The 72,089-nt window shown below is 39.6% G+C and overlaps 1 protein-coding gene across 1 annotated transcript; it reads left to right on the forward strand.

Moving 5' to 3' along the window:
- The first annotated feature begins 21,333 nt into the window (after window positions 1–21,333).
- Window positions 21,334–25,438, forward strand: LOC107816334 (protein NRT1/ PTR FAMILY 4.5-like). The gene is made up of 6 exons (XM_075217562.1): window positions 21,334–21,459; window positions 21,567–21,654; window positions 21,745–21,962; window positions 22,677–23,096; window positions 23,222–23,346; window positions 24,031–25,438. The coding sequence occupies exons 1-6, from the start codon at window positions 21,457–21,459 to the stop codon at window positions 25,058–25,060; spliced, it is 1,884 nt and encodes a 627-aa protein (XP_075073663.1). The 5' UTR covers window positions 21,334–21,456; the 3' UTR covers window positions 25,061–25,438.
- Window positions 25,439–72,089: the final 46,651 nt, after the last annotated feature.

The following is a 72,089-nucleotide window of genomic DNA, read 5'->3' on the forward strand; positions in this document are numbered from 1 at the left end:
TATTGTAGACCGCGTTTATCGGTTTTATGTAGTGACTATTCGAGGTTTGTAGACCCGAGTAAATCTTTTGTTGCTCAGTATGGTCGACTTCGATATGATATTGGGTATGGACTGATTGTCTCCATGTCATGCTGTTCTAGACGGTCACGTAAAGACTATGACGCTGGCGATGCCAGGGCTTCCATGAATTGAGTGGTGAGGTTCTTTGGGCTATGTTACCAGTAGAGTAATTTCATACTTGAAGACCCAACAGATAGTTGGAAAAGGTTATCTTTCTTATTTGGCCTTTGTGAGGGATGTCACTACAGAGACCCCTACTATTGATTCTGTCCTAGTGGTGCGTGATTTTTTGGATGTGTTTCTTGTAGATCTGCCTAGCATGCCACCGGATAGGGATATTGACTTCGATATTGATTTGGTGCTGGACACTCAGCCCATTTCTATTCCTCCATACCGTATGGCGCTGGCTGAGTTGAAAGAGTTAAAGGAGCAGCTTTAGGAACTCCTTGAGAAGGGGTTTATTAGGCCTATTGTGTCACCTTGTGGTGCACCTATTTTGTTTGTGAATAATAAGGATGACACGATGAGGATGTGCATTGATTATAGACAGCTGAACAAAGTCATAGTTAAGAACAAATATCCTTTGATGCGCATTGATGATTTATTTGACCAGCTTTAGGGAGCGAGGGTGTTCTCCAAGATTGATTTCAGGTCAGGATATCACCAGTTGAAGATCAGGGACTCTGACATTCTTAAGACAACCTTCAGGACCCGATACAGCCATTATGAGTTCCTTGTTATGTCTTTTAAGCTGACCAATGCCCCAGCAGCATTCATGTATCTGATGAACAATGTGTTCCAACCTTATCTTGACTCATTTTTTATTGTATTCATTGGTGGTATCCTGTTGTACTCTCGTAGCCAGAAGGAGCATGCCTAGTATTTGCGGATTGTATTGTAGTGGTTGAGAGAGGAGAAACTTTATGCTAAGTTCTCTAAGTGTGAGTTTTGGCTCAGTTCAGTGGCGTTCTTAGGACACGTAGTGTCTAGTGAGGGTATTCAGGTTGATTCGAAGAAGATAGAGACGGTCCAGAGTTTGCCCAGGCCGTCCTCAGCCACAAAGATTCGTAGCTTTCTTGGTTTGGTGGGTTATTGTTGTTGGTTCGTGCAGGGTTTCTCTTCTATTGACTCGCCCTTGACCAAATTTACCCAAAAGGGTTCTCCTTTCAGGTGGTCAGGCGAGTGTGAGGCGAGCTTTCAGAAGCTCAAGACTGCCTTGACCACAGCTCCAGTATTAGTTCTTCCATTAGCTTCTGGTTCATATTCAGTATATTGTGATGCTTCTTGGATCGATATTGGATGTATCTTAATGCAGAAGGGTAAAGTGATTGCTTATGCTTCTTGTCAGTTAAAGCCCCAAGAGAAGAACTACCCTGTTCATGATTTGGAGTTGGCTACCATTGTTCACGTGTTGAAGATTTGGAGGCACTATCTTTATGGTGTGTCTTGTGAGGTGTTTACTGATCATTGTAGCCTCCAGCACTTGTTTAAACAGAAGGATATCAATTTGAGGCAGCAGAGATGGTTGGAGTTGCTTAAGGACTATGCTACTACTATTTTGTATCATCCGGGGAAGGCCAATGTGGTGGCCGATGCCTTTAGTAGGAAGGTAGTGAGTATGGGCAGTCTTGCATTCATTCCTATTGGTGAGAGACCTCTTGCAGTTGATGTTCATACTTTGGTCAATCGGTTCGTTAGATTGGATATTTCGGAGCCCAGTCGGGTGTTATATTGTGTGGTTTCTCGGTATTCCTTGTTTGATTGTATCGGAAAGCGCCAGTATGATGATCCTCATTTGCTTGTCCTCAAGGACAAGGTTCTGCATGATGATGCCAGAGATGTGACTATTGGTGATGACGGGGTATTGAGGATGCAGGGCCGAATATGTGTGCCCAATGCAGATGAGATTTGGGAGTTGATTCTGGAGGAGGCCCATAACTCGTGGTATTCCATCCATCCGGGTGCCGAGAAGATGTTTTAGGATTTGAGGCAACACTATTGGTGGAGGAGAATGAAGAAAGATATAGTTGGATTTGTAGTCCGGTATCTCAATTGTCAGCAGGTGAAATATGAGCATCAGAGATTGGGTGGCTTGCTTTAGCAGATAGAGATTCCAGAGTGGAAGTGGGAGCGGATCACCATGAATTTCATAGTTGGGCTCCCACAGATTTTGAGGAAATTCGATGCCATTTGGGTGATTGTGGATCGATTGACCAAGTCCACGCACTTCATTCCTGTATGTACTACCTATTCTTTAGACCGGTTGGCAGAGATTTATATCAAAGAGATTGTTTGCCTTCATGGGTGCTAGTTTCCATCATTTTAGATAGAGGCACACAGTTTACATCGCAGTTCTGGAGGGCTGTGCAGCAAGAGTTAGACACTTAGGTGGAGTTGATCACTAGTTTTTACCGCTCGCCGAGTTTGCTTACAACAACAATTATCAGTCGAGTATTCAAATGGCTCTATATGAGGCTTTATATGAGAGGCAGTGTAGATCTCCGGTGGGATGGTTTGAGCCGGGCGAGGCTAGGCTTTTGGGTACAGACTTAGTGTAGGATGCTTTAGAAAAGGTGAAAGTGATTTAGGAGCAGCTTCGTATAGCGCAGTCAAGGCAAAAGAGTTATACTGACATGAAGGTCCGCAATGTGTCTTATATGGTTGGGGAAAAGTTCTACTGAAGATTTCACCCATGAAGGGTGTTATGAGATTTGGAAAGAAGGGAAAGTTGAGCCCTTGGTTCATTGGGCCTTTTGAGGTACTTCGTAGGATTGGAGAGGTGGCATATGAGCTTGCTTTGCCACCTAGCTTGTTGAGGGTGCATCCGATATTTCATGTTTCTATGCTTCGGAAGTATATTGGCGATCTGTCCCATATTTTGGATTTCAACACAGTTCAGTTGGATGGTGATTTGACTTATGATGTGGAGCCGGATGCTATTTTGGAGCGGTAGGTTCGCAATTTGAGATCAAAGGATATAGCTTTTGTGAAAGTGCAGTGGAGAGGTCAGCCCATGGAGGAGGCTACTTGGGAAACAGAGCGGGTGATGCAGAGCAAATATCTACACCTATTTGAGGCTTTAGGTATGTTTCTAGACTCGTTCGAGGACGAACATTTGTATAAGAGGGGGATGATGTAACGACCTGGACGGTTGTTTCATGAGTTATAGCCCTCTTTCCCCTATTTCTACTTTCTTCTATGTTCTTCAGTCATGTTTTATCGTATCGTGTTCGGGTCCGGAGTGGTTTTGGAGTGTAATGAGGCACTTAGCCTCCTATTTAGAAGCTTAAGTTGGAAAAAGTCAACCGGATATTGACTTATGTGTAAACAATCTAGGAAGGGATTTATGATTGTTCCATTAACTCCATTAGTTGATTTTGTACTTAGTACGCGTACGGAATGTGATTTGGAGGTCCGTGATTGAATTAGGCTTGAATTGGCGAAAATTGAAAATTTGGCGATTTTGGCCAGTAGTGGAAAATTTGATATCGGGGTGGGAATGGAATTCCAGAAGTTGGAGTAGGTTCGTAGTGTCATTTGTGACTTGTGTGCAAAATTTGAGGTCATTCGGACGTGATTTGATAGGTTTCGGCATCGTTTGTGGAATTTGGGATGTTTAAAAGTTCTTAGGCTTAAATCCGAGAGTGATTTGGTGTATTGATGTTGTTTTGAGTGATTCGAAGGTTCGACTAAGTTTGAATGATGTTATTTGATGCATTGGTATGTTTGGTCGAGGTCCTGACGGCCTCGGGTGTGTTTCGAATGGTTAGCAGATTATTATCATGGCTTTGGAAAGTTGCAGGTCTCGAATCATGGGAAGTGCGGCCACAGAGGGAATTTCACGGACCGCGGAGGTATTATACAGCCGCGACAGGATTTTGCGGACTGCGGTGAGGATTATGCGGACCGCGTTGAGGATTGTGCGGACCGCGGTAGTTGATGTCTCAGGACTGATCGCAGCCAACTCCGCACCAGCAATAAGTAGCGAGAGAGGGTCGCAATAGCTTTTACCCGATTTTGGGTCAGGATCGATATCCACAAAGAGCTAGAATTGGAATTGAGTGTCTATTTAGCCTAGGATTGCGTAGCGTTCCAAATTGCACTTCTCATAATTTTTGGGGTTTTCTTTTATAATTCTACTTTTAACAAACTACAAATTGTAAATTAAGCTAAGAGTTAAATGCTATGGGTTGTTCAAATATTCTAAAATCACTAGGGTAGTGGCATCCACCTAGGTGGTCAATTGACGGGTACTTGAAACTAAGGCTCTATTGACATAATTGGGGAGTATGATATAACCGTTGCACTACTCTACCCACTCTGCACCTCTCGGTGGTTCAAGTGATTTTGCCCAATTAACTTTCTCAAGACCAATGGGTATGCAAATTTACTCAAGCAACTTAGGGTTCAAGTTGGGTATTACTCTCTCGAGGTTTAACCTTTTTATTGGGGCTATCAATCTCTTGAGTACTCCCCAATATTTTGTTGGATCAATTTCGGAGACTTGGGCTCTCTTTCTCAAGAAGAGCCCTAGTCAACTAAACACAAACTAGTGTTTGCAACCACTAATTCAGCGATTTAACCATGAAATTGACCCAAATATCAAACACCCATAGTCAATTTAGCCCTAAAATGCAAGACCCATCAATTACCCACACTAGGTTTGGGCCACAACCCTAGCTATGGGGTCTAGCTACTCATACTTGAAGAGAAAAACAGAGAAATAGATGAAGATAAACATATATTAATTAATTGCTAAGTTAAATACAAAGATTCAATGATGAAAACTAAGTAAAAATGCCCAAAATGGCTAAGAAGAGTCGTCTCACGAGCGTAGCTATTGTATTACAATATCTGATACCCTAAAAATGGAAAAAGGATCTATTTATACTAACCCGGAAATTCTGGACAAAAATGCCCCTTCGGGGTTAGTGCGGACCGCACAAAATGGTGTGCGGCCGCACTAGGATCTTGAACTTGAAAACTTAAGTCTCTGAACTCAGGCTCCGCGGACAGCACATAATGGACTGTGGCCGCGGAGGCTTCTAGTGCGGTCCGCACAAACTGGACCGCGGACCACACAGGCTTGAAAGCTCCAACTTCACCCTCTCTGAACCTTGGCTCTGCGGACCGCACAGAATGGTAGTGCGACCGAATTGCCTTCAGTGCGGACCGCACAAAACCTTTTGCGGCGGCACTGCCTTAATGCCTGAAATACCAGCTCTCTAAATCTCCCTAGTGCAGACCACACAAAGTGTAGTGCGGCCGCACTAGGCCTGTTTTTCCTGAGTTTGTCTTGTCTTTGGTACTTGTGCAAGTTTCACTCCTTTTGAGCTTTTCTTTGACATCTTGTCACTTTGTTGATCAAACCTGCAATCAAGCATAACTTATGAGCCTTTTGGGACTATTTTGTATGAATTTATATTCAAAGTGTAAGTAAGAAGGAGTATAAAATGCGTCAAAATCCCTAGTTATCAACTCCCCCAAACTTAAGCTTTTGCTTGTCCTCAAGCAAACAAAATAAGACCCACCCCTTAAGGGAAAATCCAAGAAATTTTCAGCTGTCCTAAGGCAACCTCAACTAGCATCAATTGGGACTGACAATTACCCTCAACACACATGAGTCATTAACAACATTTAAACTTTGAAATATCATGGATTAAGTGCGACACAAGATCATCAAGAGTTGACTCAACACATCAAATAACTCTTTCAATTACTTTGGTAATTGTGGAACCCAAACTCACACATTTTCAATTCTCCCTAAGCAAACCTCACCTTTAGAATATTGGCACGCAAAATGAGGCTAATGAAAATTCACTCATCTCTCTCAAGAAAAAGTCGCAAGTCCGACTCTAGGTACCATATGCTTGCCCCTTATGTGAGTATCCACTAATGCAAGCTTCATTCAACTCAAGATCATATAGGGCTTTTGTGGAGACATTGTGAAGGCTTTTGGTTCAGGGTAGGAAATGTTTTGGTCTAAGTGGGTTCCATCTTCCCTTAAGCACTTCTTTTGATTCATTAGGCATCCATTCACTTGACTCTTTGAGTCATTTTCACTTCTTTCTAAGGGGTTAGAGAGACACACTGTCACTCTTTCTTATGCACTTCAAACCTTTTTCTCCTCTTTCAACTTTCCACACCTTTCATTCTTAGTTTTTCTTGAATCCCTTTTTATTCTTTTTCACATTGATCATCCTTTTTGTCTTTTTGCTTTTCTTTATTTTTTATTGCCTTTCCTTTTCTTCATTTTTGTGCCTTTTTACCACTTTGTCGCAATCCTCGTCTCTCCCCCCCAAACTTATACTTTTGCCATGTGCTAAAGGAAATATTGGGTGACAAGAGAGGGTATCTTTTAGAACGGGTATAGGCTTGTATTATGGTTCTTGAAAGAAAAAAGTCTAAGGCTCAAAAGGGTTAACTAGGGATCTTATCATTAGTAGGTTATGGAATTGTTCAAACTATCATTTGGATCAAGGAGAGCCTATAATCATGTCTCAAGTCAAAATTCACTTATGATTTTGCCTTAACAAACATTCAGGGCAAGTTCTAGACCAATGGCTCGGGACTTGGACTTGCAATTCAATTACTCACCACACAAGCTAAGAGATTGCTAAAGACATAGAGTCGGGGGCCCACAATGACCTTAGATACGATTTGAGCACACAATGGTCCCGAAAAATCACTTGATAATTATCGGTCAACACAAGAGTCTCAAGGTCACGACTTTTACCATCCTAAGTACAAAAATTTATTTTTGACCATGAGATAAAAGGCAAATGTGCTATGGCCCAAGTGAAGCTTTGCTTGAGGTACCTTTAACTACCAATCTACTAAAAGAGAAAAGAAAAAAAAATGGACTCAAACCCTTAAGAAGGTTGTCATGCCATCCATCATTGGAAAGAGCCACCCGGTTCATACAACACTCCACCTTTGGAAAGAACCGCGGCATTAAGAAAACCAAAGACTTATTGTAAACTTTGAAAACAAGAAGCTACGAATCACAAATAAGAAGCTAAGAACTAAAAATTTGCGGAAAATAGAATGAATATATACGAGAGGGGATTTGTCGAATATACAATAGATGGGGATAAATATGTACAATGTAGCATAATTTTATATACAGACCCAAAGTAAAATAAAAGTACGATAAATGTAACAAAATATCAAAATTATATACATACCAAAGATAAAAAGATAAGGAAAGCATAAAAATGTGTCAACTATATATACAATCATCCAAATGAATAGTAGGGCCTACCCCCTCAAATGAAAGTTGGCATTGTCCCCAATGCCAACTAGTCTAAATAAAGCATCAAAAAGGTAAGAGGAAAAAGGATATCGAAGACTCCTTATGGCCCATCTATCTGCATAGGATCATGTGTGGTCCCTGGGTCCTCTGTGTGCTCGGGGACCTCAGACTGGTCCCTTGTGGCCTGCTACGTTGCTACTGGGACCTGGACCTGGACAGGCTCTGTAGGTAGTGCATCTTATGGCTGACTGGAAGAGGTCTCCTGTGGGTCAGCCAGCTGGATGACTGCATCATCGGCTCGAGGGATCATCCTTTTCCTATTAGGAGGCCTCTGTGACTGCTCCGGCTCTGGATGAACTGCTGGGTCTGGGTCCTGGAGCAATAAATCTAAAGGCAGGTGATCTGCCTTCAATCTGTCTACATCTACTCTCAGCTCCTTCACGGACTCTTTGGAGGCCCGTGTCTTCCTCATCTTTTTGTGCTCCCGAGAAAGCTCCTTGGGAGCCTTGCTATGTGAATCCACTGCCTTGGAGAGCGCTGTCTGAGTGTTGAGGATCTTCTTCTGGTTGTCAAGTATCTCCTTAAGTGCATCCTCTATCGACTGTGGAACCTGTGTTGGTTGAGGTGCTGACTGAGCCTCTACCACAGTGGTGAGTGTGGACAACTTGGATGAGGCAGTCTGCATCCAGTTATTTATGCTAAGAATTGCCTGGCTCAGTCGCTGAGCAGTAATAGGATGGGTCCGAGAAGATGGAATATCCGGGCCGTCTGAGGTGGATGGACCAGCAGGAGTGGTTGTGGAAGTGGAGGTAGGCTCGACATGAGCCACTACCACAACTAGATCTTCAGACTGGCCAGTTGGAGCAGTAGCGGTACCTTTGAAGTTCTTGCTTTTGGGGTTGTCATCCCCCTGCATGTTGTACCAGGAAAACGGGGCTTTCGCCTTGACCTTGATGTCATATGGCCTCTTGTCTACATTCAGGTCCCAGAAGTACATTGTGAGGAAACTGGGGAAAGGATAGTTCCGGTCATGCTCCGCGCCTACAACTGTATTGATTCTGGACATAACATTTCCCACGTTGATGGGATACCTTACCATGATAGAAGCCACTAATACAGCCCGGTGGAGAGGTAAGGTGTTGTCATGAGCGGTAGGGTCTAACCGGCTGTAAACAAAGGTCTCCCATCCCCTTGCTTCAAAATTCAAGCTCCTTCTCAATATCTTGACTCCAGCAGTCAACCAATCGGGGACGATACCTGGGATTGCTAGGCACTGTGCTAGCCATGGACGAACCTCCTTGCCCATTTCCATCTTCACCATGTACAAGGTCCCATCCTCCTCATTGAAGCCCAGGTATTCATTGATCGACTTCCCAACAAACAACACTTTTAAGTTCCGAACCTTGGTCACTTTGGAGCCCTTTTTGATGTGGGCTACATTGCAATAAAATTCCTTGACCAAATGTTCGTTGGCGTCCACACAGTTATCCATAAAGTTCTCCCATCTCACTCTAGTCCTAAACTATCTCTACACGTCGGGGTTGTGAGGTAGTAGGTCTCTATCTATGAAGCTCCTCTCACGAATCAATTTTCTCACCGGCCACCACTCCCAAAATTTATGGTATGCCACCTCACTCACAAATCTATCTTGCCAAACCTCCGGCTTTCTAGTTCTTGCAATTCCCCCCACCTGTGGCTCACCTCCTTCTCCTACTTTTTCTGCTCCTCCTACTTCCTCCTCACCTCCTACTACACCCTCCCCAGATAATGAAGTTGTAGGAGAAGTGGATTATTCCCTACTACCGGTTGCTGAGCCCTTAGACGACCTAGAAGAAACATGAGTTGGTGCTTGGGCAGTGGGTGATGGTGGAGGAGTGTCTCTCAATCGATGCCTCTCCGAACAGTCAGAGATGTATTCAGGTATAGAATCCGAAGAGATTTCCCGGGAGGTCTCGTACTCACTCCCCGACATGTCAATAGCCCTATCAGCTGCTTTTATGGCCTTTCTCATATTCTTGATGTTTTGCCTCGCTTGGGGAGTGAGTCGTACCATTTTCTGCTTTCCACCTCGGGAGAATTCACCTCTGCCGGGTTGTTTCGAACCTTTTCCTAGTTGTTTAACCATAACCTGCAAGCATAGTCAAATGAACTCGTTAATATCATTGTAGCAGTTGAAAGCAGTGTTATAGAATGAGTTGCAGATCAGGCATGAAGAATTACAGATAGTTGCAGAAAACAGCCCAGTGCGGACCGCACAAAATGGAGTGCGGCTGCATAGTGGTCTGTGCGGACCGCACAAAATTGACCGCGGTCCGCATAGGGGTGGGGTTCAGAATACCCACCTCTATATCTTGACAGTGGTAGTGAGGTCGCACAGGGGCCAGTGCGGACCGCACAAAATGTAGTGCAACTGCACTGCCTAATGTTCAGCATCCCAGAAGTTCTTTAGTACAATCCGCACAAAATGGTACTACGGACCGCACTGGGGTACCGCGGACCGCACAAAAACGACCGCGGTCCGCACAGAGTGCCTAGAAGTGGCACTAAGCTAGGATTCATGAAATTTTGCTTGTAAGTCCAATTTTGCACCTAATAAGTATTTCTAAGTGACTACCCAGTTCATTAAGCTAACTAATTCAACATGAATCCAAAATTAAACTACTCTAACCTAATCAATTAAAAAAATACAGGAAGGAGAAAAACTAAAAAGCTAAGAACAATGAACATTAAATGAAATTAACAAAATTAAACAAGTAAAAGGAAGATTATGGTACCAGATAGTGAGATGAAATGAAGCTAAGCAAGTTTCAACAATTAATTACGAGCAGAAGACGTTTTGAATGGTGTTTTTACGACTCTGAGAGTTAAAATTGTGAAAAGAGAAAAAGGAGACCCTCAAGCCCTATTTATAAAAAGGGGCTGGGGCCCAGTCTCACCAACCAGTGCGGACCGCACAAAATGGACCGCGCTTCGCACTGCACTAATTTGTTCAAGCTTGAGAAGGCAACACTCTGCGATCCGCACAAAATGAACTGCGACCGCAGAGGTCCACCGTGGACCGCACAAAATGTAGTGCGGCCGCAGTGGCAAACTTCAGAGAGGCTACACTTTACCCTTCACCGTTGCGGACCGCACAAAATGTAGTGCGGCCACACTGGCAACTTCAGAGACTGTGCATTTTTCCACCATGTCTTACACCACATCAACAAAACCCTGCATCATCTCACAACCAATTAGCCCAAAAATCAATCCTATACTACAAAGAAAATCAAAGGAAACAAGAAGAAAAACACATGGGTTGCCTCCCAAGAAGCACCCGATTTAACGTCGCGGCACGACGCAGGTTACCATCACATCATTTGAAATGAAGAAGTGCCACCACGTGGCTGTCATTAGTTTTCCCAAGATAATGCTTGACCCGGTGCTCATTAACTCTGGAGACTTCACCATTTTTGTTCTTTAAATCAAGAGCACCAAAAGGGGTCACAAACACAACTACAAACGGTCCACTCCATTTTGATTTAAGCTTTCCTAGAAACAGATGTAACCAGGAGTTGAACAAGAGAACCAAGTCACCTTCTTTGAACTCCTTTCCACGAGCATATTTATCATGATGGTACTTCATCTTATCCTTATATAAGGACGAACTGGAGTAGGCATGGAGTCTGAATTCATCAAGTTCATTGAGTTGCTCCACACGAAAATTGGCTGCAACATCCCACTCAAGATTTAGCTTCCTCAAAGCCCACATGGCCTTGTGCTCTAACTCAACCGGTAGATGGCACACTTTCCCAAACACCAACCGATACGGAGACATACCAATCGGAGTTTTTAAGCCGTCCGATAAGCCCATAGAGCGTCATCCAATTTCTTCGACCAATCGGTCCTATTAGCATTGACCGTCTTTGACAATATACTTTTGATTTCCCTATTGGAAACTTCCACTTGACCACTTGCTTGAGGATGATACGGGGTAGAAACTTTTTGATTGACACCGTACTTAGAAAGCAACGTGTCGAAAGCTCTATTGCAAAAGTGAGACCCCTCATCACTAATAATCGCACGAGGAGTACCAAACCTTGCAAAAATGCTTTTCTTGAGAAATGCAACAACACTCCGGGCTTCATTATTAGGCAAAGCCACGGCTTCAACCCACTTTGAGACATAGTCGACCGCCACAAGAATGTAAGTATTCTCACAAGAGCTAACAAATGGACCCATGAAATCGATGCCCCATACATCAAAGATATCCATTTCAAGAATGGTATTGAGCGAAATCTCATCCCTTTTAGAAATTCCATCCACTCATTGGCATTCGTCAACCTCTTCACAAAATCACCCGCATCTTTGAACAAGTTTGGCCAATATAATCCACAACTAAAAACTTTTGAGGCGGTCCTCACCCTACCGTAATGGCCACTATAGGGTGAAGAATGGAAAGCCTCTAAGATACTCAATTGTTCTTCCTCCGGGACACATCTACGAATCACACCATCCGTGCAAATCTTGAACAAGTATGGCTCATCCCAATAAAAATCCAAACTATCCCGCTTGAGCTTCTTCCTTTGGTTAGAAGAGAGCTCACACGGGATTACTCCGGTCACAAGGTAATTGGCAACATCGGCAAACCATGGCATATCATTCATTGACACCGCAAGGAGTTGTTCGTCAGGAAATGAATCATTGATCTCAAGGCCATCGCAAGGCCTCCCCTCTTCCTCCAAACAGAACAAGTGGTCCGCCACTTGGTTCTCACTACCTTTCCGGTCCACAATTTCTAGATCAAACTCTTGAAGTAGTAACACCCATCGCATCAATCTTGCCTTGGAGTCTTTTTTTGTCATCAAGTACCTAAGGGCGGCATGATCGGTGTGCACTATGACCTTGGCCCCCATAAGATACGGACGGAACATTTCCATTGCAAACACTATGGCCAACAACTCTTTTTCGATAACTGTGTCATTCTTTTGAACCTCATTCATAGTCTTTCTTGGGTAGTACACCGGATAAAACATCTTGTTAACCTTTTGAACCCAGACAGCCCCAACCGCAACGTCACTTGCGTCACACATGAGCTCGAAAGGCAAGCTCCAATTTGGTGTGGTAATGATTGGGGTAGTGTTCAACTTAAGCTCGAGAAGCTCAAATGCTTGCATACATCCCTCATCGAACACAAACTTTGCATCCTTTTCTACTAGCTTGCACAAGGGGTTTACCACCTTTGAAAAATCTTTTATAAACCTCCGGTAGAACCCCGCGTGTCTAAGAAAACTCCTCACCCCCTTGACGAAAATGGGGGGAGGAAGCCTTGAAATCACCTTTATCTTGGCTTTGTCAACTTCAATCCCACGCTTTGAAATCTTGTGGCCCAACACTATGCCTTCCTCCACCATGAAGTGACATTTTTCCCAATTAAGTACGAGATTTGTGTCTTCACATTGGGCCAAAACTCTATCCAAATTTCCCAAACACTCTTCAAATGAATGTCCAACCACACTGAAATTGTCCATGAAGACCTCCAAAATATCTTCCACCATGTTGGTGAAAATAACCATCATGCATCATTGGAATGTCGCTGGGGCATTACACAACCCGAACGACATCCGAGAGAAAGCGAAGGTTCCATATGGACAGGTAAAGGTGGTCTTCTCCTAGCCCTCTGGAGCGATTAAGATTTGATTATACCCCGAGTATCCATCCAAAAAGCAATAAAAGGCACTCCCCGCAAGGAGATCAAGCATTTGGTCAAGGAATGCTAATGAGAAGTGATCCTTGCGGGTCACCTTGTTCAACTTCCGATAGTCCATGCATACCCTCCATCCGGTAACTCTCCGAGTGGGAATAAGTTCATTGTTATTATTTGTCACCACAGTCATACCACCCTTTTTTGGTACACAATGCACCGGAGAAGTCCACGAGCTATTGGAAATGGAGTACACAACCCCGACATCCAACCACTTGATCACTTCTTTTTTCACCACCTCTTGAATTGCCTCGTTCAATATTCTTTGATGCTCCAAGGAAGGTTTTGCATAATCCTCCAAAATAATTTTGTGCATACAGAATGCGAGGCTTATTCCCCGAATGTCAGCCAAAGTCCATCCAATTGCCCTTTTTTGCCTTTGAAGCACTGCCAAAGTGGCCTCAACCTGCATGTTAGTTAGGCAAGAAGAAAGAATAACTAGTAAAGTAGAATTTAAGCCCAAGAACGCATACCTGAGGTGTGGAGGCAGTGGTTTCAACTCCAACACCGGTGGCTCCTCAATTGATGGTTTTGTTGTTAGAGTTTTCCTATTTTCAAGATCCAAAGACAATTTTCTAGGCTCATAGGAATAAGAGCCCATCCCATGTAAGGCATTTACGCACTCCACTCTACTTGCATCATCATTGACATCAAAATTTAATAGCACAGCCTCAAGGGGGTCCTCCACATTAATCATAGCACTGGTGTCATCCATAATCACAGCTGTGACAAGGTCTACAAATGAGCACACCTCAGTGCTATTGGGTTGCTTCATAGATTTGCAAACATGAAAGACGACATTTTCATCTCCCACTCGGAAAGTGAGCTCACCCGCTTCAACATCAACCAATGCCTTCCCCGTCGCAAGGAAAGACCTCCCTAGAATGATAGGGACCTCATAGTCCACTTCACAGTCCAAAATCACAAAGTCAGCCGACAATATGAATTTGTTCACCCGGATAAGCACATCATCAATAATGCCCAAAGGTCGCTTCATCGATCGATCTGCCATTTGTAACCTCATGGAAGTTGGTCTAGGTTGCCCAATATCCAAAGTTTTGAAAACTGAGTAAGATATCAAATTGATACTAGCCCCCAAATCACATAGAGCCTTGGCAAAATCCGCACTCCCAATGGTGCATGGAATGGTGAAAGCACCGGGATCTTCAAGCTTTGGTCCATTGAATGCACTAAAGCACTAACTTGGTGAGTCATCTTTATAGTTTCACAATCCATAGAATGCTTCTTTGTGACCAAGTCTTTCATGAATTTTGCATAGCCCGACATTTGTTCAAGTGCCTCCACCAAAGGCACATTAATAGATAAACTCTTCATCATGTCAATGAACTTTTTAAACTGATTATCATTCTTTTGCTTCACGAGCCTTTGAGGATAAGGTGGAGGTGGCCTTGGCAAAGGAGCCTTGGCTTTTGGCACAACCAGCTCTGGCATGTCAATTATGTGTTTCCTAGATGGGTTCACATCATTTTGAGTTTCCACCTCGACTTCTTGAATATCAATCCTCACTTCATTGTTCACATGTTCATCAACCACATATTCAACTACCAAAGGGACTTCGTTATCTTGCAACTCAACATCATCATCCACGACTTGCTTTTGCTTAGAGGCATTTACATCACCGCCTCTCCCACTTCTTGTTGTGACCGCCATAACATAATTGTTCCCACCCTTTGGGTTCACTACCGTATCACTTGGTAGAGCACCCTTCGGGCAAGTATTCAATGACTGAGAGATTTGACCTAATTGCACCTCCAAGTTTCGGATAGAGGTGTTGTGAGAAGCTAACTGTGCATCAGAATCTACATTCTTCTTCATCATCTACTCGAACATCATTTTAATTCTACCCATATCATTAACCGAAGAACTAGGACCTTGAGATGGAAATCGTGGTGGATTGTTCGGTTGTTGGTACATTGGGGGCCTTTGAAAGCCTTGCCCCCGGTTTCCTTGGTTTTCATTGTTCCATCCTCCTTGATTATTATTGCCACCCCAATTATTGTTATTACCATTCCAATTCCCTTGGTTTCCTTGATTGTTGTTCTGATTGCCCTAGTTGTTGTTTTGGTTGTTGTTCCTCCAATTACCACTATTTTGTTGTTGGTTGCCCCAATTGCCTTGAGGTCTCCACTATTGTTGGTTGGAAGAGTTGCCCCGTTGGCCTTGATAGTTGTTTATATATTGAACCTCTTCACTTTGGTCAACATAACCATCATTTTGAAAACTATCACATGCATCATCAAATTGCTCAGAATTCCCTTAGTTTTGTTGCCTTCTTTGCCTTCTCTTGTTGACAAGCATATTAACACCATCCATGACATTCACTTGGCGTGGATTTTAGACTTGTTGCAACTGTGCCTTAGCCAATTGATTCATAGTAGTTGTCAACTCTGCTATAGCTTGCCCATGGTCATGTAATTCCTTGTGCAAATGAATAACCGTAGGGTCACCTTGAGGCACATTGGCTCTACTTTGCCATGCAGAAGAAATGTTAGCCATCTCATCAAGTACATCACATGCCTCATCATACAACAACTTCATAAAGTTGCCCCGGCAAGTTGGTTCACTATGCATTGATTTGTTGTATTGATGCTCCGGTATAAAGTTTGTTGGATCATAGCGTCGGTCATATCATTGTTGGGGCATTCTTTCACCATCGTTCTATACCGCTCCAAATCTCATGCAAAGGTTCCGTGGGCTCTTGCTTGAAAGCCAATATCTCATCTCGAAGTGCCGCCATATGCCCGGGTGAAAAGAATTTAGCAATGAATTTATCCGCCAACTCCTCCCAAGTTGTGATGGAATGGTTGGGAAGTCTCTTGAGCCAATCTAATGCCTTCCCTCGAAATGAGAATGGGAAAAGTCTCAACCTAAGAGCATCCTCGAACACATTCGTCTGTTTGCTCCCCCAGCATGTATCCACGAACCCCTTGAGATGTTTGTAGGCATTTTGATCCGCAGCACCCGTGAAGTACCCACGCTGCTCAAGTAAGGTCAACATCACATTGGTTATCTGAAAGTTGCCCGCCCGGATTCTGGGTGGGACAATAGCACTTGCATAACCCTGGTTTGGAAGTACTCTGGGAGCCACTCTTGGAAGTGGCGGAGGAGCGTCTGAAATATTGTCATTTGGATTAGCATTGGCATTGTGGCCTCTGTTGTCCTTGAGATACAAGAGGCACCTCATATTGTTCAACATCATCTACCTCCTCCCCCGCAATCACATTTCAAAGAGGGTCATTTGCGTTGTTCAATGCTATTTTAGTACCTGAGTAGTGACACAAACAAGTAAGTAACAAAGAAGGAAAGAAGAACAGTACACAAAACTAACTAAACAGACATCCAAAACCGTTAGCTCCCTGGCAACGGCGCCAAAAAGTGATGGCAGCCAACTCCACACCACTAATAAGTAGCGGGAGAGGATCGCAATAGATTTTACCCGATTTTGGGCCGAGATCGATATCCACAGAGAGCTAGAATTGGAATTGAGTGTCTATTTAGCCTAGGATTGTGTAGCGTTCCAAATTGCACTTCTCATAATTTTTGGGGTTTTCTTTTATAATTCTACTTTTAACAAACTACAAATTGTAAATTAAGCTAAGAGTTAAGTGCTACGGGTTGTTCAAATATTCTAAAATCACTAGGGTAGTGGCATCCACCTAGGTGGTCAATTGATGGGTACTTGAAACTAAGGCTCTATTGACATGATTGGGGAGTATGATATAACCATTGCACTACTCTACCCACTCTACACCTCTCGGTGGTTCAAGTGATTTTGCCCAATTGACTTTCTCAAGACCAGTGGGTATGCAAATTTACTCAAGCAACTTAGGGTTCAAGTCGGGTATTACTCTCTCGAGGTTTTACCCTTTTATTGGGGCTATCAATATCTTGAGTACGCCCCAATATCTTGTTGGATCAATTTCGGAGACTTGGGCTCTCTTTCTCAAGAAGAGACCTAGTCAACTAAACACAAACTAGTGTTTTCAACCACTAATTCAGCGATTTAACCATGAAATTGACCCAAATATCAAACACTGATAGTCAATTTAGCCCTAAAATGCAAAACCCATCAATTACCCACACTAGGGTTGAGCCACAACCCTAGCTATGGGGTCTAGCTACTCATACTTGAAGAGAAAAACAGAGAAATAGGTGAAGATAAACACATATTAATTAATTGTTAAGTTATTGACAAAGATTCAATGATGAAAACTAAGTAAAAATGCCCAAAATGGATAAGAAGAGTCGTCTCACGAGCGTAGCTACTGTATTACAATATCTGATACCCTAAAAATGGAAAAATGATCTATTTATACTAAGTTGGAAAATCTAGACAAAAATGCCCCTGCGGGGTTAGTGCGGACCGCACAAAATGGTGTGCGGCCGCACTAGGCTCTTGAACTTGAAAACTTGAGTCTCTGAACTCAGGCTCCGCGGACTACACAGAATGAACTGCGGCCGCGGAGGCTTCTAGTGCGGTCCGCACAAACTGGACCGTTGACCGCACAGGCTTGAAAGCTCCAACTTCACCCTCTCTGAACCTTAGCTCCGCGGACCGCACAGAATGGTAGTGCGGCCGCATTGCCTTCAATTCGGACCGCACAAAACCTTCTGCGGCTGCACTGCCTTAATGCCTGAAATACCAGCTCTCTAAATCTCCCTAGTGCGGACCGCAGAAAGTGTAGTGCGGCCACACTAGGCGTGTTTTTCCTGAATTTGCCTTGTCTTTGGTACTTGTGCAAGTTTCACTCCATTTGAGATGATCTTTGACATCTTGTCACTTTGTTGATCAAATCTGCAATCAAGCACAACTTATGAGCCTTTTGGGACTATTTTGTATGAATTTATAATCAAAGTGTAAGCAAGAAGGAGTACAAAATGCGTCAAAATCCCTAGTTATCAAGGACCTGCGGCCACGGTAGAGTTTTGCGAACCGAGGTGGGGATTGTGCGGTCGCGGTAAGAATTACGCGGACCCAAGAATGGAAGTTCATAGAGCACTATATAAACGAGGTTTAGGGTTTATTTCACATCTTGGACCTTGGGAGCTCGATTTGAGGCTAATTTTTGGGAGTTTTTCAAGAAAATCATCGAGGTAAGTAATTATAACTCGGTTTTGGTTAATAATCATGAATATATTATTGATTTCATCATTTGATTAGTAATTTGGGATGGAATTTGGGGAAAATGTGTGGAGTTCCATAAAATGAACTTTTGGGATTTGGAAGCCGATTCAAAGTTGGAATTGAGTGATACTAGTATGGTTAGTATCGTAATCAAATGGGTTATAAGATTTTGAGACATGGGCCCGGGGCCTAGATTTTGAGTTGAATTTTTTACTTTTGGCCTAAAGCTTAGCATTTTCTTATGGGATTGATTTCTTTGGCTCGTGTTGATTGTATCGAATTGTTTATGGCTAGATTCGGAGCATCCAGAGTTCGATTTGAGAGGCAAAGGCATAGCAGAGTAGGAGTTTGCTTGGTCTGAGGTAAGTAACGCTTTAAAACTTAGTTCTGAGGGGTTGAAACCCCGAACTACGTGTTATGTGATTAGTATTGAGGTGACGCACATGCCAAGTGACGGGCGTACGGGCGTGCACCGGGAGAATTGTGGCCTGGTTCATTCCATGGCACCGTTTAGTGACTCTTTCTTGTTTATATTTGTATTTCCACCATGTGATTATGTAAATGAACTGTAAATCGTGCTAGATATCATGTTAGGGCCTTACACCGATACTGTTGGGACCTGAGTGGTCGTTTTCTTACTATCATCTCACTGATTTCATTGGTATTCTGTACTCAGTCATATTCATGCATTTCAGATCATATCTCAGTCTCAGTTGTTATTTATTTGCACATCATATAATTGTCCCGATCTAGTTTCATGGCATTTGTGAGCCCGTGGTGAGACTGGAGAGTGATGATTGAGTGAGGCCGAGAGCCTGATTATGAGTGACATTTATTAGGTCGGGTTGCACGCCACAGTGGTTATGTTGATAATTATGATATCGCTTGGGCTGAAGAATCCCCTCAGGAGTCTGTAACACCCCCCAGTTAGCGCAGTTGATTATATTTAGGGATGGATCTTCCCTTGGCATGGAGATGGATCTTCTCCATGAGGCTGGATTGGCCTATTTTTCCTCGGTACTGGAAACTGATAGTCAGTGATGTATATATTCCGGGATGGATCTTCCCTGGGACGTGTGAGCCATATACAGTACCGAGTAGTTGTGAGGTTATTATCATTATTTGGAGATGGATCTTCTCCATAAGGCTGGATTGCCCTACCTCAGTACTGAGTGACTGCTGTCAGAGATGTATATATTCTAGGATGAATCTTCCCTGGGCCGCATGGGCCATATAGAGTACTGAGTGGACGAGCATATGAGATTGTGGGCACATGAGACACTCAGAATGGTGCATTACATACAGCATGTGCATTGGCATATAGATGTAGTAGAGTTATATTTCCTTACCATATTCATACATGCTCTGTTTAACTATTTTGAGCTGTTTATTTAACTGAAAGCATGCCTACGTTCCTGTACGTTATTTCTGTTATCTCTGATGAGGTTGAGTTCGTCACTACCTTGCAGTCTACAGTTTGGACTTATTACTTACTGAGTTGGTGTACTCACGTTACCCCTGCACCTTGTGTGCAAATCCAGTACATTTGGTCCCAGTGGCAGTCGCTGATTGAGGATGTAGGCTTTGGAGATTGTTGAGGTATCTGCATGGCATTCGCAGGCCTTGACCCTCCTTTCCTATTTTAGATGTGTTTCAGTTGTATTCAGTAAACATTGTAATAGACTATGTTATTGTTTATACGCTCATGCACTCTGTGACACCCTGGTTTTGGGCTAATTGTATCGTGTTGTGAGTCATATTTCTTCTATATTTTAAATAGTTTATTTAAAATGATAAAAGTTTTTCGCAAATGTTTTCAATCTTAGTATTGTGGTGTTGGATTTTTGTTGAGTTGAGGCCGACCTAGTTCCACGATAGGCGTCATTACGACGGATTGAGTTTGGGTCGTGACATAGATTGCAGGTTTACACCTCACAGCGTCAACATGTAAATCCTCCATATCAATTCTTTGAGCAAACGGTTATTTGGCTTTTCTTCTTCAACACAAGTAAAGGAAAATTCTTGTGCCAATCAGAAGGCTTAGCTTTTTAAATGCATATATTTTCAGGTGAAATCCAAAAATAACTAGATTTATAAGTAGTAATTGAAAAATAGCCACAGTTTCAAAAGTAATCGAAATTTAGCCACTTTTCATGTAAAGATAAATCTGAATGAAAACATTGTTCAAAAATCGAAAAATATTCCAGCATAATAAAATGGAGTTCCAGTATAATATACTGGACTTCCAGCATAATATAATGGAGTTCCGGTATAATATATTGGTCCAGTATAATATGCTGGAAGTTCATATACAGGTGATCCAATCTATAGTATATTATGCTGGAACTTTCTGTGTGTTGGAGTTCCAACATAATATGCTGGAAGTTCATACAAGGGTATACCAATCTCCAGTATATTATGCTAGAACTTTCCGTGTTGCAACAAAATAGTGGTTATTTTTCTATGAATTTGCAAACGCTGACTATTTTTCAATTACCAGTCCAAAAACTGGCTAGCACATGCTATTTTCACTTATTTTCTTACGATTTTGGTTAGTATGTTAATACTTATTTTTGTCCTTAGTTAGGTAAAAATGGTGTGACTTTTAAATTGCCTTTTTTAGTTTTATCTTCAAAGTAAATAAATGGGACCCATGAATCCAATTGCCAAGTAATCAAGCGCCTCACATTAGTATGACGTGGAATGTGAGGCACAAATTAAAATTTCTCCATTTTTTCGGCCAACTCTAGCATACTAGATCCAAATTATATTTTGGAAGCAATAGCCCAACCCCCCAAATCACACCCATAAAAAGAAACAAAGAAATATAAAAATATATTTCAACTGAGAAAACAAGGTTGTTTGGCTGAAATGAGAGAGTTATAAGTTAATAAGATAATAGATACTTAAGTGAAGTACGCCCACAACCCAAATATATTATATAGTTTAAGGTATTAATGGCCATTGTCATTTGTCAGAGTGAAGTAATCCCCAACTTAGATGCCAGCCACGCACATCTTAATCATGAACATTGAAGGCGAACCAAGGAGAAAGAGAATGAAAGTGACGCCTTCTGATCACAACAAGAAAGCGATAAATTTTATGCCATGAACGTTACATGCAACGTTTCCACTCTAAGCTTTTTGCTACTTTATATTCTTCGTATTATAGCTCTAAATCTTCATCTTTCTAAACCTAAGTCCTACAAAATACTTTGGCTTTTACTGCCAATCGTCTCAACTTTCTGCAGCCATGGTAAGTGCTCGCTTTCCATTTTCTGTAAAAAAAAAAAAGAAAAAAAAATAAACACTAAATTAATGCCATAGTGGTGTTGTTTCTAAATTTGTTTTGTGTGCTATTAGGAGGAGGGTAAAAGCACAGAGTATAATTCTATGACTTCAAGCAAAACTAAAGGAAAAGGTGGATTTAGAGCTACCACCTTCATCTATGGTAAGAATTATATTTTTCCAATTAAAGTATTTGTAATATAAGACCTTGTTAATCATGTACCTGGTTTTTGATTGGCCAATTTTTTTATAGGTTTGTTAGGATTAGAAAACATGGGGTTTATTGCAATCATGGTGAGTTTTGGATTATACTTCAGTTTTGTGATGGGATTTGACCTCACTGGCTCAGCTAATACTCTCACTAACTTGATGGGCTCAACCTTCTTGCTCTCCATTCTTGGTGGCTTCATTTCTGATACTTACATCAACAGATACCATACTGTCCTAATTTTTGGACCCTTCGAAATTCTAGTAAGTTAAAAGATTTTAGCATCTTTATCTACATTTTACAATAAGACAATAAAGTTATTCACCTGAAGAAGAAAAAAAAAACTAACCAATGTGTTATGGTATGTTTCGGATGACAGGAGTACCTTTCCAATAAAATGTTTTTCAATGAGACGTCATGATTTTTTGGTGTTTGGTAATTAAAAAATATCATCAAAAGGGAGAAATGGTTTTCCTCGATCACTTTTGACTGGAAATTATTTTCCTTGCAATTACCTTAATGCTTACGTAATGTTAGATTTCCTAATACTATTAATCTAAATTATAATTCTTTTAAAAGATAGTTTTCACTGACCAACCAAACAGAAAAAATATTTTTTAATTTTTTTTATTATTATTTTAGAATGCCTATCCGTCCTACCAAATTACACACAAGACTCTAGAAATCATTTTTTTTAGAGTGCCTTCCATCCTACTAAATTATACACACACAAAAAAAAAGCAACCTAGTGTACTAAGCTCCCGCTATGCGTGGGGTCCGGGGAAAGCCAGACCATAAGGGTCTATTGTACTCAGTCTTACCCAGCATTATTGCAAGAGACTGTTTCCACGGCTCGAACTCGTGACCTCCGGGTCACATGACAACAACTTTACTCAAGGTTCCCCTTCTACCAAATTATACACAAGACTCTTGAAAATGATAATACTTTATGATGATGATCATGATGATGATTGTAGGCATTTGCATTGATAACAATTCAAGCTCATTACAAGAGTTTGCAACCAGAATGTGTGGTGCCAAATTGCATATCAGGATGGAAAGCTGTGTTCTTCTATGCATCACTTTGCTGCTTTGCATTGGGGAGTGGTGGGGTTAGGGGTGCATTGCCAGCATTGGGTGCTGACCAATTTGATCAGAAGGATCCAAAAGAGGCTAAGGCTCTTGGAAGATACTTCAATTTGGTATTGCTTAGTTCTGTGATTGGTGGAGCTTTTGGAGTTACGTTTGTTGTCTATGTCAGTACAGTTAAAGCTTGGTGGAAAGGTTTTCTCATCAGTTTGGTTGCTACTTCACTTGGTTTTGTTTTCTTTGCCTTTGGAAAACCTTTCTTGCGCCTTCAACGTCCTGCTGGAAGCCCTCTTACTAGAATTTTCCAGGTTTATATTAGTCTCTTCTTATTATGCTTTCTGTTATATGCCAATTTGAAGGAAAAATAATATGAAAATGTGTTTGAAAGTAAATCATAAAAATCACAGGGCTTAAACTTGATGGTTTTTCTCAGGTTATCGTTGTAGCAATCGAAAACCGAAATTTGCAAATACCAGAAAATATTGACGAGCTGTATGAGATTAATGATAAAGAATCAGACTCGTCACAGCAAAAACTTGCACATACTAAACAATTCAGGTGATGTTACTTTAATTCTCTGATGAATACTAAGAAAAGACAGTATTTTCAATCTTATTTGTTAAGTATATATTTGTTTTTAAGGAAAATCCAACTTGGTTCAAAGAATAAAAGCAAGAGGGAAGGTGAGAAAGGGAACCCACTGCATAAATTTTTTTAGGTCCATTCCTAAAATATAATTAATTTCTTCCATTAAGCAAAAAAGGGCGTCATAGTTCCAAGAGAAAGTTTGCCATTTCTAAAAGGTTTCACGCACTACACTAGATCTTCCAATCATGCATGATGCATTCATTTTCTTCTTGTTATTTTAAACTCTTTTCTTATTTCTTTTTTTCTTAACATTCTAATTAGAAAGGTGATAGTTCTAGACGTCATTGACTATTCCCTAGAACCCCACAATGATATCAAGTAACCAACAATTTGATATTATATAGTTTTGCCTTTACTATTGCTTTTCACTTTTCCACTTTCTAACTCACCCTCAAGCTTCATACTTACATATTATCTTATCAGTAGTAGTATACTTAGTCATTAGTTTTGTCAATTTTATGCACAAAGCACACGACCTTTACATAATTCCTAATGGCTCTATAATAACGTCGTCAGGTCGTGTGGGTTAACGTTTCTGTTTATGTGTTATCCGTAAGTAAATTAACTGTTGATATAATATTGTGAATTACGCAGATTCTTAGACAAAGCTGCAATCCTTCCTAAAACTGTTGAAGCCACTCCATGGACAGTTTGCACTGTGACACAAGTTGAAGAAGTGAAAGTGTTAACAAGAATGTTGCCTATCATAGCTAGTACAATTATAATGAATACATGTATGGCCCAACTCCAAACATTCTCAGTTGCACAAGGCTATCGAATGAACCGTTTCATTAAAAAGTTCGAGGTACCAGCACCTTCAGTGCCCGCTATTCCATTAATCTTTATGTGTATTCTCATCCCAATTTATGACATGTTCTTCGTCCCCTTTGCTCGAAAAATCACCAAACATCCCTCAGGCATCACTCAACTCCAACGTGTTGGGGTCGGACTAGTCCTATCGATCGTGTCCATGGCTGTTGCTGCCCTAGTTGAGATCAAAAGAAAGCACCATTCCTTGAAAAATCCTTTGAAGCCTATTCATCTAGCTTGGCTAGGATTTCAATATGCTATTTTTGGAATAGCTGACATGTTTACCTTAGTGGGCCTGCTTGAATTTTTCTACAAAGAAGCACCTGCTGGAATGAGGTCCTTATCCACTTCATTTACATGGATTTCAATTTCTTTGGGCTACTTCTTGAGTAGCGTCCTTGTAGAAATCATCAATTCAGTGACAAAAAGAAGAGCACCAAGCAAGAAAGGATGGTTAGTGGGCTTAGACTTAGATCAGAATAATTTGCACCTCTTCTATTGGTTCTTGGCTATTCTTAGTGGGCTCAACTTTCTGAACTACCTCTTTTGGGCCTCTTGGTACAAATACAAAACAGATGAAATTGAAGAGCCCAAGCCCAATATAGATGATTCAATCAGCTTGTCCAAATCAGTGTCTGTGAGTAGGGTGCCATTGCTTAAGCCCAGTGACAATGCATCAGCAATGCCTATAATTGAAGAATGCTCCAATGGGCACACTGAGGAAGGTAATGAAAATTCATCAGCAGTGCCTAAAATAGAAGCAGCATCCTCTAGTGGACACCCTGAGGGAACTGAGAAGAATGCCCACAGTTGAAACATCATCTACTGAAGAAATTGGTGTGAAAAATTAACTAAAAATAAAACAAATGGTCTTTTCATCAGTCACATGACAAAAAGAAATTGGTTGCACACTCATAATGTGTTTTTTCATCTCATTTTTTATTAAGTATAATTTGGTTTTTTTTTCATGCATCTACATTATTTTTTGGCATTAAGTTTTCTGATTAGTGTTTAGCTTTTTTCATGCCCGGTGTTACACTCAGATATGGATTTAAATTTGATGGTCTCAAACTTTGACGTTATTAGCACAAATTCATTGTACTGCTGCAATAAAAGGTTCAAGAATTTAATATTTCTTGAAAAATTAGTGATTCTTTCACACACTGTGATGACCTGATAAGTTATCTGGAGTTTTAAACCTTAATTCTATGTTTCAAAACCTCCAATAGCTTCTTTAAGCCTTCCTCAATTTACATGCACAGTCGGGGTGTTTTTTCGGAAGGCTTTATGTCAAAAAATTGATAAAATGTGAAATTTTGCCTTAAAAATCCATTCGGGTTGACTTCGGTCAATGTTTTGAGCAAACGGACTCGGATCCGTGTTTGAACGGTCCTGGTGGGTCCGTATCATAGCTTTGGACTTGGGCGTATGCCCAGAATTGAATTCGGAGGTCTCTAGCTCGAGTTATCACTTTTTGTCGAATTTTTTAAGTTTAAAGGTTTAATGAATTCAGTTTTGACTAATGTTTGACTTTGTTGATACCGGGTCTGTATCTTGGTTCTGGAACTCGGTATAGGTTCATTACTATATTTATGACTTGTCTGCCAAATTTGGTGAGAATCAAAGTTGGTTTGACGTGATTCGGACGTCCGGTTGTTAAACTAGATATTCTAAAGTTTCATTAAAAATTCCATTTGATTTGGTGTGCGATTCGTAGTTCTAGGTGTTATTTTAGTGATTTGATCGTGCGAGCAAGTTCGTATGATATTTTGGACTTAGAAAATAACTGGTGTTCTTCAGTTTCTGGTGCAGGCCTCAGACCTCGCAATTGCGAGGTCAGGCTTCGCATTTGCGATATGGCAGAATTCCTGTGAGGTTCGCATATTTCCTCGCATTTGTGAAGAGTAGCTAGGCATCAATGGTTTGCAATTGCGATCAATTTCTTCGCAATTGCGAAGTGGGCTGGGGAAGGCAGTGTTCGCATTTGCGATCAAAATAATCGCAATTGCGAGGAGTTCAAGTTTGCAAATGCGAACAAACCATCGTAATTGCGATGGCAGCAGAGGTGTGAGAACTTCGCATTTGCAAAGGGTTTTTCACATTTACGAGGTTCGCACATCTGCGCCTGGACGTAAGCTAAATTATACGAGATTTCTCTCATTCTTTCAAATTTTCAAACTTAGAAACCCTAGATGTGATTTCCCCAAGGGCTCTTCTTCCCTAATTCATCGGTAAGTGATTCTAACCTATTTTCTTTCAATTTTTCATTATACTTCATAAGATTTCAACCTAAAATCTAGAATTTTCGTGGTGAAAATTGGGGGTTTGGGTAGAATTAGAGATTTTTGTAAAATTGAAATTTAGACCTAAAATTGAGGTCGGCTTTCGAAACAAATTACATAACCAGGCTCGGGGGTAAATGGGTAATCGAATTTTGGTCCGAATTTCGGGTTTGGTCCAAGCAAGCCCGAGAGTTGACTTTTGTTGACTTTTTCAATAATGGCCTAAATTGAACCTTTTTCATTCGTGGGTAGTTCCTAAGGCTTATTTTAAATCATTTGATTGATAATTTGCTAGATTTGGTTGGTTCGGGGGCTTGCTTGAAAGGCAAATCCGTTGTTGAGCTTTGAGTTGATCTTTGGAGCGAGGTAAGTATCGTGGTTAACCTTGACTTGAAGGATTAGGACTTGTTTGCTATGTGCTACTTGTTTAAATATTAGGTACAACGTATATGTGAGGTAACGAGTATTTATGCGTTGTTATTGGGTTAAAGAATGTAGGTGGGATTTGTTTCTTGTAATTTCTTTCTTTCTTTGATCATGATATCCATGCTTAGACTAGTTACTTACTAAATTGATCGTTCTTTCCGCATTTATGGGCTATCTGTGATAACTGAGTATTGTTTCTGAAGTTGAGATTGGAATTGTGGAACCATTGTTGACGTAAGACTTGATCATGCTTATTCTATCTCCCTATTGTTATATGTTCATTGTTACATGGTAAGAAGAGTGTTAAAGCACGAAGGATAATGTCGGTGCCGTATTTGAGTGTTAAAGCATGAAAGATGATGTCGTGTCGTATTTGAGAATTAAAGCATGAAGGGTGATGCAATGTCGTATTTATCATTTTATAGAGAGATTGAGAGTAAAAACACGAAGAATGATGTCGTGCCATAATTACTGTTTAATGGTTTGGCTGAGGTAAAAGCACGAAGGGTGATGCCGTGCAGTTTTATTCATTATGGTTGTTCGTTTTGTTGGTTAAAGGTTTATTGACTATTTCTTATTATCATTTCCTGTTGTAGTTGTCGTATCTTGTACCCCTTACGTATGTCCCATCCTAATAGTACTTGTTAATTCTTTATTTGTTATTATGTTACACGTATATTTTCATCTATGCAGGTTTAATTACATGGGTGTCCTGTCATAGCCTCATCACTACCTCGTCGAGGTTAGGCTCGACACTTACGGAGTACATTGAATCGGTTGTACTCATACTGTACTCTGCACTTTCTGTGCAGATTTTGGTAGTGGTCCTAGTTGTATGTGAGGTGCATCAGCTCCTATTAGCATTTGCAGACTCGAGGTAAATTTGCTGGTGTCCGCAGACCTTGAAGGCCCCTTCCATTCCCCCTATTTACTGTTCTTTTCATTCGAGACAGCTGTATTTATTTCAAACCCTATTTGTAGAGACTCTAAAAGCTCATGTACTTATGACTCTAGATTCGGGTTGTACTTAGATATTATTGGTTTTTATGTCATTTCGTACTCCATTTTAGTTACATTTCGGTTTAATTGGTTTTACTTATTTGAATTGGTTAAAAGTGGATTAAAGATCCTCTAACGTTGGCTTGCCTAGCAAGTGAAATGTTAGGAGCCATTTTGGTCCCTAAGGTGGGAATTTCGGGTCGTGACAAGTTGATATCAGAGCACTTGGTTGCCTAGGTCTCACAAGTCACGATCAGGCTTAGTAAAGTCTAGAGGTTCGGTACGAAGACGTCTGTACTTATCTTTTAGAGTCAATGAAGTTTAGGAACAAATTTCATTCTATTCTTCTCTATCATGCGATTTTATTCTATCATTGCTGATTGAATTCTTCCATTCTTGTCCTCCCACAAATGGCAAGAACACATACTGCATCTTCAGCTGGACAGCAGCCGGAGCCCCCAGTAGCAGCTCATACGAGGGGCAGAGGTTGAGGCCGAGGTCGCGCCAGAGGACAAAGCAGAGGCAGAGGCAGAGGCAGAGCTCTGCCTAAAGCTCGAGCAGCAACATAAGCAGTGGAGCCTCAGGTGGAATTTGATGAGGAGGTTTCAGCTCAGACTGTACATATTGGACCAACTCAGATCCCGGAGGGGTTCATCGTCACCCTAGTAGTTCAGGACGCTCTAGTCCGTTTGGTGGGCCTTATGGAGAGCGTATCCCAGGCCGGTACATTTCCTATGGCACCAGCCGTCTCTCAGGCTGGGAAAGGAGTAGACTCTCGCTACTCACACTCCGGAGCAGATGATTCCCCAGTATCAGACACGAGTAGCCCCGCTAGCTAGGGTTGTTCGGTCGGTTGTTGCGGCACAGGACAGTGATAGGCCTGCCATGTCTTCTGAGGGATTATTGAGATGGACAAGTTCACAAAGCTCTAACCAGTTCACTTTAGTGGTGCACCTTCTGAGGACCCACGAGATTACCTTGACCGCTGCCATGAGGTATTGCAGAACATATGGATAGTTGAGACCAATGGGGTCGATTTTGTTGTGTTTCAGATGACAGGTTCTGCAAAGAGGTGGTTGTCGCACCCTTTTTTTCCTTCGCGGAGTCCGGGTTTCGACATTCATTGGGAACAACTCGTTTCCTTTTGGGAATTGGGTATTTGAAGTGTCGCCACCTAATGGATTAAGGTGTGTTAGGGCACCTAAAGCAATTAACTCATGTAACTAGTTTGCATTACCAGAGATTAGGGTAAGGGATCGAAATAATCTTGAGAGGAAGGTGTTAGGCACCCCTTGCGGTCCACAACGGTGGGTCTCGGCCGAACTTAGTTATGTGAATTAGTCATTTAGTAGGTAAACGGTCTAAGCACATATTTGCAAATAAAGGTAGTTTATGCAGTCTAAGCACACATATATAATCAAGAAAGTTTAGATGGTCCAAGCACACATATGTAAATTTAAGAAGTTTAGATAGTCTAGGCACACATACTTGAGTTAGGGAAGCTTGAACAGTCTAAGCACACATACATAAATTGAGGAAAGGAAGTCCTAAGTTGGTTAGCCTATAGGATCACATATGTACAATACCCGGTAAGCTTTCCTTAACTAGAGGGGTTACACGTGGCATTAGCGCACATGTCATCATATCCTTTTACTATCCATCATCCTCCCCTTAGTGGTTATATAAGTGAGTTTAATTAACGAACTCTAAGCGTGCTTTACCCGTCCTTTCCTTGTGGTCCCGGAGGTGTTTAAGACCTCTATACTTAGGCAGTTCTAGACACTCCTAAGGTATTTAAAAGGTAAAATCTAAGCGACAATAAAGAACACATAGGACCGTTAAATAGGGAAGCAATTGGGGGCTCATGTTTTACCTCCACACATAAACAGATACGTAGCACGTCTCAAATAACTGATTTTGAAGAAATTCAGAAAGCCCTAGAACATGGTATCTAGATGAACATCACAAACACAGAATATGCAGCATTTTTGTTCAAAAGCGAAGTGGCAGAACCCTAATCAGCTTACTTATTAATTTTATAACCTATTAAACCTGGACAATTTCACACATAAACAGAGCCTGATTTCATAGTTATAAGACCATTAATTACCTAAGGCTTACCTAGGCGTAGGTTTGTATGCAATCATAAATCTAGGAATTGGTTAGGACAACTTGAAGTCATTCAATCCTATAGGCATACTGAATTAGGTGATTAATGTTACAGAACTGATTTCATGCATGCTTATACTAGAACATAATATGTATGTTGGTTCGTTTTAAAACCTTTTATTCAGACAGTTATCCATTTAAACAACATAGATGCGATCTGAAGCAAATGCAAACAGAGTCCTAAGGCAGGATTTCTAGATGGTCATTTTATCAAGCGTGATTACAACAGTAGTTTAATGATAGGATTTATAGGTAATAACAACTTATGCAGAATCAGAAATGAAATGATGAACTATAACATGTTTTCTAATATGCAAAGGCAGTAAACGTGAACATCCTAAGGCAGGATTTCTAATGCAAAGAACATAGTCCTATGATATGTTTCTGATGCAAGTAACATAGTATATAGACCTAAAGCATGATTTCTATCACAATATAAACCCAAAGCAAGAAATTCATATATATAAACCTAAGAGCATGATTTCTACTGCAGATCACATATGTGAACCTAAAGCATGATTTCTATTTGGTTTCCACAAAAACCATGTATAAACCCCCCTTTTTACTAATTACCCCAATATATATTTACAAATAATATCATTATAGACCAGGATCAAATGAATTACATAAGTAAATGAAACTACACTATAGGGAGCCTAAATCAGGCCCAAAGTAAACATAGGAATGTCAGGCCTTCAATAGAGTCCCGGAAGCCAAAGCTCTCGCAGCCAATAATGTGTTTCTTGGTGTGTCAGAGTTCCCTAAGGACCTTAAGGATCCCGGGCAGTGCTCACACCAAGACCTTTCTCAAATGGGGATTGGTTATGTGCAGTGTGGAAGGGTTGTCCCTGGTATGCCAGAGTTCTGAGAGATGTCAAGGATCCCTAAGCAGTACACACACCAGAGGGGGCAGAACTTAATAGTCTAAGAGTAGGGTGAGAGTGCTTGACATAGTGTTGAAAGACTTAGTAAAACAGTATAGGGGAAAGATTCAGAAATGGAAAATAGTTTTTAAAGATGCTAGGAGTGACCAGTTCGGAGAAGAATACTAAGAGTGGGAGCAACAATTTTGAAATCATTTTGAGGAAATCATACTCAGCAAACAACCCAATTAATCATAGAACAACCAGATTCACTTAACAGGCAGACTTACAAACGGGGGGTGAAAGGGATTGGGAACATATAGGGTTGAAACCGCATAAATAGGGAAACATTTGATACAACAAATGTACAGAACAACTAGGAGTCTACTGAACAAGTTAGTCATGGTAATAGACAGTTAAGACATAGAGAAAGAATATAGCAGAATCATGTTGAAAACAAAGATGTGTTGAACAAAATTGGACACAATCAGGACCAATTGAATGCACTAGAAAACTAAGTAACTAACATAGTCATACAATTAAAGAGAGGGGGTAAGGGAACTAAGTAAACATGCTGGACAAATATCAAAGAACTAAATGAAGTCAGACATACTGATTACACATAAGGTAGAATTTAGACATGCTTAATAACAACAAACAGAGAAACAAATTGAATAACTAGTATAGGAACAAGCATAGATGTATAGAAAACACATAAAGTTAAGTTTCAAAATCTAACTAGAGACATACCAGTTAAAAAAGAAGATGCAGAATGTAAAAACAGGTGCAATTCCACTATCTAGCCTTGGCTTTCAGCCGGCTAGACCCACAGTTAGCACAAGTAGCAAAAGAAAAAAAAAGAGAGTTTGAATGTATGTGTGTGTATTCTGAACTGTTGTTCGTGACTTTAAGAGGCAAGATGAGAGTGCATATATAGCACTTTAAGGAGTAAAACAAATAAGGTAAAGAGAATCACAGTTCAATCAATTAGAAGCAATCAACCAATTATGGAATCAATTCCAATTGAGAAATCCGAAAAAGGCCCCTTTAATTGGGGAGGGTCAATTAACGGTCAGAACTAGGTCTCAAATAAGGTAATAAATCAACACCATACCATATAAGGAGTCCATCAAATTCCCAAACTACTGATAACTAATTAAGACAAGTATAGTTAGTCAAAATAGGGAAACAAGTAAAAATTCCAGAAAATACTGATTTTAACAGGAAAAAATTATTCAAATTCCCTAAAATAGAAATCAATTAAGCAAAAAAACACAAAGAATACTGGATTTAATTGGAAAATCACTCAAATCCCTAAATAAAATCAGTTAATACGATTGGTTCACAGAAATAAATATAATAACTGAATTTTTTTGAAGAAATTAGTGTTACCATCAGAAACATCTAGGGTTCGAGCATACATACGAAAATTAACCAAACACGTAAAGAGATGACCACATTAAACATTTGAAAGTAGAAAAACCTCTTGAAGAGAAGTTTGGGAAGAACCCTAATTTCAGAAAGAGTGAATAAAATCGAGGCAATTAACTAAAACAAAGGATTTACAAAGGAAAACAATAGAAAATACTCTGACCGTTTCAGATCTACAAAGATCAGAATGAATTCGAGTAGTTGCAAAATTAGGATTTTCAAAAAGTAGAGATAAAGAAACTCGGTCAAAAACCCATAGATTCAAACTAAAATAGGAGGAAATTTGTACTCACAAACGAGAACGGCCCTAGACAGGCCATTAAACAAGCTTCAGGCAAGATTTAGGTTGAATCTCCATGAGATTCTTATAAGGACCCATGAAATCAAACGACCAGGAAGCATACACGGTTGGTAATGGGAGAATACTCAGAATCTCCATAGATAGGAGCTCTTCACCGGTGACGGCGATTAGGGTTAGGGGTAGATCAAGAGAGAATTGGAGAGGTTAGGGAGATGATGACGGCGGTCCAAGAGGAAAGAAGGGGTTTAGGGTTGATTTAGAGGTTAATAAGGTAATTTTTAATGTGGACCGTTGATCTAAAGGATCAACAACCACGATTTGATGGGGGTTTAGGTCGGGTAGGTGCAGATTGGGCTTAGGGTGAATTGGGCTAGTATTATTAAGGGGTTTGTGCTGGTATTAAAAGGGTTAGATCCGAAAAATTAGAGAAATTAAAAAGGCTATTTGTTAAATACCTAAATAATTGATAAAAAATATTTTATAAAATAATTAACAGATTATAAAAATAATTTTCATGCATAGAAATATTTTAAAACAGTTACTACATATTTAGAAAAAAATACAATAAGCTATTTTTCTAAAAATAGTGTAATAATGTACACATGGGCTATAATTGCAAAATTATTGCAATTGTAACCAAAAGGTATAAATCTGGCTATTTGTGAAATAGTTTGAACTAATATAACTATTAGTAGCAATATTAAGTCATGAAATGCTATAAAGTCATTTGTGATGCAATTTTGTAATTATTTATATAAATAAATACTAGAATAAATTAATTTAAAAATATAGAAATTATGGAAAAATATCAATTGATGCTAATGCATAGTTTTGAAGGTATATATGCACTTTAAAAATATTATAGGGAAAAATTGGGTATCAACAGCGGTGGAAGGATTTTGTAGCGACCAGACCAGCTGGGTCGCCAACTCTTACTTGGGACCAGTTCTCTCAACTCTTTCGAGAGAAGTTCCTACCTATCACATTGAGAGAGGATTACCACAAGCAGTTCGAGCGTCTCCAGCAGGGCAGTATAACTGTTACTCAGTACGAGACCTATTTTTTTGGATCTAGTCCGTCATGCTCTTCTTTTGCTTCCCACTAAGAAAGAGAGGGTGAAGAGGTTTATTGATGGACTCGCTCACCCTATTAGGCTTCAGATGGCCAAGGATACTGGGGGTGATATTTCTTTTCAGGCGGCTACTAATGTCGGTAGGCGGATCGAGGTAGTTCTTGCACAAGAGAAAGGGCAGGGTTCTGATAAGAGGTTTCGCCATTCCGGTGCTTTCAGTGGTGCCTCATCTGGAGGCACGGGTACTTTTGATAGAGGCCATCCTCCCACACCATTTAATTCAATGCTCGAGGCATCCCATAGTGTTTCAGGTGGTCGCGGCCCTCATATGTCTCATTCCGACCAGCTAGCCTACAGTGCACCACCAACTCCTATTAGTGCACCTCCATTCTAGAGTTTTTAGAGTGGTTACTCAGGCTGACAGGGTCAGTTTCAGGGTTAAAAGAGCAACCGAGGTCCTCTTATACTTATAGTGACCCGAGGCACATTGATAGATTTTGCCCTCGGGCACCGGGCAACTCATAACTGCAGGCTTCTCGTGCCATGGTCTCGGTATTGGTTGTTTCACCATCCACTCAGTCAGCTAGAGGTAGGGGTCAGACAGCTAGAGGTGGAGGTCAGGCCATTAGAGATGGAGGTTAGGTTGTTAGAGGTGGAGGCCAGCTAGTTAGAGGCCGTCCTAAGACTGGTTCAGAGTGGTGGGGCCCTACCCCGATGTTGTGCTTTCCCAGCAAGGCCTGAGGATGAGTCATTTGACGCTATTGTCACAAGTATTATTCTAGTTTTCCATAGAGATGCTTCAGTTCTATTTGATCCGGGCTCTACTTATTCCTATGTATCATCTTATTTTGCTTCATACCTGGTTGTGCCTCGTGAATCTTTGAGTGCTCCTGTGTTTGTGTCCTTACTCGTGGGAGATTCTATCATGGTAGATCATATCTATTGTTCGAGTATCATTACCACTGGGAGTCTTGAGACTAGCGTAGATATCTTACTTCTCGATATGGTTGATTCCGATGTCATCTTGGGTATAGATTGGCAGTCACCTTATCACGCTATATTGGATTGCCATGCCAAGATGGTGACCTTAGCCTTGCCGGGGTTGCCTCTATGTCATGACCCAAACTGATGGGCCGCAAGAGGCACCCGGTACCTTACTCAACCGAGTTCCAACATAACATATCTTTCATATCATTCTATCATAGGTAAATGAACCGGAGTAAAGCATGAGGGAATATAAACTTATACATATGAAGTACGGGCCTATATGGCCGGCATGATTTTTTATATACTGGAAACATAGGCCGACAAGGCCATACAAGTATCCGTATACATGACATCTGTCTACAAGCCTCTAAGAATACATAATATCATAAAGGTCGGGGCAGGGTCCCGCCATACCAATCAATATATGTACTAATCATACTGACCAAAGAAGCAACTCCGGAGCAAATGGAGCGCACTAACACCTTATGCTGAGCTGACAACCTACTTGGAGAACTCTCGACCTGTCTATCAGGACCCGCGGGCATGAAATGCAGCGTCCCCAGGCAAAATGGACGTCAGTACGAATAATGTACCAAGTATGTAAGGCACCTAAATAAGTACATAAAAGACATGGAAGAAATATATAGTAAATGACTCAACCTGTAAGTCTGGATAACTCTGTAAATCATGAAATACTTATAATGTCATGCATATGTGTATGAATGTCATGTCGTGCATAGGTACATATGTTTATAATATCATCCAGCCTCTGAGGGCATCCCATCATATCATCTCGACCACTGTGGGCAAAATCGTCAACGTATACCAGTTGATTAGGTACACACACACACACACACACACACACACACACACACACACACACACACACACACACACACACACACACACACACACACACACACACACACACACATATATATATATATATATATATATATATATATATATATATATATATATATATATATATATGTGTGTGTGTGTGTGTGTGTGTGTGTGTGTGTGTGTGTGTGTGTGTGTGTGTGTGTGTGTGTGTGTGTGTAGTCTGATTCATGTGTCAATGTACATGTATAAATGCATGAAATGCATAAGAAATACGTTAATAAGATTTTCTCGGAATGCCAAAAAACTCAATATGCCTTTCGGATAAACTTTATCAAATACGTATTTTTCTGAGACCCATGAATAGATGATAGAATAATAAGACTTATGGGAGGATAAGAACATACACATCTCTAGAATTTCTACGAATAGAGTAATTTATGAAAGTTGTGCATATGCTCATTTTGTTCATATCATATAGATCATGCCAAAAGAAATAAAGGATAGCCTTAACATATCTGGAGTAGGGAAAAATTCGTATGATATTCTTGAAAAAGGTTGCACTGTACTTCCTTCGAATCGTAAAATCTCACGTTATAGCTCCGACTATTGTAAATCACGTATGCAATTTCTCCGAGACGTGATGTTGTATCTTCACAATTTTATTTGTGTAGCTCACGTTGAAAGAATGTTAAAAGAATGTAACTCACATTTCAAAGGATGTAACTCACATTGAAAGAATGTTAAAAGAATGTAACTCATATTTGAAAGAAGCCTTAAAGAATGTTAAAGGCTTTATATTTGTATAATGCATGTTCTTGTCATATCTATATATTAAAGTGACACCTTGCCAAGCCTTTTATGAGTCACCTAATGGATTTTGTTGCCAAATTCAAGGGCTGCCACATTTTTGTGGTGCAAGCCTTATCCCAATTCACCATTAATTAATTACTAATCACATGATTACTTTGATAATCTCCCACTACCCAATAATTAACCAATTACCCATATAATTAAGAATTATCTCAAATTACTTAAAATACTACTCACCTTTAATATACTTTGCACACCTTTCTATTATGGCCATGTGGTATCTTGTATGCCACTAGTCCATAAATACGAGGTATTATAGCTTAGACCGTATTTTACCCCAAAATGTCAAATTTTGACAAAATTCATTTTCTTTGATTCACTCACCCTCTCACTTCCATGAATTTACTTATCACTTATTTGAAATAGTACAATACTTATAATCTCACAATAATCTCATTCCCGAACTTATGTCGAAACTTTATCGTAAGAAAATGCGAGATGTAACATCTCATTTCCGAACTTTCATCAATTTACTTATGGCATATTTTTATGTACGAAAACATGGGGTGTAACATCATTCCCCCCTTTGGAACATTCGTCCTCGAATGTTGACTAACGCACTTATCATTCTCATAACCCATAGCTCTTGCGAACACTTTAATACTCTTCTCGCCATGTAGGCAACTATTCTTTGAATAAATCCAAAGTCTAGGGTATTCCCCCCTTTAGTCCTCTTTCTCATACCACAACTTATGGTCGGACCCCTTCAAATCTCGTAATTGTTGCTACCTTTGTCATGCAACATGTACGACTTTTTCCTTGTATGTGCGCCTATGCGACTCTTCTCTCCTTTTTCTCCAGCTTTTAGCCAATCTCTAGGTCTCACGTTGTAAACATATACAAAACTTGATATGTTGTCTCTCTGGGCATCTTTGAGTATACTGAAGTTCTTCGCTCGGTACTTTGTTGAACTTACAAATATTGCTATATCTTATTTTATAGACCCGGTTATCCATTCATATGACTTTACTGCATCTAAGTAGGTCATACTATACCATAATTCTTACCTCGATTTCTCGTTATTGAGGTTTGCAACCAAATTCTAGGTTACTTTCATTGCTTATCCAATATGTATAAATCTATGTCCTTTAATGCTTCCATATTACTGTTCATCTTAATAATGATGGCCTAATCTCATCTCATACTTTATAACTTTTATCCATCCATTGTTGATTCACCTTGCATGGGTATTTTAATCCTGTCCAATTCATGAGATCCCTTTCTTTTCTTCGTCAGATCATTACTCAATCGAAGGCCCAAACGTCATCCTTTATCTATCACAATTACACCCTCATTCTATTACCAGGGCAACATTCCATCTCTTCTAAATTTTATTAGTCTTAGACTCTTTTGAGTTCATTCATTCTATAGTAAGCTTTGTATAACTTAGAGAAACCATTTGCTCTTCTTGTTTTCATGGGCTTAATCCTGAGGACTTATCCATTTTCATTACCTTCTCATTTGCCCGTTTTTATCATTACTCTTGTCTTCTAGAACCTTGTCGTTGCACCATACAATAGCTTGCGACCTACACATATCTATTTATATTACTAGAAACCTTTCAACTTGCTTGCATCATAGATTTTCTTATGTCATTTTGGAACATTAAGCGAGACATCACATCATCTCTAACTCTTCTTTACTCTCTTAGTCAGGTTGGAAGATATGCTACTGACGATGTCGTTATTATTCCTAGATACTAAATCCCCGCACTTCTAGCCTTTTATCCGAAGTATGGACTATTCACGATCTTCTACCTTTGAGTACCTCGTACGTTGTTCACCTTTACCTTACTCACCTTAAAATCTCACATCGTATCTTCTATCTCTTTCATGTCCTGCCTTCCACCTCAATATAATTCACGTCCATAACTTGAAGCTCTATTATAATACTTGCACCTCTGGTGCATACACAATCTGGTGAGAGCTTCATACTGACTTCTTATGAGGCTGATACTCTTCTCACAGGCTTTATCATACAGCCATTATAAAATATGGCTACTGTACTATCTCTCTTGTACCTCTGATATTAAGAGTGATTCTGTAATGTTACCAATCATGAATGTCTATAATTTTCTGGGTCCAATAATCAAACTCATGATTTTCTTAGTTGATTTAACTCTTTAGTTTCCTCTTCCTTATGATCAGCCTTTATATAGGCTTAAACTATCTCCTGATCTGTGGTTCATGGTATTAGTTATTATGTTTGGCCTTTCGTGGGCGCTATGGAATATCCATGATATAATCCTTTAATAATTCGATCTATGACCTGGGCTCAATTCTTTCTTTAACTTATACCGGAGCCTTTTACGGCTTATGATTGTCAGCATATATGCTGGATGGATAATGCTCCGAAATCTTAAGTGCGCTCATAACGTAGCTAACTCTAGATCATTGATCGAATTATTCCTTTCGTTCCTTCTCAGTTTTCTTTAAACGTAAGCTATTACTTTTCCTGGGTTTTCTACCCCTTTGTTGTGTGCATACTTAGCTTATCTTAGTTCCCACACATGCCAGAATTCTTGTGCAACTCATATGGTTTCGAATATTACCTTCAATTTTTTGTGAGACTGCTTTTACATGACCATTTACCCTTCGAGTTACTATATTTAGGTTGAAGTCTTCTTCATTATTTCCTTGTCTAGTCTCCTATTGTAGTACTTAGGGAGGACCCTCTGACTCTTGTAAAGATGCGAGCTTATTACATCGTATACCCAACTGAATTTTTGACGTTCTTCCACGCCTCTAATTATCCGTAGTTACTTACCTCTACACCCTTGTGCTTGTAGGGTTACTTCTGAACTAATATTTTGATTGTCTTCGTAGTGACATTCTCTTTTATTTCTGCAATACTCATATGGTACCTTTTACTATCCCAACTCCTATCTGAATATTTCTCAAGGTCATGATGTCATATCTGTGGGACTGAATTTCCTATGTTGGGGTTCATTTTGTTTATCTTGCACAATCTATTGATTTGTCTGTTTCCTTTTGTCTAGCCATAACTAGGCCCTTCCTGAATCAACTTACTAACTACTCGTTGGACTATCCTCATATTAATATTCCACATAATCTTTCTTGGGTTATTTCCTTTGTCTTAACTTACGTCTCGCACTGGCTCCTTATCTATCAATAACATCTCGGGCAGGGACCCTTACTTCCTCTCTTTGACGTCGTGTTTGCATAATGTTCTGGAATTGCAGCATACATGTAGGCTTTGAATAAGTGCAATCTCATTTTTATCGTATTCTTCCTTTACCATTCCATAATTACTAGAGTCACTTAATTCTTACTTAATGCCACATCACACCATATTCCCCCCTTTAGGGGAGTACTGAGAGTTGGAGCTACGACGCCCTACGTATAGATGTTTTACCTCTTTATCTTCGGCGTCCTTTCATACCATTGATGACCCTTACTCGCCTTGTGGTAATCCTTTTGTACCAAGGATAGCGAAATTCCTTACTCACGAGGGTGACACTTAATGTAACTGGCACAATAGTTCTTTAAGCTAAACTTTGCTTACATTGTTTTCTTTAGGAAAACGCTTCCTGAATGACCATTCTCTGAATTCCTCATGAATCTTCTTCTATTGTCCATTTTATTATTGCCATAATGCAGACTATTATCAAATCACTAAATCCCTAATTCCTGTTTACTTTATCTTGTTCACCAGCCCATACTGATCTCTATTATTCTGGGGTCTAGTTTTTCCTATTGGCAATCACGTTAGAGTCACGAACTTACTTCTTGAAATGAGGATATGACTTTATGGCCTATACTCTTTTGTTGTCTTAAGGCCTATCACCTCTCGTCTCTTCCTTCACTTGACTATAGATGCTGTAATACGGTTATCTTTTGATCTACCATTGTCATCCATGTATCGTACTCATAATGCTTCATTAACTCTTTTCCTATTTCCCGCTAACATTTATGCCTATTACTTTATTCTGGAAACTCGAACAAGACATTCTTTTGATTTTAGCTCTCCTTTGCTCCATCCAGTGGCTCTTCGGGTTGCTTAACGTTCTCGCTCTACTAGGGATACGAGCCACACTAAGTTAATATTTATCCCTTATCTTGCTAGTATTCACATCTAATTGTAATAATCTAGAGTGCACCATCTGGGTGTCTCATAAGGAGATCTATATTTGCAATATCCTTCGGAAATGTAAACTAACATTCCATAATTCACCATTTTGGGTTACTCTAACCCCAGTCGGATCCTGATGTTCCGTCCTTTTCTTAAACTACACCCGTTAGCCCGCATAGGGCATAACTGAGATGGGTACGACCAATCATACATACCCTCTGTTACTGTTGAATATAACTCAAAAAGCTCATATTCCTCTGCCTAAATTATAAACACTGTTAACCTTATTAATTGGGCGCCTCGTACTCTTCTTCATCTTGCTTCTTTTGCTTGTTGAAACTTGTATTTATCTTGTGAATCTCTCATTATCTTTCAGCATTAAGGTAGATAGGTATTCTTGCCTCAAAACTCCTTATCAAGAGGCTAACACCTTTCAGTACGCACATGATCTGCTGAAGACCTCACATTTACTTATCATAAGCATGATGCAAAGTCGAGTTCCTTTGACTCAACTCTTCCATAGCCATATCTTTTACCAATCATCTTTCTGGATGTAGGTATCATCTTATTATAAATAAAATAGGAGTTAGGAACTTGAATTCTTACAACTAAGCTCTACCACATGTTTTAGAGTAAGAAGAAAGAGTGACAGTCCTAAATGCCATGTAGCCTCCCGCTTATAAGTGTGGTGCATGACACACCCATAAACAAGACTCTACTAGACACGGCTTGTAGACTCCCTAGGATAGAACTGCTCTGATACCACTTTTGTCACGACCCAAACCGATGGGCCACGACGGGCACTCGGTACCTTACTCAATCGAGTACCAACATAACGTATCTTTCATATCATTCTACCATAGGTAAATGAACCAGAGTAAAGCATGAGGGAATACAAACTTATACATATGAAGACTATCTAGACATCAATGGTTCGGAATTGTGACCAATTTCTTTGCAATTGTGAAGTGGGCTGGGGAAGGCAGTGTTCGCATTTGCGATCAAAATGATCGCAATTGCGAGGAGTTCAAGTTCGCAAATGCGAACAAACAAACACAATTGCGATGGAAGCAGATGTGTCAGAACATCGTAATTGCGAAGGGCTTTTCGCATTTGCGGGGTTTGCAGTTGTGAACCCCAGGTCGCAACTGCGACATCTGCGCCTGGACTTAAGCTAAGTTAGACGGGATATCTCTCATTCTTTCAAATTTTCAAACTTAGAAACCCTAGAGGCGATTTACTCAAGAGCTCTTCTTCTCCAATTCATTGGTAAGTGATTCTAACATACTTTCTTTTAATTTTTTATTATATTTCATAAGATTTCAACCTAAAATTTAGGATTTTCATAGTGGAAATTGGGGATTTGGGTAGAATTAGGAATTTTTTTAAAATTTGAATTTAGACCTCAAATTGAGGTCGAATTTCGAAACAAATTACATAACCGGGCTCGAGGGTGAATGAGTAATCGGGTTTTGGTCCGAATTTTGGGCTTGGACCAAGTGGGCTTGGGAGTTGACTTTTTCAATAATGACCTAAATTGAATCTTTTTCATTTGTGGGTAGTTCTTAAGGCTTATTTTGAATCGTTTGGTTGATAATTTGCTAGATTTGGTTGGTTCGAAGGCTTTTTTGCAAGGCAAAGCCATAGTTGAGCTTTGAGTTGATCTTTTGAGCGAGGTAAGTGTCTTGATTAACCTTGACTTGAGGGATTAAGACTTGTTTGCTATGTGCCACTTTCTAAATTGATCGTTCGTTCTGCATGTATGGGCTATCTGTGATAATTAAGTATTGTTTCCGAAGTTAAGATTGGTATTGTGGAACCATTATTGACGTAAGACTTGATCTTGCTTATTCTATCTCCCTATTATTATATATTCATTGTTACATGATAAGGGAATGTTAATGCAGGAAGGGTGATGTCGTGCCATATTTGAGTATTAGAGCACGAAGGGTGATGTCGTGCCGTATTTGAAAGTTAGAGCATGAAGGGTGATGACGTGTCGTATCTATTGTTTCGTGATGAGATTGAGGTAAAAGCACGAAGGGTAAAGCCGTGTCGTATTTATCATTTTATGGAGAGATTGAGAGTAAAAGCACGAAGGGTGATGTTGTGTCATTATTACTGTTCCATGGTTAGGCTGAGAGTAAAAGCACAAAGGTTGATACCGTACAATTTTATTCATTATGGTTGTTTGTTTTGTTGGTTGAAGGTTTATTGACTGTTTCTTATTATCATTCCCTGTTGTAGTTGTCGTATCTTGTATCCCTTTCGCATGTCCCCTCCCAATAGTACTTGTTAATTCTTTATTTGTTGTTATGTTGCACGTATATTTCCGTTTGTACAGGTTTAATTACGTGGGTGTCCTGGCATAGTCTTGTCACTACCTCGTCGAAATTAGGCTCAACACTTACGGAGTACATTTGGTCGGTTGTACTCACACTGCACTCTGCTCTTCTAGTACAGATTTTGGTACTGGTCCCAACTGTACGTGAGGTGCATCAGCTCGGATTAGCATTTGGAGACTCGAGGTAGATCTGTTGGCATCTGTAGACCTTGAAGTCCCCTTCCATTCCCCCTATTTACTGTTCTTTTCATTCGAGAAAGCTGTATTTATTTCAAACCCTATTTGTAGAGACTCTAAAAGCTCGTGTACTTGTGACTCCAGACCCAGGTTGTACTTAGATTTTATTGGTTTTTATATCATTTCGTACTCCGTTTTAGTTTCATTTCGGTTTAATTGGTTTTACTTATTTGAATTGGTTAAAATTGGCTTAACAATCTTCTAACGTTGGCTTGCCTAGCAAGTGAAATGTTATGCACTATCACGGTCCCGAAGGTGAGAATTCCGGGTCGTAACACACAAAATGTATATATATATATATATATATATATATATATATATATATATATATATATAGACAATCTTTTTACCATGAAAATAAGCCACAAAGGAGAAAAATTGTACTACTTGAAGAAGATTCCATTAAAGAGGTGTATAAAAGGGGAAAATAATTAAGGAGAGAAATAAGAAGTTTGTTGGCTGGGCAATTATTTTCTTTTTCCAGTACGTACGGAAAGCTAATTAAAGTGCAGATTAATGAATGTCTTATCTCTTGATTTTCCATTCTCGTTTATTCCACAAACTAGTTAGTACAATTAAGACCAAGATCGCTCGTTAATAGAAATAGAGATACAACTATGGAAAAAATACTTCAGAACTTCGAGACAAATATTTGTCGTTCGACCGAGATGGGGAAATAGTTGGGCTAATTGGTGATTTCACATTTGGTGCTCCAATCTCCAGTATATTATGCTGGAACTTTCCGCGTATTGGACTTGCTACATTATAGCATGATTAGGCTAGGTGAGGCTTTATTAATCATAAAGTTTAGTGACTTTCACGCAAAGTGGTACTTTAAGCTTTGTTCTAACATTGAAAGTTGAAAGTATAATGCTCATTTTAATTCTTTAGGGAAAATGTAGCAATCAATCAGGGGAGAAATTCAAAAATAGCCAGATTTACAACTGGTCGTTCAAAAATAGCCCAGTTTCAAAAGTAATCGAAATTTAGCCACTTTTCATGTAAAGATAAATCTGAGCGAAAATACTGTTCAAAACCCGAAAAATACGCCAGTATATTATGCTGGAGTTCCAGCATAAGTATACTTGAACTCCAGCATATTATACTGGAGTTCCAGGATAAGTATGCTGGAACTCCAGCATAATATGATGGAGTTCCAACATAAGTACACTAGAACTCCAACATAATATACTGGGGTTCCAGCAAGTATACCGGTCCAGCATAATATGCTGGAGTTCATATACAGGTACACCGAACTCCAGTATATTATGTTGGACCGGTCTCTGTTGCAGCGAAATAGTGGCTATTTTTCATTGACTTGGTAAACGTTGGCTATTTTTGAATGACCAGTCTGAAAACTGACTATATCGTGCTATTTTTACTGAGCATGCCCTCGAATATTATGGTAGACCGTTACGGTTGGGCTTTTACTCCAGAGCAAATTATGCTATATACCCATAAAAGATAAAATATTTACCTGTATCTACCCATGTTAATTTCTATTATATTTTATACCTATGCGGCACATTTATTTTACCCACTCTACCCATTCTTATCTTTGCCATTGCTTAGCATGAAAGTTCAATTCTCATATTCATATGCACCTCTGTTGTATCTTTTAAGTGCACCACATTTTCCTAATATAATTTATATCTTATCATAATAATACTAATTAAAAACAATATAATATTTATCAAATAATATATAATATTATAAAAATATATGAACCTGGAGAGCACAAAAAGATATTATTATTATTATTATTTTGAAGATTTATTGTCTGATTCAACGTGGGTCCTATAAAATATTGTTTATAGTATCTTCGAGTAAGTTTCCCATATCTAAATTTTTATGTGTATTTGAATATCCACCATTTTTGGGCTTGAAGCTCAATTTTATTTTTGAAGATTTCTTATTTGATTTAAGGTGGGTGCTGTTAAATATTGCTTATAGTACCTTCTGGAACTTCATACTAAAATTTGATAACATTTGGAGCTGATTTGAAGTGATTGAGACCGAAATTTTCAGTTGAAAATCGAAGAAGAACACATCTACCCAATAATATACCGCAACGGTATACAATATATTGTAGGAGTATATAGCTATACTGCAACAGTATACTATTATAGTTTACAATATACTGCAATGGTATATTGTAATAATCGAAGAAGAACACAGTTACCTAACAGTATACTGCTACAGTATACAATATACTATAGGAGTATATAGTTATACTGCAACAGAATACTATTATAGTATACAATATATTGTTATAGTATACTATAATAGTATGCAATATACTGTAATAATATGTTGTAATAGTATACAATATACTGTAATAGTATACTTATTACCCGTAAATTAACTTGTCTTTTCCTTTTTAATTTGATTTAAGCTTTTACCCAGCGTGAGGGGCAAATTGAAAATGCAAATAAATAAATAAATTATAGTATTCTATATAATGTAACGTTATACTCTTACAATTAGACCCTTTTAGAATTTTTTGAAATTTTTATTGACAATTGATATTATTTTAGTTTAATAATTGAATTAAATTTTTTTTTAACTCTTTGCGTACAATTGTATACCCCGCTGGTATAGCTATATACTATACTAATATCATATGTTAATTAATATTTTTAATTGTATTAGCTACATTTAATTGGTACACAATTTAATTTTTCTATAGTAATAGTATATAAAAAAAGAATAATAAAAAATAGTGAAAACAATAAATGAAATTAGATTATGAAGAGAAAAAAATATAAAAAGAAGAAGTTAAATGAAATTAGAAAATGAAAAAAGAAAAAAATAAGATGAAAACGAGAAAAAAGAAAAGGAGAAAAGAAAAAAAAGAAAAGAAGCATAGAAATAAAAAAGAATTAGAGAATAAAGAAAAAATTCCCCACAAAAATTACTATGAATAGGAAATGTAATTAATTTATGGGTAGAAAAACAAATAGATAGACAAGAGCAAATAATTTTATTTTTGTGGGTAACTGTATCATTCTCCCTATACTCCACTGTCTATGTCTTCATCTCCCAGCGTGAACTGTGAACAATTATTAAATGGAAAATTACCCACTGTTCCTCTATTCAGAACTCGTGAAAATAAATAAAGATTTATTTCAAACAATGGATCAAGCGTTAGCACTTAGACCTCAATTTATTTATTTCAATTTTCAAGCACGGGATCAGGTTAGCATTCAATTTCTGGCACGCAATGTTCTTAAAATGTTTATTTATTACATAAAATGCGTTCAGAGCTCTCAACTTACGATATCTAAAATCAGAATTTCTGGGCTCCTGTTATTTCAGTTTTTTGGTTTGACCACCCGCTGCCAACTACCAATGGCCCGACTGATTCGGATTTGGGTCGTGGGTCTATTTAAGGGAAAACGCTCGTTATCAGAAATTTCTTTATTTTCGGGTTCAAATTCGAGATCTCTAATTAACGTTACCTGATTTCTTAACAAAAACAACTGTAAATTCAGACATTACACTACATTTCTTAAAATTTATCATTAACTTCACATGTCAAGATTTGGTCTGTCTGAAGGAAAGGCGTTGTTTTGCAGTTTACAAGTAGTATAATTATGTCCGGTACAATTGTTAAAGAAATTGCGTAGAATCAGTTAAATATGATAGTATGATTAAAGTAAGGGATTGATACAAAGAAAAAGTTTAACGAAATCTTAAAGAAGTAAACAATTCCAGTGATAGTTCCCAAGATTAGAGAATCTAATCTTTTGAGGACAAGGTTAAGAAAGGAACAACAAATGAAACTAAAAACCACCTCGAGGTAAACAGGAGTCATAATATATTTATTCATTTTCTGGTGAAAACAAAACAAGGTCATAAATGCAGTATGCACCATAAATACGCAACATAGTTCCGTGCACAATTATATGTTTGCATTTTGAAAAGCTTATAAATAAATAGAGGTTTGATTTCGTTATTTCCATTATAGATGCTCAATAAAATATATACGTTAAAATGTTTGTTTGGAATGAAATTGGACCAAATTAAAGTGAACAATTTATATAAGGGACACCAATTAACTTGCGTTTGAGAAACAATTGAGGTTGTTTTGTAAATAGGATTAAAAAGGATAAACATGTCTTTTTGGCTTTCAATTATTCTCCCACCTTTTTCCTTTCCTCAATATTTCCTTTTAATTACAGTAATGGTTTCCCCCCTTAAAATGCTTCTTAGTTTAAAAAGAGATGTCATAACTTTATACATTACTGAGAGAAGCTTAAAATATTGCCGGTTTTCAGTCATTCTAGTGTTGATCAGTAAACTAATTTGTTCTAATACAAATTGTGAATAAGTCACCAACCTCTAAGTTAATTATTATTTGTTAGGGAATTTTTAAAACATGAAAATCGCATAATGTAACTATAACTCTCTTAAGTTCCCAATATATAATTTCATTCGTCAGATCAATGGTATTAGGAAAGGTTAGTGTCTAGTTTGGATTTAGCCACATCGACTAACACGGTTGTTTCGATTTGCTATATTTATATACTACGTACTATATATTTGTGTAGTTAAACAATTTCTAATGTTTTTATATGTATATACCAAGTTTATACGGATCCTGACAAAGATGCACAGTGATACCGTACAATTAAAGTCATTATCCATCTTTAAGAATATAGCTTACTCATGTACCTCAGCCATCCAACAATATGTTTGGCCATAACTCATACCTTCGCCCTGCAAATTAGAAGTGCATAAAGAACATAAGCACCGACAACGGGAGGTATAAATTGTTTAAATTGAACTCAGAAACTATAAGGCAGAAGCGGATTCAAAATTTAAAATTTGTGGGGTGATCACGCCCAATATGTCTTATAAAAAAACTAAGCGGTCGTTGCAAATATATTCCGGTTAACAAGTCCGAAGTCGAATCCCACAGGAAAATAACCTATTAAACACAGCTATTGGACTCCTTCAGAAATATTTAAGTAATAAATTGGATGTTTACTAACTAAATTATACGTAATGAAAATGTCACGACCCAAAACTAACCCTCTCATGATGGCGCCTATCGTGGTAATAGACAAGCCGACATATTACCAAAACAAAACGAGTTTTTCATTTTCAAGATAATTTCCAAAGTTATTTAATATAGAAAATTCATAAGGAGTGTAAATCAAAAACAAAAATGTGAAAAAGAAAGCCCGACATCGGGGTGTCACTAGTCATAAGCATCTACTACAACCGTCTGACAATATCAAGACTAACATAGCCAGGAAATAACTGAATACAATTAAGGGAAGATAAAGGGGGAGTAAAGCAGGGCTGCGATCGCCAGGCACCTACCTTGCTAACTCCGATGGATCTGCCACCGAATAATCAACACCCGCTACCGGGTCCAGAAATACCTGGGTCTGCACACAAGGTGTAGGGAGTAACGTGAGCACGCCAACTCAGTAAGTAACCAAAGAAAATAAAGACTGAGCAGTAGTGACGAGCAATAAAATATATACAGTTCATATCATGAAATCTCAGTAGAAGACAGCATGCTCTTAAAATTAGGGTTTTGAATCAACTCAGCTCGTTTAAATCCAGTTTCAGTAAAACCGTTTAAAACATCCTTCAATAGTTTTCAAACAAAGTGATGAAACAGTGGGTTAAAAAAATGAAAATATAAACAGACCCTCGGGCAAAACATCACTCGTGAACAGGCCCTCGGGCAAATATGAATCATAAACAGCCTCAGGGGCAACCTCACAGTCACTCATATACAGCCCCTCGGGAATACCTCACAATCACTCGTAAACAGCCCCTCGGGCACAACATGAACCAAGAACAGCCCCTCGGGCAAAATATCATATCACTCAGGGTACCCGCTCTCACTAGGGGTGTGCAGACTTCGGAGGGGCTCCTACAGCCCGAGCGCTATAACAAGACACCCCGTGACATAAATCAGTCAGACCCTCGATCTCATTCAATCATGAATCAGTAAACATGTTGCGGCGTGCATCCCGATCCCATAAATATTCTCACAAATCAGGCCGTCGGCCTCACTCAGTCATAAATCAGTAAAACATGCTACGACGTGCATCCCGATCCCATAAATATCCTAAAATCAGGCTCTCGGCCTCTCTCAGTCATAAACCTCTCAAGCCACTTGGGCTCTCAGTAAAAACAGGGTACTCAACCAAAAACAATTTTTTGTATGCATCAAAACAGAGTAATAAAGACTGAGTTATAAAATAATAAGTATAACATGACTGAGTATCGATTTTCAATCGAATACAGTGAGAGGATAGTAAGAAAAAGATCCCTAAGGGCACAAGGCCCAAGTATGGCGTTCAACCCAATTTATAGAAATTCTTTCTAACACACATAAGTATCATATATTTTCAACCAAATACGCAACTTATAGTTGCAACGGGATGGATCAAGTCATAATCACTATCGGTGCATGCTCACACGCACATCACCTAGCACGCGCGTCACCTAAAAATAGTAAAATGATACGAATTCCGGGGTTTCATACCCTCAGGATTAGATTTACAATCGTTACTTACCTCAAACAAGCCAATTCCAATACTGAGCAAGCCAAGTGATGCTCCAAAAATGCCATCTTGTGCGTTTCAACCTCCGAACGGCTCGAAACTAACCTAAAATAACTCAAATACATCAAACCATGCTAAATGAACCAATCCCAATCGAAAAAGATCAAACCTTTAATCAAAAGCCTATAATCGGCCAAAAAGTCCAACCCGGGCCCGCATCTCGAAACTCGTCAAAACTCACAAAATTCGACAATTCATTCAATTATGAGTCCAACCATACTAGTTTCATTCAATTCCGACTCCGAATCGATGTTTAAACTTAAAAATTTTACTTTATGAAACTTTAGGCAAAACCCCCCAAATTTCACTTTGAAATATTCAATCAAATGCCAAAAATGAAGATGGATTCATGAAATATAATTAAAACCGAGTAGAGAACACTTACGCCAATCCATATAGTGAATATCGCCCAAATCCGAGCTCCTCAACTCAAAATATGACCAAATGAACAAACCCTTATTTTATATATTTTTCTGCCAACTATTCTGCCTCGATTCTTGTACCAAATGATCCTGAAACTCGCTTTTGATGCCTCCAATGAATTTCTTGTAACATTTAAGTCAAGTTAAGCTCTTGAATCACTCCATTTGACCTTATATTGAAGGAAATATATTGGTTTCAATATTTGAAAATAGTGCAGATTTTTAAATACGAATTCAATGGCAATTTTGTAATTAATCTGAAAAATCTAGCAACCCAATTCTTAGTAAAGTGGTCATAAAATCCTCATACGATGTCCAAATTCGATGATTCTTTTTGTTATGGCTTCATAATTATGATACAACTCTAATACTTCAATAATAAAAGAAATCATAGCTCATTTTTTAATGTAGTACCATTTATGCTTGAATAAATGACATCGAAACATTAAAAAAATGAGCGCAACACAACCTAAACCTATCCAAAACTAACCTGAGCCCCTTGGGACCCTGTTCGAACATACCAACAAGTCCCATATGATAATACGTACCTACTCGAGGCCTCAAAACACACATAACAACATCGAAACAATGAATCACACCTCAATTCGAAATCAATGAGCTTGAAACTTTAAACTTTCACAACTGATGCTGAAACCTATCAAATCACGTCCGATTGATCTCAAATTTTGCACACAAGTCATAATTGACATTATGGACCTGATCCAACTTCCGGAATCGGAATCCGACCCCGATATCAAAAAGTCCACTCTAGGTCAAACTTTCCAAAATTCCAACTTTCGCTATTTCAAGCCAAATTCTACTACGGACCTCCAAATCACAATCCGGCCGCGCTCCTAAGTCCAAAATCACCCAACTGAGCTAACAAAACCATAACAAATCCAATCCGAGGTCAAATTCTAGAAAGTCAAAACTTTGTCAAACCTTTCAAATTTAAAGCGTCTAGATGAGAATCATTCTTCCAAATCAAGTCCAAATAACCTGAACCAAAACCGACGATTCACATAAGTCATATTACTTCATACGGAGCTACTCATGCCCTCAAATAACGAGCAAAGTGTAAATGCTCAAAACGACCGGTCGGGTCGTTACAGAAAATACAATAAAAAATAACTAACTACGAAACGGTTTGTAGACAAGAATTGGAATGATCTAAGGTAATGATTTCCCCTATTGTGGGAATCCTCTCCGCTACGTCTTCTATAAATTTACCTAAGTCTTCTCTACTGATCATGAGCATTTTGATTGTCGTAACTCTTTCCCGAGTAACTATTACAATATACTAGACATATTCTCCCGAATTATGCTAGCTGGCCATAAGTACAGCTCACTCAGATCGCACCAAGGTTTCGTTATCCCTAATCCCACCTTTAAACCCTTCGTATTGATCCCTCATATACGTTAGGAGTAATGTTATTCAACAAATACCTAAATATGCACTCTCTTCCGAGTAATACATACTAAATAGGCACAGTTAATTAAGGGCCCTTCAATCAACAACAATGATAATGTAGTTGAACAAATAGAGAGAATACTACGACAAATCTATATCAACGTAATAGAAAAATCATCCTCTAATAGGTTCTATCAAAACCCTAGATTATGAGTTTAGCTACTCATAATTGTTTGCATAATTGCAACAGAAGAATTCATCATCAATGATAGAAAAGGGAAGAAGAAAGATAAAAAATCGTTTCCGAATTTTCCGTCTTGCTCCTTGCCTATTCTTGCCTTCAAACTTCTTCTAAAAACCAAGATACCCTCTTTTTGGGCGAGCTAGGCTTTATATAGGTCAAGGAGAGTCTCCTCTGAAATTACAATTTTAGCCCTGAAATTATTTTTCTCGGAGGGACGTGTGCGGCCGCGCACCTGGGCAGGTGACCGCGTATCTGGCCGTGCACTTTGTAAAATTTCTGCCTGACTTGCGCGGCCTAGTGCGCGGTCAGTGCGTGACCGTGCACCTGGGCCATTTTCTGCACTCTTCTTCGTTCTTCTTTTTAAGTGTGCCAACCTCCTTCGATCCTCTAACGAACTCCCAATTTACTCCATTAGCTTTACATGGCCTTCAACGCTCCATATTAGCTCAAAATGCTCCATAACCTTGTTGTAGCCCGGAATTGCTCCTGCAAATCATAAAATACTCAATCAGAGAAATTTACTACCTTTTAATGCTCAAACATTAGTAAAGTGCAGCCAATTTAGAGTACAAATAGTGGCCAAAATATATAGTTATAGCCTACTATCAATATCCCACACTTAAACCATTGCTCGTCCTCGAGCAATCAAACCACACCTTGCATAGACACCACCTCACTAAGCGACCTTCTTAACTCATCACACCAAGAATATTTCAAATAGTCTAAGTACACTAGTGTAATATCTTTACCTCAAGAATTGACTCACAAGCACCACGCATTATTCACAACTTACTCACTTACTCTACACAGAGGTCCAGAATCACTTTTCCTTTATAAATCAAGTGCTCTCACACAACAAAAGAGAGTAGTTCCACACACAATATAATTTAAGAACAGTTAAGAACTCAAGATAGACAGAATTCACTCACTCTTATAAACGACATTCATGTGCCACAAGAAATGCACCATAGGCTTGCCCATAGTGTACTACTCTACTAATTGAGTTCATTCAGTCAAGGATCAAATATGACTTTTATTTGATTGTAATGTAGGTTGCAAGACAGGTAGGTTACATTTAGATATAAGAGTGAGTGCCCCTCCCTAAGCACTTTAATACATACACTTTAGCAGTTGGAACCCCACACTTATGTCAAACCATACTCCACCTACAAATCAATATACATTAACTCCTAATTATTTAAGCACCTTTTCATCAAGAGTTACCACTTATTAAGGAATTTATATAATTTTTTTCACAGCATTACAACTATAATTTTTTTTCTTTTTTTTTTCAATTTAAGTGGCTCTTATTTTTTTCAAAATAGTGCACCTTTTTCCTTATTTCATTAGTTCCACTTAAAATCTAAACCAACCCCCCACACTTTAACTTTTACAAAGTTCATAATAATTCAAGTTCTCATTAGAGGTGAAAAGGTTCAAAGAGATGGGTAATTCAACAATTGGGTCAGGCTTGTAATATGGTTGCCAAGATACAGGATACAAGATCAAAGGGGTTAACTACGATACATAACAATTAGGCAGATAAAATATACATATCTAGCTCAACAAAGAAATGCCTATATTACTTCTAAGACTGAATAAAACTATTATTTCATTTTGCAAACACACGGGGCAAATTCTAGGCATCAAATGTAATGCACAGAATAACACACAAACCTTACACACACATGGCACATGACTCAATCAAGATTGGATCATCAGCAACACTCTAGTCAAATCATTTAAGCCAAGTTAAGAACATACAATTTAAGACACTCATACAAGAGTCAACAACTGAGCCTAAGCGTCACACTAAAACACTCGCTATTCTCAAGGCATAATGAAGTTAAGAGACGTTGTTTTCATTTCAGCTCATAGCCCAAGGGTTCCTACTTCTAAAAAAAACTAACTATACTCGGTTCAAACAAAACACTTGGAAAAGAACTACGACCCAAAGAAAAACCAAGGGGGAATTGCTACACTACGTAACAGCAGAAAATCTTTTTCGTTTTTTTCCTTTCGACTTTAATCCCTCAAGAAACCCGTCGAATGATATCCATCGTCGGGAAAAGTCGACTTTTTTTTTATACTATTTAAACTGACCAAAGAAGCTGACACTAATCTACATTACTATATATATACAACATAAATACAACATATCCCCCACCCCATGCTTCAAATGGTGGCATGTCCCCATGTCACACAAAAAAATGTAAGGTAAAAGAGACTTCCCTGATAGCATCAATGCTGGTGGGAAACAGTGCCAGGATCGAGATGGCAAGCCCTACCAAGTGTACGCAGCCATGCTAGGACCTTCGTCTCAAATTTGGCACTTTGGGTAGCAAGGGCATCCACTCGAGTGCCCAAGTCTATGACAGAAGTACACAGCCCTATCATTTCCTGCTCCAAAGCCGTCATTCTCGTGTCCCATCTAACCACTAAGGTTCCCTCAACAATTTGCTCGAGCGGGGGTAAGGCCGTCGCAGCCTCAACTTGCCCTTCATTACCCTCGTTAGGAGCATCAGACTCAACAGGTGCAACAGGATCCTTCCCAATTACCACTTTATCTGCCCACAACTTTGGTTTTTTTTTTTTACTTTCCCATCAAAGTCCCTATTTTCTGGTACACATGTTGCACGACACAATCTAGTGATTAAGGAATGAAAGAAGAAACCATACCCTTGCACCGGACAACAAATGAACATTTCGTCATGAATAACTTTAGACACATCAAAATCATGGCCATTGATGAAATACCAGATGAGTGCAGCGCGGGGACCATTACTTCAGTGTTATTGGATGAAGGCAACAGGCAGCTATTAATGACATAGAGCCAACACTTCCCTTCAAAGGTGAGTGAAACTGAATGAAACTTTTTCCGGGGCGTAATCCACACTACTTCCTTGTTGGGCACACATATTGTCAGAAAGAACATCTCCCACGGGATTGGTACTCTGCCATGGGTGTCATAGTAGTCCTCTGCGTCAGGATCTTCCCCAAACATTGGCAACCGGTAAGCCTTCTGAATGGCCTCTATGGAGGCATCCACACTCTTTTTCCGCACCGTGCAGGCGTGGTTCACATGTTTTGTGCAGTTGGCATAAAACTCCCGCACAATCAGTAAATTGGCTTCGTCCAGTTCTTTAAACAAGATATCCAGCCTGCGCCGCACCAATTTACAATACATATTGGGACAATCATTTTGGAGGGACCTCATATCAATTCCCCTCTCTGGTATGCGTTTCTTGGAGGCTTTATGACCAAAACGTTCCTGAGCCACTCTGGATACAAACTTGGTACTATCATACTGGCGAACATTAGCAGAAGCTCGCAGCCGGGATGATCCAGCATGACCAATGGACGAAGCACCTGTGGTTCTTCGTTTCTTGGATGGCGTCATACTATTTGAAACAAATTACTACCATCAGCGAAATGCATGGTATGTGAACCAAGGGCGGTTACTCAGACTTCACCAGCACACTTGGTCATAAAATTACATTCTCCAACTCATTGTGGAATTTATACAAACACCTAAATTACATAATCCACCCGAATTCCCAAACAACAATTTGATAACCCCAATTCAATCACAGATATACCAATGTCAACCTAACCTATCATGATGAAATTCGACTATTACCCCTACATATCAACGAGTGTAACTAGAATACAATACAAGAGGATATCTACTACAATATAAAAGGAAATCTACTACATGTGCAAAAATTCAAATAACCTATACAATGGCATAAAAAATTAAACTAGAGACCTTACCTGATGGACTGGAGAGGAAGTTGGGTAAGGAGAATAAGAGAGAAATTAGATGAGAGAAGATGATAGAGTGGGGGTGGGGGGGGGGGTCGACGTGGTATGGGAGAAAGGAGGGGTTTTTGGATTTCTAGGTTTAAGAGAAGGGGGAAATCAGGGATAGTTAGATTAGCAAGGGGCTGAAAATTGTTTTAAAAACGACTAAGGTAAAAGAGAAAAGAAAAAAAATAAAAACAAATAAGAGGTAAACTAACTAATTAAACACCCTACCAACGTCGCCCAATGCACAGTCGGTGCACGGATGCGCATCTGAGACAGAGAATTCTAAAAATGCGCAGCCATATGCGCGATCAGTGCGCGGCCGTGCATGTTGAATTTTTTTTCAGTTGCCCTTTTTATTTTTATTTTTTTATAGCACATTACAATGGGTTGCCTCCTATGAAGTGTCTGGTTTAACGTCGCGAAACGACGCAAGTCATCACACTCAAAGCTCTCTCAACATTGGTGGCTCGAGCAAATGAGTCACTGACACTACTTTTGCGTCATCCGTATATAATGTTTTAACATGTGCCCATTGACTTAGAACGTGCGAGAGTCATTGTCTTTAATAATCTCTACGGTACCAGTGGGGTGAATCTCTCTCACGCAAAATGGTCCTGACCATCTTGACTTTAATTTGCCTGGAAATAACATCAATCTTGAATTGTAAAGCAGTACCATATCTCCGGGTGTAAAACTCCACTCAAGGATATTTTTTTCGTGCATCATCTTCATTCTCTCTTTGTATAGTCTTGTTCTCTCAAAAAAGTGGTAGTGAAACTCATCAAGCTCGTGAAACTCTGTGACTCTACTTGTACCGGCAGCTTCTATTTCAAGATTCAACTACATCAACACCCACAAAGCTCTATGCTCTAACTCCACTGGTAAGTGACACAACTTCCCAAATACCAGTTTATACGGCGACATGTCGATTGGAGTTTTGAATGCGGTGCAATAGGCTCAGAGTGCATCATCTAACTTTCTCGCCCAATCAGTTCTTGTAGCATTCACAGTCTTTGTCAAAACGCTCTTTATCTCTCTATTCGAAACTTTCACTTGCCCACTTGTTTGTGGATGATATGGGGTGGAAACCTTGTGGCGTACATCATACTTTTGTAATAACTTTGCGAAGGCTCGATTAAAAAAATGAGTGCCTCCGTCACTGATTATTGCCCTTGGAGTGCCAAATCGGGTGAATATATTCTTTCTTAAAGAACCAATTACCCCCTTTGCATCATTTGTAGGGAGCGATGCAGCCTCCACCCATTTAGACATGTAGTCCACATCTACGAGTATGTACTTATTGCCATATGAGCTGACAAAAGGCACCATGAAATCGATTTCCCATATATCAAACACTTCTACCTCCTGAATTAGGTTCATAGGCATCTCATGTCGGCGAAAAATATTCCTGGTTCGTTGGCATTCATCACAACCCTTCACCCATAGGTGTGCATCTTTGAACAATGTCGACCAGTAGAAGCCCGACTACAATACTTTTGCCGCTGTCCTTACTCCCCCGAAATGGCCACCATATGGTGACGCATAACACGCCTGCAAAATAGAAGAATGGTCTATCTCGGGGATACATCTTCGGATCATGTTATCAACTCAAATCCTGAACAGATAAGGCTCATCCCAATAATACATGGGACAATCACGAAAGAACTTTTTCTTTTGGACAGAGGTAAGGTTATAAGGAACAATACCGCTCTCCAGGTAGTTTGCAATGTCTGCATACCATACCGCTACCTCAAGACTCGTGGCTAATAGTTGTCCATCTGAGAAAGTCTCCACAATCTCTTCCACCTCAATCTTCTTCTTGGCTCCTTCCAGTCTAGATAAGTGATTAGCCACTTAGTTCTCCATTCCCTTTCAGTCACAGATCTCCAAGTCAAATTCTTGCAGGAGTAGCACCCATCGAATCAGGTGCAACTTTGACTCTTTCTTCTCGATTAAGTACTTAAGAGCAATATGGTCAGTATAAACAATTACCTTTGAGCCTATCAGGTATGACCTGAATTTGTCAAATACGAACACCACTGCTAGCATCTCCTTCTCGGTCACTGTGTAATTTAGTTGGGATCACTCAGAGTTCTACTTGCATAATATATTAGATGCATAACTTTATCTTTTTGCTACCCAAGAACCGCTCCCACAATATAGTCGCTCTTATCACACATCAGCTCAAACGGTTGCTCCTAGTCAGGTGCAACTATGATAGGTGTTGTTACTTGCCTCTTCTTCAATTCCTCAAAAGCCACCCTGCAGTCATCAGAAAACACAAAAGGGTGATCTTTTTTCAAGCAATTTACACAGGGGGTTAGCAATTTTGGAAATATCTTTTATAAATATCCAATAGAAACTGGCATGCCCGAGGAAACTTCTTATTGCTTTGACGAAAGTGGGTGGTGGAAGCTTTTTGATCACATCAACCTTTGCACGATCTACCTTAATGCCGTTACTCAACACTAGGTGCCCCAAGGATATACCTTCCTATACCATGAAATGGCACTTTTCCCAGTTGAGTACTAGATTAGTCTTGATACACCTCTTCAATACTCTTCTCAAGCTCATAAGCCAATCATCGAATGAATTCCCCACCACTGAGAAGTCATCCATGAAAACCTCTATTATTTCCTCTACCATATCTGTGAAGATGGCCATCATGAACCTTTGGAATGTGGCGGGTGTGTTGCATAGGCCAAACGGCATTCTCCGAAAGGCATAGATACTATTAGGGTAGGTGAACAATGTTTTCTCTTTATCCTCTAAGGCAATAGAGATCTGATTATACCCCGAGTACCCATCCAGAAAGCAGAAGTGGGACCTCCCTACCAATCTATATAGCATTTGATCAATGAATGGCAGTGGGAAATGGTCTTTCCGGGTAGCCATGTTCAACTTTCTGTAATCTATACAAATTCGCCAACCTGTGGCTGTTCGTGTTGAGATCAACTCGTTCTTCTCATTTTTCACTACCATCATACCGCTCTTCTTTGGAACATACTAAACTGGGCTGACCGAGTTACTGTCAGAGATGGGGAATATGATTCCTGCATCTAACCACTTAATCACTTCTTTATTCACCACTTCTTTTATGTTGGGTTTCATCCTTCTTTGATGTTCTCTAGAAGGTTTATGCCTATCTTCCAGTAAAATCTTATGCATATAAAATGTTGGGCTGATACCCTTAATATCCGTAGTGGTCCAACCAATTGCAGTCTTGCACTCCATCAATACCTGCAAAAGTTGTTCTGCCTGCACATATAACAAATTAGATGAGATAATAACAGGTAAAGTTGAGTTAGGTCCCAAGAAAGCAACCTGAGATGAGGTGGTAGGGGCTTCAGTTCCAACTTTGGTGGCTCTTCTATCGACGACTTAGCTGGAGGAGTTTTCCTTTCTTCTAAGTGCAAAGGCTCAAATTCGAGCTCCCTTCTCCAAAAACCTTCGCCTTCAATAGCAAGTACCCACTCTGCCAAGTCCTCTCCATTTTCTTCATCTAAGTTCATGAGACAGGCTACTAGAGTGTCTTTAGTGTTCAATATCTCATCTTCCTCCTCCAAAATTACATCCACAGCTTCTATTAGAGAGCACTTAGCGAATTCACTTGGTCGCCGCATAGATTTCTGCACATTGAATGTGATTTCTTCATCATTTAATCTCATTTTGAGCTCTCCAGTTTCACAGTCAATTAAAGCTCTCCCAGTGGCCAGGAATGGTCTTCCCAAAATTATGGGAATCTCCTCGTCAACCCGACAGTCAAGAATGACAAAATTTGCCAGGAATACAAACTTCCCAACCTGTACTAATACATCATCAAGGATACCAGAGGGTCTCTTCACTGTCTGGTCATCCAGCTATAGTAACATAGATGTGGGTCTAGCTCTTCCAATGCCTAACCTTTTGTAAATAGCCAGAGGCATCAAGTTTATGCTTGCCCCCAAATCATAGAGTGCCTTAGCAAATGCATAGTTACCTATTTTGCATGGAATTGAGAAACTCCCTGGGTCAGACAGCTTCTCAGCTATAGGTCTCGTCACAGCAGCACTACATGTCTGAGTCAGTGTGGCCAAGTCTTGAAAGTCGAACTTACGAGACATCAAATCCTTCATCATTTTTGCATAACCAGGCATTTCCTTTAAGGCATCAATCAATGGAATGTTCACCTGAATTTGCTTCAACATCTCTAAGAATTTCTTATACTACTCATATTTATGATACTTGGCCAATCCCTGTGGGAATGGTGCTGGAGGTCGCTTCTTCCCTGTGATTTGAGTTTTTTCTTGCTCAGGCACTGCTTCTACTGTCGTTTCCTGTGCTATCTCATTCTCCTTTGCAACCTCTTTTTCTTTGTTGGTGTTATCTTGTGCATGTTGTATCGTCACCTCAGTTAACCCTGTTGAATCATCTACCTCAATGGGTACTGGCACAAGTGTTTCAGTAGGTCAACTTTCATGAGCTATTTCTTACTCCAGATATAAGTCTCTACCATTTCGAAGACTCACTTCCATAAGCTATTTTGGGCTCTGCTCTTTTGGATTGATTTGTGTATCTGTAGGTAACCTCCCTTGGGGATGATTATTTAAAGCCATCGAAATCTGTCCTAATTGAACCTCAATACTCTTTATCGTTGTTTCATGTGAGTCTACTCTCTCAGTTAATTTTACAGTGGGCCCAATCAGTTGTTGCATCATTCTGTGTTTGTTATTTAGCATTCCTTTAAATTTAGCAAACCCATCATCTTGTCTCACTATCTGTTGTTGTTGAGGTTGTTGATAATCCAGCTACTGATTTTGTTGGTTGTAACCCTGTTGCCTTTGGTAAGGCACAACTTGACCTTGGGGTCACATAGCTCTAGGATTATTATTGTTATTATACTATTGATGTGCTGGTATGTATAGTTGATTTTTCTACCCCCAAGTCTGACCACCTTGCCTCTGTCTCCCATAGTTGGCTACATAATTCATATCTCCTTGATAGTGTTGGTTGTCACCTTCCGCACTCCACGAACAAACATATGGTTGGTTAATGCATGGTGTACATGAGCCCCCATTAGTTGCGTCAACTATGTGAACCTGCTACTTCTGGCAGTTCAACCCTTCAATCCCCTTACTTCCTTCGACACCCTGAATTCGACTAGTCAATTTCTTGAGTTCCGCAGCCAGGTTCCTGATGAGTGAGTCTTTATCATTAGACTCGGGTGTGCTTGAGATGAGTTGGGTGGAGTGTAGCATGGTTTCCACGTAGATGAGGGTGTTATGATGAGTGTGGAAGTGGTCATTTGTGGAGTTCAAAGGTTCTGGGATGAGCAGTGGAGTATTGTTGGAAGTGTGGCAAGTATTGCAATGGTGGTGAGGAGTGGGATGGTTTTGTGGTTTTGGGATATTTTGTGGAGGTGTGGGGTTGATATCTGGGGTAGTGAGGGAAAATGACAGATTTGCCAAGTTCCGAACCTGGTCAAGTTCCTCTTGAAATTTCAACAACTTTTGCTCGAGTTAGGACACACTTTCTTTGGAGACCAGAGTAACATGAGTGACCTCTACCCGTTCAGTTGAGTTTTCCTTTCTGGTGTTGTTCAAATCTTCCATCTTTCTTTTGTTCCTGTTTCTGACGGGGCTAGGAGGAGGAGTGGGTGGAAGGCCCTTTGATCTTGTGGAATATGATGACGATGCCAGAGTGCACGAACTAACCTTTGGGGAGGGGAATAAATAAAACAAAAGTAAAAACAAAAAAGGTAACAAGTCAGTGCGAATTATAAGAAAAAATGTTGCGATATTTAAACACATAGTGCAAGAACGTAAATCGTGTCCTAGTTTGGGGAACCTCTTGTGCCCGAGGTAGGCCTAGCGACAAATTGACTTGGAGAACTTAGAATGATAAATGCCTCATTTTATTGATAAAAGTATACGAATCCCAAAACGACACTAAATAACAAGGAATAAAATGCCACTAGTGGCCATTGGCCTTATTACATTTCTTAAAGCAAAAAAGAAAAGATTCCTATCTATTTGGTCCCAGAAGAACCTTCCCCAGACTCGGCATCTTTGGCTCTATCGAACAGCTTCACCAGCTCGCAAAGTCCCAGCAGCAGGTAGGCTCTGGCCAGGTGTCCAACTCGTTTCCTTCAGCATTCTGGAAGTCCTCGATCCTCTTGAGAAACTTCCTTTCCAGCTCCACTAAACCTCGTTCCAAGTATCCCAGTCGCTTGTTAGCACTGACAGCCATGTCTTTCCACTCTTCAATCAGTTTTTGGTGGGCTTCTTGAATCTCACGGTGCTCGCTTTCACATTCCCGAATCCTCTTGCGTAGTTGTTGTAGTTGACTTGTGCTTTAGCCCTTTCATCGATGATTCTGTGACCTCGAACAAACCCGGGTTGACCTAGACCATTATAATTATCCTCCAGCCAGCCTGAATAGTATGGAGTACAACCAGCATGGTATCTATCTGGCTCGATGGTATCCCTTCCCATGACGATTTTGCGTGCCACATATGCTGAGCATTCACCTCTTTGGAGGTGCTCCATGGACAGAGCTGGAGTAGCAAATTGTAACCCTCGAAATGTTGGCCTCCTTGTTGACACTTCTCCAAGGCTCGGTATATCTCTGCGAGGATCATGGGCACTATGCTAAACGGTTGCCCACCAATTCCCTCCATTAGAGTTTTGGTTAACATAGCTAGCCTAGTGTGAATCCTTGCTTTCTTCATTGGAAACACTATCATCCCCAAGAAGCAGAACATGAAGACAAAGACCCTTCGGTGAATATACCCCAACGATGTAAGGGCAAACTCATCCGGATAAGTACGGTAGGATTTGCTATGACCGTACCTCTCGTACAAATAATCAAAGGGGATGTAGGACTCCTTCAAACATGTTAAGTCTGGATTCTTCTTTAGGCCCATCATTTTGAGAAAACCTCTACCCTTGCGATTTTCGGCATTAACAAACTCGGAGTCTCCCATGGTATACCAATCAATCCTCCTATTTCCTCTAGCAGGGGTGTCTTCTCAATCTCGCCGAAGCGAAACACAGACCTATCACAATCCCAGAACAGAGTAGCAGCTTCTATGATTTTGTTGTTGGGTTGGACCTCCATGAGGGAAGGTAGATTTCCTAGGTATTTCCGGACAAGAGTCTGATCACTGGAATGAAGATCCTCCCACTGGCTTAGCAACCTTGGGTGGATGTTAGTGACCATGCTGAATCTAGGGACTTCGTGCCTCATGTTTCTGCAAGACAAAATGGTTAGGCTCATACCCCCACTAGACTCGACTATTAAATACTAATAATTGACATAAGACATTTAGTTCTCAAAAATAAATGCACAGAACGTGGTAGTGTCCGTTTGGGTTTTGGGAAAACCCAGTGGACTTTGGACAAGGCTATCTTAAAGAGTCATTATGCGGACAACACAACTGACTCGGCTAGGTTTGACCATGATGCATGCACAGTTAAACAGAGTAAGGTTTTTATAGGATTTTAGACTGGTACCCTTGAGCGGACAACTCAAGGGGAAAAGGCACGGAACCGTCGACTACACTGTTAATCGACTGGTTTTACCGCAAATATGCCTTTTTCGGATTTAAGGGGTGATAATATCAGAAGAGCGCAACCACTCATTATAAGCGTTGCTATGGCATTTTGTTTGGCACGAGTGAAATATGATGTTGAAAACATGCTTATGCAATAATTAAAACAAGTTGTCACGTATTTGCACGTTCATAAAGTAATAATTACAGTAATTTAAAACAGTAATAAAGGAGTGCAGAAAAGGAAAGCAGTAAAAGAAATAAGGGAAAGAAATAAGAGACAAGTCAGTTTTTGCAGTAGAAGAGGGAATTAAATACTTAAAGGTATTAAAAAATAAAGGCACATAAGAAATGTAAAGTCACAATAATAGCTTGAAATGGTAAAAGCCTAAAAGAATATCCCCAGCAGAGTCGTCATGCTATCGCGCCCCCTTTTTCTCGCGAAATCGGGTTTATGACATTTGGGAGACAACTCGTTCCCTTTCAGGAATTGGGTTTTGAATTGAAGAGTCGCTACCTAATGATTAAAGTGCATTAGGACACTAAGAGGGGTTTGTTTTGAGTAACCATAGATTGGGTAAGGGCTTGAAATTATCCCAAGGGGAAGGTGTTAGGCACCCCTCAGGATCCACTAGCGTGGTTCCCGGCCAAACAATTGTTGTGACTTAAATGCAAATAACATATAGGTAAATAAAGGCTTCAAATAAGAGGGGATTTTCACATAATAGTTACAAATAAACAAAAGTAAGAAAAAAGAACTAAAAAGAGTTGATTTTCTTAAAAGAAATGGTTTAAAAAGATTTAAAAGAAACAAAGAAAACAAAGGGAAGGGGGTCCTAGGTTTATTAATAATATGGTCACCCTACACAACATACAATAATCACTCCTCATCGAGGGACTACACGAGACGTTATCGCGTGGTCATCATATCCATATCTACCCTTTCCCACCTCGTTAAGGTATTAAAGCGCGGAATGGTCTCGTTTACTTATTGCATGATATTACCCGTCCCAATCCTATCAGTCCCCGGAGGTACTTGGGACTACTAATCCTAAAAGGAGGAGGTATTGGGCTTATTTGTGGTTTCAAAAGGTAAAATACTAAGGCTACAGACAAAACACATATAGCAAGTTTGGGGAAGCATATAAACAAATAAAAGGGCTCAAACAGACCTCCTTTAAACCAAAGAAAGCACATTATGTAGCATGACTTGCATGTACTGTTTAGGGTCTGATTAAAACTTAAAAGGTTGAGGCAAACTAATTTATTACATAGTTCAGATAAGAAGCCCGAATCAGGCCTGCCTGCTGGTTGTAGCATATAAAATCTGATTCAGTAAAATTTCACCTTATGGTTTGCTTAAGTGTTAGACGAAGACCCTATAGTCATGATATCTACTGATTCTAGAAACAATGAAGTAAACATGAATACATACTGATTTAAGGAAAAATCGTCTGTTATTAAAGAAAGGTGAGTTTTAGCAAAAGAGCATGTGTCACTGTTACTGGTTTTAGACTTATAAGCGAGTGAAGCTATTCAGATTCGATTAAAGCTACTATAGGCATGCTTTCTATGTGTTGTCGATTTTGGACACTTTTGTAAACATGGTAAAAATGCAGAAATCCTATAGGCATGGCATCTAGATGTTGAATTTCATTTAAAGCCTATGAACATGATATCTAATTGCGGTTGATTACTTAAAAAATATAAACATATTTGCCTATTGAGGAATGCATATGCAAGATCCAGAAAGAACCTACAGGCATGATATCTATATGATACGTAGAAAATTCATAAATTCCTATAGGCAGGATATCTATATGATATGCAGAAATTCAGAAATAACCTATAAGCATGGTATCTATATGGGAATACAAGATTCCTATAGACATGGTATCTATACATGAGAATGCAAAAATTCTTAGAGACATGGTATCTATATGAGAATGCAAGATTCCTATAGACATGAAGTTTATATGAGAATGCAGGAATTCATAAACTCATATAGGCACGTTATCTACCCATTTTTGCATACATAGTTACCCCTCCCTTTTCACTAGCCATCCCTGAAAGTTTCATTGCAAAGTTATTACAGCCCAGAAAGAGTAAAGTAAAGAAAAAAAATACAATCATAAAAAGTACAACCAAGGAGAGCATGATTCAAACTTCCCGTCTGAAGTATGAAGTAAACCGACTCCAAGAAATATTATTTCAAAGCCTTTCTCCCATTGGTATATGTTAGAGTTCCCTAAGAGTTTCATAAGAACTTCGGGCAGTGCTTACACCCAAATGTATCAACAGATTAAGCCATAGTGCAGTGTGGAAGAGCCAGCCCTCAGGTGTCCAAGTTCAGAGGGAACTCAAGGTCCCAAGGCAAGACTCACAAGAGGGGGCAGAACTTACGAACTAAGAGGGAATGCAAGTGCGAAGTTAGCATTCTGAAAGGGGAAAGGGAAAATGGGAATAACTTAAAATCAAAACACATAAGGGTGTAGGGGAATGGGGTAATTTGCAAGAGCAAAAGAAAAACAGGCTAATGGGCACACCCAACAATGGGAGATGTTGGCACACCCTCCAGCCTGTTTGCTTAGAGGTTAAGACCCCATTGGTTCAAACTTAATTCATGGGCAACAACTCACATTGCCATGCTTTAAGTCACAACTCTCAAACACATAGGGGTAATGGGGATAGGGAGCAAGGATTCACAATAGAAACAGTAAAGTAGACATGGATATAAAAGCTGTAAATGAACACATTGTGATGATGCTGAAGCTTAAATTAGGACATACCAGTTTCAAAGAAACAAATAGATAAAATGTCGTAGTCTTGTAAAAGCCACAGTGCAGACAAGAAGAGAGAATATTATTATGTGTAAGTAAGAGTTCATACGGATTGTGAAAGTGTCTTATTGTTTGTGAAGAGGGTCGTGCCTTTTATAGTGTAAAATCAGGCAGAAATAAGGTAAGAAAATAGTTGAGGAACTGATTATCAGTCAATTACAAAAAACTCCCTTTAATTAAGGGATTCAGATTCAAAATGGGTAAAAACCATTTAAGGAAAGAAATTGAATAAACACTTTGTGCAAAGCATGCAATTAGGGGCAAGTACATAAAAGGTTATTTAAGGACAAGGTTTTGAAATACACGGTTTGTGCAAATAAGGTAAGAAAATCAATTAAAAAGCAGTAAATCAAAAGGGTCTGAGATTTTGCATGAACAAACAGAGTCAGAAAAGATGAAGAAGGGTTTTAACTTAGGCCGAGTCATAGAGAAAATCAGCAAACAATGGAAAGAAATCAATCAAGCCATATTCAGAAGGAAGTTTGAACTAATTGCAAATTTGAAAACCATTTTAGAGGGAAACTCATCATATATAAGGAGCATACGAACATGTTAAGCATGAAAAAGAATGTGGTGTCATTGTAAAATCAGTAGAAGATCCAGTGCAGAAGAGTTTAGCAAGAGCTGGAATTATATGAAGAACAAATGTTTTGAAACTCATTTCAGAGATTAAAAATAGGTTCAGAGGTCTCAGAAAGAACTGAAACCTCTACCATGTTCCTCACAGCAACTAAAACTCATGAGAAACATGATAGAAAAGTAACATGTAGAGCATAACGGAAGAATTCAAAGAAAATAGAGTAGAAGAAGCTAACACGAAACATAATGGTAAAGACTGATAAGATCAGTAGCAGAAACATGCTAAGAAGTTTTTCAGAAGAAACTTAAACAGAACTTAGTAGAAGGAAAATAGTAAAACACTTAAAAACACAGTAGAAAAATATAGTAGGAGAAACATATCAGAACATAGTGGAAGAAAGTACCAGAACGCAGCATAAAGGCATACGAGAACATAGTATAGGAAAACACAGTAGGAGATACATACAAGAACAGGATATAGAAAACACAGTAGAAGAAGCATACAAGAACAGGATATAGAAAACACAGTAGACAAAGCATACAAGAATGTGGTAGAAGAAAAAATATAAGAACATAGTAGATGCAGATGCATACAAAAGAAAAAGGAAAGAAAGTCAGAGAAACACTTAAACATTTTTCCAGAAAACCCTAGATCGGAAAAGAAATGGTTCCGAAAGTAATTTTGAAAGAAAATCCAGAGAAGTCGTTTGAAAACTTAGGGAAAGCATAGATACACAACAAATCTAAAAGAATCGGAGAAAACCTCGAAGGGTTAGGGTTTCAGAGGAACCCTAGAAATGAGAAAGGCTTTGAAAAGTCACTGATCTGAGTCGGAGAGGTCAGAATCAGGTTCAAACAACCATGGTACACCGAAGCAAAGCCGAAGATGACCATGAAACTTTGAATCGACGGAGGTCTGGATACGACCCTTCATGGCCAGGCCTTGAATCTTCAGAAATCAGGCGCATGGGAGCCATATGAGGCCGATGTAGGGCTTCCATAGCCTAGGAAGCCATAGATTCTGGTGGCTTTCAGGGCGGAAGCGGTGGAAGGCGGCTAGGGTTTGAGAAGCTTCGAGAGAGTTTGAGAGAATGGGGGGGTGGGGGGTTTTAGAGGCGGCTGGTAGGTGGAAATGATTAGGGTTGGGGGGTGTTGGTGAATTAAAAAAGGTAAGGTTGAAATGTGGCCGTTGATCATTTCGATCAACGGCCTAGATTAAAAGGGGGGTCGGGCGGGTCACTAAAACAGGATTTGGGTCGGGTAATTTTAGGAATTGGGCTGGGTTTCAATTGGGTTTAATTGGGGTAGAATTTGGGCTACAATTGAAATAAAATCTGGTTAGATTTTAAATAGCCATGTTTCCCATTTATTTTATAAAAAATAGCAAATTAAATTCTGAAAATAAATTGAAAGTACTAAAATGATTTATAACATATAATAATCAATTAAAAATGTTGGACTTAATTTTTATAATATAAATGCAATCAAATCATAAATGAGGCTAATATTGCAATTACATGCAGTTGAGCTTAAAAAATACTAAATAAATTTGTAAAAACATGCAAAAATTATCTGAGTTGTAGTTTAGCATAAATATGAGAATTCAATAAGTGAATCACCAAAATGATAATTTTGGGCATTTATTGGATTTTTCTTGATAAAATAAGGCAATAAAATTGATTTTAAAAGCCTTTAAAATTAAGGAAAATTATAAAAATATTTGTAAATACTTATATATGCATACATATGCAATTTTTAAAGTACTTTGCATATAAAAATATACAGAAAAAATTGTGTATCAACAGCTGCCCCTCTTTACTCGGGAAGGATGAAAGAGTTGTCGGGTAAAGACATGATGACCGATTTTGACCGAACGAAATGGTTTGAAGAGGTTGACCGTGCTCTAGTTCCTGAGCTGCCTACATATCCCTGGTCTTACAGGAATCAGGCCATATGTAGTTCAGGATTCGTCGGCGGAATATGCCGATGGAGATTTTTCAAGAACGGACGTGATATTCGGGTTGGGATGGATGGTAGAGCTGTGGGAACTGGAGGAACTGAAGCAGGATTGCTCCTATTGAGACGGTCGTTGCTCGCCATTTTTCCTGCAAATAAGCAATACAAGTGTATATTTTGCGGAAATTTAAACGTGATGCAAGTTCCCGTCGGACCATGAATGTTGTCTTTGGATGGTTAGGATGAGGTCCTCAGACCATGACGTCCTGGGACATGAAGCGTATGATAAGGGATTCGCAGGCCATGAAATGATGCTCTCGGACTATGAGAATGATGCCTCCGAACTATTACGCCTTTGAATAATGATATGCAAAAGATAAAAGGGGTCCTCAGGCCATGGAATGGCGTTCTCGGGCTATGAAAATGGTGCCTCCGAACAATGAAGCCTTTGGATAGATTGGCGATCTTTTAGCCCATGAGATGCAGAAGGTAGTGATCTTTCAGCCGATGCAAGATGTAAATGAAGTGGCAATCTTTCAGCCGATGCAAGATGTAAATAAAGTGGAGATATTTCAGCCATGCAAGATGTAAATGAAGTGGCAATCTTTTAGCCGATGCAAGATGCAGATGAAGTGGCGATCTTTCAGCCGATGCAAGATGTAAATGAAGTGGCGATCTTTCAGCCGTGCAGAATTTAAATAAAGTGGTAATCTTTCAGCCATGCAGATGGAGACAGAGTTTAGTCTCGGAAGGCAGAATAGTAGCCTTATGCAATGCAAGGAATGCAGATGGAGACATAAATGCTACTGAAAAGGGATGGATTAAAGGTTTTACTTCAGATGGAAGATAGGTAGAAATATCTCAATTATTGTATGCCGATGACACCATGTTGTTATGTGAAGCAGACAAGGAGCAAATACTACATTTGAGAGTTGTTACTGGCCTGAAAGTAAATCTGTCCAAAAGTTTCATCCTCTCTGTTAATGCTGAAATTCACATTGGAGTTTTGGCAGAGGTAAAACTTGAGAAGTTCCCTACTACCTATCTAGGGCTACCATTGCGTGCAAGACAAAATCACAGAAGTGTATGGCAAGGAGTTATTGAGAAGTGTGAGACGAAGTTAGCCCCCTGGAAGCAGCAATACTTGTCTCTTGGTAGGAGGTTTACTTTGAATAATAGTGTGATAGATGGTATCTCCGCTTATCTACCGTCAATGCAGATAGAGACAGAGCTTAGTCTCGGAAGGTAGAATGGTAGCCTTGTGCAATGCAGGAAATGCAGATGGAGGTAGAGCTTAACCTCAGAAGGCAGAATGGTAGCCTTATGCAATGCAGGAAATGCGGATGGAGGTAGAGCTTAACCTCGGAAGGCAGGATGGTAGCCTTATGCAATGCAGGAAATGCAGGTGGAGGTAGAGCTTAACCTCGAAAGGCAGAATGGTAGCCTTATGCAGGAAGTAAGAATGGCAAATGGCAATAGAGTTTTATTAGCTGATAGTGGATTGCAGTATCGTGATTGCTGGGGATATTGTGCCTGCTAGGGACACTGTTGTGTGCGGATAACAGTTGTGAGCAAGTGCAACGGTTCGGAGAGTTGTATTCCTGAACTTTGTGAGTGAGCGTATAGTATATTTGATGATTTTGCAACTCAAGTGCCTGCATCCAAAGAAAAAATCGTAAAGGGGGAAAGGTTAGTTCGTATCCCCGCTGGCTTTGCTTGACCTGCTCGGCTTTGATCCGGCGATACTGTATATATCACTGGGGTAGCGTTGCTAAACAAGGCAATTTTGGTAATAAACATGCATGATTTTAGTAAAGAAATTGTAACATAAATACATAATTAAGAATAGTTTTGTTTAGATGAACCGATGACTGCGACGTGGTTCAAGACATTGCAACTTTTCTTGCTTCGGAATTTTGAGGGTCCTCCTCAAAATTCTGCCCCAGTTTATTGGGCTGCTGCTTCTGACGGTTGCTTGCGGCGAATGGCTGAAATCACTTCGGAATTTCGAGGGTCCTCCTCAAAATTCTTCCCCAGTTTCCAATTGCGGGGGAAAATAAAAAATTTATTGAATTGTGACCAAACCCATAGGGCTGCCTACGTATCCCCTCTTAAACAGGAATCAGGTCAGGCGTAGTTCAAATTACATCATATAAGGAAAGCATAAAGGTTACACATAGTATCACTTGACTACGTCTGAATTGATCGGCTTTGGCCAAACTTCTCCGTACATTTCTGCAAGTATGAGGGCTCCTCCTGTCAGAACCCGGTGAACCATGTACAGACCCTTCCAGTTGGGAGAGAATTTCCCTTTGGCTTCATCTTGATGCGGAAATTTTTTCTTTAACACCAGCTGCCCCGGTGTGAATTGTCTCGGCTTGACTCTTTTGTTGAAGGCTCTGGACATTCTGTTCTGATAGAGCTGACTGTAGCAAACTGCATTCATCCTCTTTCCATCTATAAGAGCTAGCTGCTCGTAACAACTTTTCATCCATTCTGCGTCGTCGAGCTCTGCTTCCTGTATGATCCTTAAAGAAGGAATTTCCACCTCGGCGGGAATGACTACCTTTTTACCGTAAACCAGCATATAGGGGGTTGCCCCAGTTGATGTGCGGACTGTGGTGCGTACCCCAATAAAGCAAATGATAACTTCTCGTGCAATTGTTTATGCTTCTCCATCATTTTCCTAAATATCTTCTTGATATTCTTATTGGCGGCTTCTACGGCTCCGTTCATCTGAGGTCTGTAAGCTGTAGAATTCTTGTGTTTGATCTTGAAGGTTTCACACATGGCTTTCATCAGGTCACTATTGATGTTGGAACCATTATCAGTGATAATTGACTCTGGGATCCCGAACCAGCAAACAATACGGTCGCGGACGAAATCTGCCACGACTTTTTTAGTCACTGCTCTGTAAGATGCTGCTTCAACCCATTTGGTGAAATAATCAATTACCACTAGGATAAACATGTGCCCGTTTGTTGCGGCAGATTTGACTGGTCTGATAACATCCATTCCCCAGGCGACGAACGGCCACGGCGAGCTTTTTGCATTAAGCTCATTTCGAGGCACATTTATCATGTCTGCGTATATCTGGCAACGGTGGAACTTTCAAACATACTGGATGCAGTTTGTTTCCATAGTCATCCGAAAGTAACCAGCTCAGAGTATTTTCTTTGCTAAGACGAAACCATTCATATGTGGACCATAGGTCCCTGCATGAGTTTCCTCGAATACCCTGGATGCTTCCTTTGCGTCGACACACCTTAGTAATCCCAAATCAGGAGTCCTCCTGTACATGATTCCTCCGCTGTGAAAGAAATTGTTGGATAACCTCCGAAGCGTGCGCTTCTGAATAGCGTTTGCGAGTTCTGGGTATTTTCCTTTTGCCAAGTATTCCTTGATATCATGAAACCAAGGCTTTCCATCTACTTCTTCTTCAACATGAGTACAGTAAGCTAGCTGATCATGGATCTTTACCAAAATGAGATCAATGAAATTCTTGTCTGGATGATGTATCATGGATGATAGGGTAGCC

The sequence above is a fragment of the Nicotiana tabacum genome, chromosome 7 (genome assembly GCF_000715075.1).
Source record: "Nicotiana tabacum cultivar K326 chromosome 7, ASM71507v2, whole genome shotgun sequence".
NCBI classification, from domain to species: Eukaryota; Viridiplantae; Streptophyta; class Magnoliopsida; order Solanales; family Solanaceae; genus Nicotiana; species Nicotiana tabacum.

Excerpts from the sequence above, each read along its gene's own strand:
- LOC107816334 (XM_075217562.1), top strand. Across the intron at positions 21,963-22,676 it reads TTGGACCCTTCGAAATTCTA|GCATTTGCATTGATAACAAT; the intron begins GTAAGTTAAAAG and ends TGATGATTGTAG. Across the intron at positions 23,347-24,030 it reads GCACATACTAAACAATTCAG|ATTCTTAGACAAAGCTGCAA; the intron begins GTGATGTTACTT and ends TGAATTACGCAG.